Raw genomic sequence first — 68708 nt, forward strand, 5'->3', positions numbered from 1 at the left:
GGATGATTACAAAAATATATTAACAAGTAAATCCAGATACACAAAATATAATAGCAATCTTAAACTGTAGAACAATGTTTAAGAGGAGAAATTAAATAAATAAAATAAACAAATAACCACATAGGAAAAACTAAATAATAAATAAACATTAAAATAACAACAACACAGAAACAACTAAACAAGAGTACAAATTTTCTTCCTTTATCCTTAAGACATATTCAAAGACTGCAGCGGGGGAGCTATACCAGAAGAAGAAAAAAAATCTCCATGAAATCTAACAATATAAAGGGGATGGAAAAGTTGTAAACATGCATAAAGTCTTCATAAGACAGAATGTTTCCACTCTCATAGAACATATCTATAACAAAACAGTATATATTCCTTTCAAACCACCTATGCAAAAATAATGATTTATTCCTAGAAACAGAGCCTAAAATTAACACTCGACAAGCGCCAAATGCGAGTACAAATGGCGAGTATATGTAACAGTGTCAGTCGCTAGTTGGCGGGTAAAACATTTTCTGAAATATAACAATGCAATGTAGTGGGAACAACGGCCAGTTTTAAAAAGGATTCGCTGTTTCTGACGTAAGTGAATAAAATAATCTTTTCCGAAGACAAGATCCTCGTGAAGATAAGCGACAACAGCGAATCAAATCATAGGATACAAACAGGCTGATGAGGTCAGAGCCGTGTGATGGCCCGCTTGTCCCTAGACACGGATCTAATAACTTTTACCTGAGAAGATATTGCTCATTTCGGAAGATTAACTTTTCCCTTCTTTATCCTTCATAACCCGAGAATGTGGCGACACATACCTGGGCTTACGGTGCAGTGAAGTTTGAAAGGTTGCTCGTTCGGCTGTACACAACATGATTGTAAAACATACTTGACTGCTTATTTAAGCAACATTTTAATAGGTAATTTCTGAATTGTTTTGTTTCTGTGTTTGCTGACTAAAACATTTATCACAGCAGGCGACGAGCATGTGAGGGAAAATGTTAAGATCTGAGCAATTTTGTTTTGTATGTTCGTTCATGTGATTATCTTGATGTTTTAGTGATTATGTTGCTGGTAATGGTCTTTATTTTTAAAGGTTTTATAATTTGTCAGTTTCTGGACATACCAAAAAGATGTGTTTGTGATCCAGTTACTAGTTCATGCTATGAATCAAACTAAAACAATATGCAACAAATTTCAGTGATATCATTATCATTAGTGTCAGTCTTTATATTACTGATATATGTTCTGTATCATTTTATGAGATGGTCATATTACGCTTTAATAGAGCAGTTTTATAGTCTTTCAACAAATATTTGTATGGAAATAATCACTATCCACATACTTGTATAAAAAGTGAGCTGATCTGCTGCTGATCCTGAATGGCTTGTTTAATGAGTGTTAACAGTCTGAGGCTCATCAATAATAATAGAGCTGCTGAAAATCCTCTTTATTTCATGTCAATAGATCCTGTTTTCACCTCATGTTATGCAGATTTCCTGTAAACTGTCAGTTAACGTTCATTTCATTCTTATCGCAGACTTAAACTATGCAGTTACTATTATGATATCTACAAGACACAAATGTCCTAACAGCATTTATTTCATCATTAGTCTGTGTTAGACTTTGTTAAAGTCTGTTGGCAAAAACGTGTGCAACAATTTTATAATCAGTATTTAACAAGGTTATCAGACGTAGATTATCTATATATCTAGAGTTTTTTTTTTTTTCTCGAGTTTAATTCTTTTAAATCATCCAAAAAAAATCTATAAAAGTTAGAAGTTAGCCCATCAGGACCGGGTGATTTATTTAATTTGAGGTTTTTCACAGCTATATTTGGCACTTTTTTTTTAATAAAGAAGAATGATGGAACATTACAAAAATATATTAACAAGTAAATCCAGATACACAAAATATAATAGCAATCTTAAACTGTAGAGCAGGGTTTAAGAGGAGAAATTAAATAAATCAAATAAACAAATAACCACATAGGAAAAACTAAATAATAAATAAACATTAAAAAACACAGAAACAACTAAACAAGAGTACAAATTTTCTTCCTTTATCCTTGGGACATATTCAAAGACTGCAGCGGGGGAGCTATACCAGAAGAAGAAAAAAAATCTCCATGAAATCTAACAATATAAAGGGGATGGAAAAGTTGTAAACATGCATAAAGTCTTCATAAGACAGAATGTTTCCACTCTCATAGAACATATCTATAACAAAACACAGTATATATTCCTTTCAAACCACCTATGCAAAAATAACGATTTATTCCTAGAAACAGACCCTAAAATTAACACTCGCCAAGCGCCAAATGCGAGTAAAAATCGTCGTTGGCGAGTATATGTAACAGTGTCAGTCGCTAGTTGGCGGGTAAAACATTTTCTGAAATATAACAATGCAATGTAGTGAGAAAAACGGCCAGTTTTAAAAAGGATTCGCTGTTTCTGACGTAAGTGAATAAAATAATCTTTTCTGAAGACAAGATCCTCGTGAAGATAAGCGACAACAACAAATCAAATAATAGGATACAATTCTGATTGTGTGAATTCACACAATTCACACAATCAGGGTTGCTGATTGTGTGAAACTGTAATAGGTGTCCATTACAGCTTGTTTCGCCAGTCTGTCTGCTGCTGCATTACCTTTCACTCCCACACGGGCTGGAACCCACATGAATATTACTCACCCTTTTTGCTTTAACATTTACAATTGCAAAATTTCAACTATTAAATCTTGTCTGGTGACTGCATATTTTGCTTCAATACTCAAGAGAGCATAACTAGAATCTGAGCATACTAAAACCTCCTTTAAAGCTGCTTCACTTATCCACCTTTAAGCCATGATTATTGAAATTAACTCTCCTGAAAAAACTGATAACTTATTTGAAATCCTTACTTTTCTGGAAATTAGTAATTTAGGAATGACATGCTATACCTACTTGATCATTATCTGGATTTTTCAATGCATCTGAGTACACTTGTATTAAATGTCCATACTCTATCCACAAATATTCCCTTACCCGGATTTCCTCAAATTCACTCATTCCTTCTTTCTGCCTGTTTCTAGCATTTTTAGATCAACTGTAGGTTGAGGCAGAATCTAAAACTGTTGATAAAGTCATTCTAGGGACAATACTTAATCCCTTAATACCTAATTATTCTACTAAACCTTCAGTTATCCATCCAAATCTGTTACATTCCCGTTATCCATACTCCCAACATTTCTCTGGAACACGTATTGTGGGATGTGAGTTATCCTGAGCCATTAAGTTTGCCCAGTGTACCGCAGTTAATTGTTGTCTTCTTAAATTGAGAGGCATCTCACCCAATTCTACTTGTAACGCTGAAACGGGAGATGACCTATACATATCCTTAATGCCTGTGCTTGAATTGTTTCTAATTTTCCAAGATGTGTCTTTGCTGCAGAGCCATATACTGCACAGCCATAGTCCAGTATAGATCTGATTAACATTATGTAAATTGTTTTTGATGCCACACATCTAATTATATTCAACACTTTCTTGCATTTATTGTCCATCCCTTTAATGTGTTCTTTCCATGTAAGTCTACTGTCTAACCACATACCTAGAAATCTTATTTTAGACACCTGTTCTAGATTATGATTTTTGTGTCAACTCCTTTCCTTTTGTTAGTGAAGAGGACTACCTTTGTTCTTGTTTTCCACAGAGAATTTGAACCCACACTGAAATGATCATTCTTCAACCACTTTTAATGCACTTTGCATTTTCCGCACCACATACAGGTGCATCTCAATAAATTAGAATGTTATGGAAAAGTTCATTTATTTCAGTAATTCAACTCAAATTGTAAAACTAGTGTATTAAATAAATTCAATGCACACAGACTGAAGTAGTTTAAGTCTTTGGTTATTTTAATTGTGATGATTTTGGCTGACATTTAACAAAAACCCACCAATTCACTATCTCAACAAATTAGAATACTTCCTAAAAAAATAAAATAAAAAAATAATAATTTTTAGTGAATTGTTGGCCTTCTGGAAAGTATGTTCATTTATTGTATATGTACTCAATACTTGGTAGGGGCTCCTTTTGCTTTAATTACTGCCTCAATTCGGCGTGGCATGGAGGTGATCAGTTTGTGGCACTGCTGAGGTGATATGGAAGCTAGGTTTCTTTGACAGTGGCCTTCAGCTCATCTGCACTTTTTGGTCTCTTGTTTCTCATTTTCCTCTTGACAATACCTCATAGATTCTCTCTGGGGTTCAGGTCTGGTGAGTTTGCTGGCCAGTCAAGCACACCAACACCATGGTCATTTAACCAACTTTTGGTGCTTTTGGCAGTGTGGGCAGGTGCCAAATCCTGCTGGAAAATGAAATCAGCATCTTCAAAAAGCATGAAGTGCTCCAAAATTTCTTGGTAAACGGGTGCAGTGACTTTGGTTTTCAAAAAACACAATGGACCAACACCAGCAGATGACATTGCACCCCAAATCATCACAGACTGTGGAAACTTAACACTGGACTTCAAGCAACTTGGGCTTTGAGCTTCTCCACCCTTCCTCCAGACTCTAGGACCTTGGTTTCCAAATTAAATACAAAACTTGCTCTCATCTGAAAAGAGGACTTTGGACCACTGGGCAGCAGTCCAGTTCTTCTTCTCCTTAGGCCAGGTAAGACGCCTCTGACGTTTTCTGTGGTTCAGGAGTGGCTTAACAAGAGGAATACGACAACTGTAGCCAAATTCCTGGACACGTCTATGTGTGGTGGCTCTTGATGCCTTGACCCCAGCCTCAGTACATTCCTTGTGAAGTTCACCCAAATTCTTGAATCGATTTTGCTTGACAATCCACATAAGGCTGCGGTTCTCTCGGTTGGTTGTGCATCTTTTTCTTACACACTTTTCCCTTCCACTCAACTTTCTGTTAACATGCTTGGATACAGCACAGTACATTAGCATTAACATTAGCTGGTGAAAATCAATAGATCCTGTTTTCACCTCATTAATTATGCTGATGACTTTAAATCTGTAAATTGCCACATTAAGTTCATTTTATTGCTGTCAACTGACTTAAGCAAACGACACAATCAGTTATTGTGGCATTGTGGCATTACAAGATATAGATAAGTATCATAATGGCATTTATTTAATGAATATGTGATAAACTATGTTAAAACTAAAACATACAAAAACAAATTGATAGGTTAAACTCAATTGGTGGTCTATTTGTACCTTGCAAATGTGTAATCAATCAAAACTTTATTAAGGACACACTCGGTCCAAACAAAAAACACAACAATAACAACATACAAATACACACACAAGGACAGAATCCACAATATCACATATTTACATGTGTACTAAAACGCCAGTGATACCACATATTTGAAAAAAGCCTGATTGAACTTAGTGCCAAGTTCGTCAGTGTTAAATTTTACTTACATGTTTATTCTTTCTTTTTTTTTTCTTACATTGTTTATATTTGGTAATTGTGTTTTAATTAATTAAATTAATAAGAGGTAATATAAATGTAAGAATTAAAGGTAACACTTTACAATAAGGTGTCATTTGTTAACATTAGTTAATGTATTAACTAACATGAGCAAACAATGAACAATGCATTTATTACACTATTTATTAATCTTTGTTAATGAAAATACAGTTGTTCATCGTTTATTCATGTTAGTACACAGTGCATTAACTAATGTTAACAAACACAACTTCTGATTTTAATAATGCATTAGTAAATGCTGAAATTAAAATTAACTAAGATTAATAAATGCTGTAGAAGTATTGTTCATTCTTAGTTCATGTTTACTAATTTTGTTAACTAATGTTAACTAATGAACCTTATTGTAAAGTGTTACCGAATTAAAATATATAGATGAAATTTTTTTAAAGTAAAAAGAGATACAAGTTGTGAATTAGTATAAAAAACAGTGTTTAATTAACTTAATAGTTACTTCATTAGGTGGATAGATTGGTGAAAATTACTATAAAATGGGTAAATTATTACACAAATAATGTGTAATAACTTATTTATCTTTAATAACTTATTTATCTTATTTTTCTTTGCACTACACAACATCAGAAAGATTAGGCCCTTTCTGACGGAGCATGCTGCACAACTTCTTGTCCAGGCCCTTGTCATTTATAGGCTGGACTACTGCAATGCTCTTCTGGCTGGACTTCCATCAAACACAGTCAAACCTCTACAAATGATTCAGAATGCGGCGGCATGACTGGTCTTCAACGAACCCAAAAGAGCCCATGTTACACCTCTCTTTATCTCCAGGGGTGCAAATTCGTCAGGAGTGAAAAAGGTGACAAACCAAACTTCGGTTTGAAATAAGATTATTTTGCTTACCCCATTGGCAGATTATTTTGCTTGTTTTAAAGTAAAAAAATAAATTTTGACTTTTTTCTGAAAACAAGAAAATAATTTTTACATGTCTAGAAAATGCTTCTTGATTTAAGATTTTTTAGATATTTGGACTAGAAACAAGACAAAAACTCTAAGTAGGAAATCATTTTTTGCAGTGCACCATTCAAGGATAAACACCTTTATATGATTAAAAGACATTTGAGCGACAACTACAGTCTACAATCAACAAGGATTGTTGTTAAGATGTTACATAACTTAGACAGCACAAATAAATTAATGTTCACCTTTTATTTGTATTTAGCCTTCATACAAACAAGAAATGTGAAATCACTGTCAAATAAACATCTCAGACTCACCTTATTAATATTAATATCTTTAACTTCAAACTATAGGCTAACATACACTACCAGTCAAAGGTTTTTGAACAATAAGATTTTAGTTTTTTAAAGAATTCTCTTCTGCTCACCAAGCCTGCATTTATGTGATCCAAATTACAGCAAAAACAGTAACATTTTGAAATATTTACCATTTAAAATAAAATATTTTAAAATGCAAGTTATTCCTATGATTTCTAAGATTAATTTTTAGCATCATTACTCCAGTCACATGATCCTTCAGAAATCATTCTAATATTCTGATTTGCTGCTCAAAAAAACATTTATTATTATGTTGAAAACAGCGGAGTAGAATCTGATTGTCTGCCCGTAGGAGGCGCTCTGAGAGCGGTAAAACCAGGGTAGAACTAGCGGTTTCCCCGGTGTTGGCTGTAATCTAAGCAGCTCCGCTCATGAACGCTAATTTAACAGATAAAATGAAAGTGCCATCAAAACTATTCTGAAGACAGTATGTTCCCTTCAGAGATACATTCATATAAATCACCTGCTTTTTGAAACGTGCAGTGCTCATGTTTATTCAACGAAGTCAAACACCACAAATAAATCAATGTATGGGAAACACTGGTAATGTATATCGAGATATCGGAAATGTGTTTAAAAATCATATTACCGTTACTGAAAAAAATTATATATATAAATTATATATTAGCACTGCCTCCACTTGAGCTGAGTGATACTAATATTACTGTACATTAAACAGTATGCTTTACTCGCAGGTCGAACAGTTCTCAAATCGACTTCATGTCAGAGTAATAGTTTACTGATATGAGACAAATGTTAAGGTCGAGACTGAGGCGCATTTTGCAAAGGGTAGCGAACTAATGTAGCGATAACGTAACTTACAATCTTCATAGCTATTGCAACAGCAGCCTCACGCGGTAATCACCATTTATACTGGAACACCATAATTTACAGCAGATACAAATGCATTCCGCCCTGCTCTACAGTGAACTTAATTTAGCTAGCTACAAACAGGCTAATCTAACCACCAACATAGCCCAATTACTTAAAAAATAAGTTGCTTGCCGTTATCTTGCTCCTTCACATTTTTCGTAGCCTCTGGAAATATCGACAGTTGCCTGCAGTGTCTAAAAGTTAGGCTTCAGGAGTGAGATTGGTTGGATGAGGGAAAGAGCATTAAGGTAAGCCAATCAGAGGCAGAGTAGGGCGGGTCCATTCCATTCCATTGCCAACAGGGGGAAACAAACGCTACAGGTGACATGACACAGATGACTAGCAGATATGACCCCCCCACCATTTGTTTTCTTACAGATCTACATGATTCACGTGAATGACCTGTTTCAAGGTGAAAACGGCGAATTTTGCCGAAAGGTGACAAGTTTGCACCCCTGATCTCATTGCGTTGCTACCAGTCGCAGCTCACATCAAGTTCAAGACACTGATGCTTGCTTATAGAACAACCACAGGCTCAGCACCCGCCTACTTGCACTCACTATTAAGAATCTACATCCCCTCCAGAAGTCTGAGATCTGCTAGTGAGCGACGCCTCGTGGTACCATCACACCGGAGTGCTGGATCCCTGTCAATCTTCAAGCAACAGCTGAAAACTCATCTCTTTCGACACTACTTGACTTCATCCTAAACTTAAAAAAAAAAAAAAATCTCTCTCTCTTTATTTATTCCTTCCCTTGCTAGCTTGTACTTATTTAAACAATTGCCTCTTCAAGATGAAACGCTTTATGTATTCCCCAATTGTAAGTCGCTTTGGATAAAAGCGTCTGCAAAATGACTAAATGTAAATGTAATCTTTAATTTGGGCAGATCTGCTCCTCCTCCAGTGAAGCTCCTCCCACAACAAGCACACCTTCAGCGAAGCTCCTCCCACAACAAATCACACCTCCAGTGAAGCTCCTCCCACAACAAGCACACCTTCAGCGAAGCTCCTCCCACAACAAATCACACCTTCAGTGAAGTTCCTCCCACAACAGTCACACCTTCAGTGAAGCTCCTCCCACAACAAGCACACCTTCAGCGAAGCTCCTCCCACAACAAATCACACCTCCAGTGAAGCTCCTCCCACAACAATCACACCTTCAGTGAAGCTCCTCCCACTGCAGTTCAGCAATAAATACTGGAATATTCCCATCAGTCTACAAGTGAAGACGAGCATCAGAGCATCAGGAAGAAGTGAAATCTGCAGAGACAGAGTTTATTGAAGGACAGAGAGAACATGAGAGATCCAGAACCCTGCAGAATGAAACACACTGAAGAACAAACAGGTTGGTGTTTATTCTTGATGCTTCATTAATGAGACTGAAGAACATTTAAAGTTATCAGCAGTTCATCAGATTTAGTGTTTATAGCAGAAAAGTACACTAGGAGTTGTAAAAAATGAAATAAAAAAAAGTCCAATAAATAATATAGGGGATACTTTCTATCTCAGGGTACAAAATATGGACTAAAACTCAAATGTTCAAATGATGTCACTTCCTGGGTGTTGCCATAAAAAATACTTTATCTTTAAAAAGGAAGAAATGGAATGGAATTGTCTTGAGTGAAGAATACTTGCCAGTTAATTAGTTTATAATAGAAAAATTGTTAAATACATAATAATATTTTAGTATATTATATTAATGTTAATAGTATGTTCATAATATTATAATTGTGGATTTGATTAAGCATCAAATAGTTCTTGCTACAGAAACATTGGATTAGTGTCTATTTTTTTATATAGATAATTGTACCTTATTTTGTAAAAATGTGTCAATGATCACAATTGTGTGTAGCCATTGTCTGATTTTAGTTCACATTTCTCAGATTAATTTAATTTAATTTATTAATTGGTTTTTTTAAACTTAATTTTCAGGTCTAATGGAGAAACCACATCATGTCAAAACTGGAGAAAAAACTCGCTCACAGACTGAAAGAGTTTCTTTACTGAAAAGAAAAGTCAAGAAAAGTTTCACCTGCACTCAGTGTGGAAAGAGTTTCACAACTAAACAGAGTCTCAAGAGACACATGAGGATCCACACTGGAGAGAAACCATTCACATGTGATCAGTGCGTGAAGAGTTTCACACAATCATCAAACCTTAAGGACCACATGAACATCCACACTGGAGAGAAACTGCATGAATGTGATCAATGTCGAAAAACATTTTCGAGGGCTTCACACCTGAAGGATCACCTGAAAGTTCATTCAAAGGAGAAACCACATTCATGTTTTTTCTGTGGAAAGACTTTTTCACAACTGCAGAGTTTAAAAGTTCATCAGAAGATACACACTGGTGTGAGAGATCATATGTGCTTTGAGTGTGAGAAGACTTTTATTACAGCTTCACATTTGAAACGGCACCAGAGGATCCACACTGAAACCTTACAAGTGTTCACACTGTGACAAGAGATTCAGTCGGTCAGGAAACCTGAAATCACATGAGAGGATTCACACTGGAGAGAAACCTTACAAGTGTTCACACTGCGACAAGACATTTAATCATTCAGGACACTTGAAATCACATGAGAGGATTCACACTTCCAAGATGGCGGCGCCAGTGTTTACGCGTTTGTCTGTGTAATTTTCTTGTGTTTATGTTTTTTGCTAAACGGGTTACCTGATTTGGAAAATTTTCATCCTGTGTCTCAGAACTGTGTTTACAAACTTTATCGTAAACAATAATATAGCGCACTTTATCAACGAAAAAAAAAAAAAAAACTGGTCTGGCTACAACAACAATATGAGGCTACCAGTTTACCTGCTGCTCGCAGTGCTCGCTTATGTGCTGAGCTCACGGACTGTAAATACTCTGGGATCATCTGGCGATGGATTGTTTACTTCTTCCCGGATTGTTCTCCCAAATTCTGTGACCATGCTGTTTGATGCCGATGGCTTTACATCAGTCCTCATGGCTTCATCGGTCTGCACCCTACATGGGTATGGACCTTACAATTGGGCAGAAGTACGGCGGTTCCAGTTTAACAACTGCAGGCGTCATCATCGAGTCGGCAACAGTCGCCCGGCAAGATCAGTTTGGATTATTCTACTCCTGTTCCTTTCAGGTAATGTCCATCCAAATCCAGGCCCAAAACTGCTTGAACTTCTGAGCCCTGACGATTTAAAAGATAGCAGTGGTTTGCGTTTTATTCATGTCAACGTACGCAGCCTGATTAATAAAATCGATGCTATTCGTCTGTGGGCTAAACTGACAGAAAGTGACGTAATCGTCTTGTCAGAAACATGGCTCAAACCATCAATCACGAGCAATATGATTCATATCGAAGGGTATAATCTCTTCAGGACGGATCGTATGGGTAAAGGAGGGGGAGTAGCTGTGTATGTTAAGGCATCGTTGGAATGTTGTTCCATTGAATCAATAACAAAGCCAAAATTCTTTGAATTATGTGCCATTAAATTAAATCTCCCCAATGGCGCTTTTCTGACTGTGGTAGGATGTTACCGCCCACCTTCGGCTGCAGCTGGAGCAACTGCTTTACTGTCTGAGTTTTTGCATAAACTGACCAATGAGTATATTCTTCTAGGAGATCTGAATTGGGACTGGCTATCACCTTCATCAGCATTAAGAGACATATGTGATGCTTTACATTTGACAACTAGTACAGTCACCTACACGCCTAAATCACACAAAATGGACAAATCGACATTAATTGACGTAATTCTGTCTAATGCTCCACATAAGTATTCAGCTACTGGAGTTTTCTGTAATGATATCAGTGATCATTGTATGGTTGTGTGTGTTAGAAATTGCAAATTGACTAAAACTAAGCCACGGTATATTTTTAAACGAAATTATAAATGTTTTAATGAGCAAGCTTTTCTTCACGAAATCTATCAGAGTGATTTAAACTTAGTCTGTGATATGGATGATGTTGAGCTAGCTTGGAATTATTTTAAAAGAACTTTTAGCTATAGTTCAAAGACATGCTCCTATTAGAAGATACAGAGTGAGGGGTAGAGACAATCCTTGGTTTAATGACTCTATAGCAACAGCTATTAGAGAACGGAATAAAGCATGGATTAAAGCAAAAGTAAATAATAATGATAAGTGCTGGGTAAATTATAAGGTATTAAGAAACAAATGCACAAGACTAATTAAAAGTACAAAAGTGAATATTATCTGAATTTATTAAATGAAAACCTAAATGATCCCAAACGTTTTTGGAAAGTAATTAAATCTTCTTCGAGACGTGCCTCCTCCAACTATCCCAGAAGTTATGATAGCAAGTCAGGGTGAAGTAAGGGTAAACAAAATATAGTAGATACATTCAATAAGCATTTTATTAATGCAGGAATAGATGCTCAGTCAACACTCCCAACCATCCCCACAGATAGTGTAACTTCTATCACAAACTTGTCTAATGTAAATTTAAATAATTTTAATTTTACTTTAATATCTGTCTCTGAAGTGCAAAATGCTCTGTTGGGCCTGGACTGTAAAAAGACTGCTGGGCCAGACCAGATTGAGCCATTTTTTCTCAAAACTGCTGCACATTTGATTGCTAAACCCATCACTTCCATTTTTAATCTTAGTTTATACAGTGGTTCTATCCCAAAATCATGGAAATCTGCATTTGTCCTCCCACTTTTTAAAAATGGAGACCCGTCGGCATTAGATAATTATCGGCCAATTTCCAGATTATCTGTCTTGTCTAAACTATTAGAGTCTCTTATAAATGAGCAACTCAAACATTTTTTAGCTGATAACTGTATTTTAAGTTCCACTCAGTCTGGTTTCCGGAAAGGACACAGTACAATTACGGCTGTAACCTCTGTTACAAATGATATTGTTAATGCTTTAGATGGCAAAAAGTCTTGTGCTGCCCTATTCATTGACTTATCTAAAGCATTTGATACCGTTGACCATAATCTCCTTCTGCGAAGATTGCAAAACATAGGTTTTAGTAACACTGTGCTTAACTGGTTTTATGATTATCTGAGTGGTAGAACTCAGTGTGTGACATTAGATAACTGTACCTCATCATTGCTAGAAGTAAAAATGGGTGTTCCCCAAGGATCAGTTTTGGGTCCTATTTTATTTTCTATTTATATAAATAATTTAGGTGAACATCTGAATCAAACAAAGGCTCATTTCTTCGCAGATGAACTATTTTGTACACCTCTGCTACATCATTGAAGGAAGCAATTTATCATTTACAATCTGCCTTTAATCAGGTACAAAAATCTCTGATAGGATTAAAATTGGTATTAAATGCTAAAAAAACTAAATTTATGGTCTTTACACGTTCACACTCTCCTATGGATTTCACTATTTTAACACAAAGTGGTACTCCAATAGAGAGAGTGACTTCTTACAAATACCTAGGTATTTGGATTGATGATAAATTGTCTTTTGGGGTCCATATTGAAAGCCTTTTAAAAAAACTCAGACCTAAGTTAGGTTTTTATTTTAGATTAAAGAGGTGTTTTCCTTATTCAGCAAGGAAAAGGTTGGTGCAGGGTTCATTCTTAACAGTTTTGGATTACGGTGATTTAATTTATATGCATTCTACCTTATTTTTATAAAAAAAATTAGATGTATTATATCACTCTGCTTTACGTTTCATTACAGATGCAACAGCTAGGACTCACCACTGCACTCTGTATGAAACTGTAAAATGGCCCTCCCTTTCTCTCAGAAGAAAACTTCATTTATTGATTTTTATTGCCAAAGCACTAATGGGTAAATTACCCATTTACATTTCAAATTTACTTACTTACCAAAACAGTGTTTATAGAACAAGGTTGTCAAAAAAATTATTATTAATTATTCCATTAACAAAAACAGAATTTGGAAAAAAAGCTTTTTCATCATATGCACCAAATGTTTGGAATGAACTCCAAAACACCTTAAAACTAGAATCACTTCCATCTATTCATATTTTTAAAAACCTTTTAAAGTCAACTCTGATTGAACGTTGTAATTGTTTTTAAACTAGGTACCCATTAAATTATATGCTTGTATTTACTTAAGTTAAACATAATGTTTTGTTTGTATATGTATAGTCTATGTATAGCGATTGTTGTGTAGTATGAACATTTTGTTTTATTTTTGTCCTGTCTTTTAATGTTTTTCTTTTTTTGCAACCTTGTGCCGCCTATCTTGGCCAGGACTCCCTGGGAGAAGAGTTATTGTAACTCAATGGGACTTTTCCTGGTTAAATAAAGGTTAAAATAAAAAAAATAAAAAAAAAACTGGAGAGAAACCGTATCACTGCACTGCATGCGGGAAGAGTTTCACTCATTCTTCTTCTCTACGCATGCATAAAATAAACAATCACAATAAGTAGTTTATCTTCAGGCCCACTGCTTTCAATGCTACACCGCATCTCTTCCATATTAATCTGTCATAAGAAACATCATCTAAATTAGTCACAGTGAATAAAGTTTATCTTCAAGACCAGCAAAGTTTCATCTGTGAGATTCAGATCAACTCAAAGATGGAGTTCCTCCCCTAAGAACAATATCTAAAGTTGTATTATTGTGTACAATTTTGCTTTATGATATAAATTATATTGTTATGCTTCATTACAAGTTTCATTTTATGTTCAAAATGTTCTTAAATTCATATTTGTAGAAGATTTTTACAGGTTCAAAATGTTTTTCACGAAGCATTCGTGTGTATGATTGTTTCAATGTTTAGAGCCAAAAACTAAAGGATGAATCTGTGAGGGAAATTAATTAGACATGCTGATGCAATTTTAATGTTATTTATCATTATTTCCTTTTAGACATTTATGTTTGTCAAATAAAAAATAGTTTTAGTTACTTTACGTTTTTAAATAGCCTATAATTGAAAAGGATTGCTAACAAACTGTAAAGATGAGTGTGTCAGTCATGTCAGTGTGAGAAGTGTGTGTTTTCTTCAATAGAGCTCTGTATTGCTGGAAAGCACTCAGACTCAGAATAAAGTGAGATGATCTGCTGCTGATCCTGAATGGCTTGTTTAATGAGTGTTAACAGTCTGAGGCTCATCAATAATAATAGAGCTGCTGAAAATCCTCTAGGCTATATTTGTTAATAGCTCCTGTTTTCACCTCATGTTATGCAGATTTCCTGTAAACTGTCAGTTAAAGTTCATTTCATTCTTATCATCAGACTTAAACTATGCAGTCACTATTATGATATCTACAAGATACAGATGTCCTAACAGCATTTATTTCATCATTAGTCTGTGTTAGACTTTGTTTAAGTCTGTTGGCAAAAATGTGTGCAACAATTTTATAATCAGTATTTAACAAGGTTATTGGACGTAGATTATCTATATATCTAGACTTTTTATCTGGTTCAGGTAGTAACGTAATCAGCCCTTGTCTCTGTGTAGAGCTTAATGTGCCTTCTTCAATAGATTGTAGGAAAGCTTTAAATAATAATTCTTTTAAATCATCCAAAAAACATCTATAAAAGTTAGAAGTTAGCCCTTCAGGACCGGGTGATTTATTTAATTTGAGGTTTTTCACAGGTATATTTGGCTTTTTTTGTTGTTTTTTTCAATTAAGAAGAATGATGGAACATTACAAAAATATATTAACAAGTAAATCCAGATACACAAAATATAATAGCAACCTTAAACTGTAGAACAATGTTTAAGAGGAGAAATTAAATAAATAAAATAAACAAATAACCACATAGGAAAAACTAAATAATAAATAAACATTTAAAAAAAATAAAAACACAGAAACAACTAAACAAGAGTACAAATTTTCTTCCTTTTTCCTTAAGACATATTCAAAGACTGCAGTGGGGGAGCTATACAGAAAAAAAATTATCCATGAAATCTAACAATATGTAATTTTTTTATTATTAATTTGTATTAGAGACTTTTTCAAAACTTCCATTTCTGATAAAAATAGATTACAGTTTGGTATGCATTTTACAAATTTATGTGTATGAATATAATATTTACCTTGCAAAATTAAAAATTTAATGGCATAATCATTTTAATTTTGTGTGAAAAAGTACAAATAACATATTTTAAAGATAGCATATAATTAACATTTCTTTGCAGAAATAGAAAGGCACTAACATCAGACCAAAATCTAAGAGACAAATCACAATTATAAAACAAATGACACAAGTCTTCCTCGTGCGTGTTACAGAAACTGCAAGTATTGTCAATGTCCATGAATTTAGAAAGAGCTACTTTACATTGGTAAATATTGTGATGTATTTTGAAATGCACCTCTTTAACTTTATTCAAAATACAAAATTCGTAAGGATTTGACCACATCGTTTTCCAATTAATCTCAGAAATTTTTGCATTCCAAAAGAATTTTCCTCAAGGGGAGATTTTATGTTTTGATTGCAAAATGTGTCTAATATTTTTATTATTACAAGATGAAGAAAATATTTCAATACCATCAACATTTAATTCTGGAAATTTCCTTTAATTGCTTCCAAAAGAGAGGTGATTATTTATTAGTTGTATCAACCCATTTAGAATAGCTTTAGCCACTTGCTGAAATTCTTTAAAGTGCACCTATTATGCCTTTTCGAATATTTCCTTTCATGCAGTGTGTCATGTAGCAGTATGTGAACATAAACTTTCTGCAAAGTTGTGAAGCCGAAAGTGCACGATATATAAAGTTATTGTCTATCAAAAAAAAAGAGTGGACTCTCAATCGCCTAAACGAGTCGTCAGGAATTCAAATCTTATTCTGTTAAGGCTGTAGGTCACAAAGTAACACATTTGCATAATGTCCGCCCATGGCTGTCATTCGCGCTGTACGCAGTAGACCAATCACAAAAGACTGTGCCATTTGACCAATCACAGCAGCGAGTGCTCACGGAAAGGCGGGGTTTAGAGAGACTGATTCTTTGAACTGCTTCGCACGAGTCGTTTAGGAATCATTTAGAAATAAGGTAAAATTAAAGCTATTTTTTGAGAAAACTAAACTGTTTTTTGACCTTGGATGCACGTAAACCTGTTTTAGCAGACTCATAAAACAATATTAGCAACCTTAAAAATGGCATAATAGGGGCACTTTAAAGGGGATGGAAAAGTTGTAAACATGCATAAAGTCTTCATAAGACAGAATGTTTCCACTCTCATAGAACATATCTATAACAAAACACAGTATATATTCCTTTCAAACCACCTATGCAAAAATAATGATTTATTCATAGAAACAGGGCCTAAAATTAACACTCGCCAAGCGCCAAATGCGAGTAAAAATCGTCGTTGGCGAGTAAATGTAACAGTGTCAGTCGCTAGTTGGCGGGTAAAACATTTTCTGAAATATAACAATGCAATGTAGTGGGAACAACGGCCAGTTTTAAAAAGGATTTGCTGTTTCTGACGTAAGTGAATAAAATAATATTTTCCGAAGACAAGATCCTCGTGAAGATAAGCGACAACAGCGAATCAAATAATAGGATACAAACAGGCTGATAAGGTCAGAGCCGAGTGATGGCCCGCTTGTCCCTAGACACGGTTCTGATAACTTTTACCTGAGAAGATATTGCTCATTTCGGAAGATTAACTTTTCCCTTCTTTATCCTTCATAACCCGAGAATGTGGCGACACATACCTGGGCTTACGGTGCAGTGAAGTTTGAAAGGTTGCTCGTTCGGCTGTACACAACATGATTGTAAAACATACTTGACTGTTTATTTAAGCAACATTTTAATAGGTAATTTCTGAATTGTTTTGTTTCTGTGTTTGCTGACTAAAACATTTATCACAGCAGGCGACGAGCATGTGAGGGAAAATGTTAAGATCTGAGCAATTTTGTTTTGTATGTTCGTTCGTATGATTATCTTGATGTTTGAGTGATCATGTTGCTGGTAATAGTCTTTATTTTTAAAGGTTTTATAATTTGTCAGTTTCTGGACATACCAAAGAGATGTGTTTGTGATCCAGTTACTAGTTCATGCTATGAATCAAACTAAAACAATATGCAACAAATTTCAGTGATATCATTATCATTAGTGTCAGTCTTTATATTACTGATATGTTCTGTATCATTTTATGAGACGATCATATTATGCTTTAATAGAGCAGTTTTATAGTCGTTCAACAAATATTCGTATGGAAATAATCACTATCCACATACTTGTATAAAAAGTGAGATGATCTGCTGCTGATCCTGAATGGCTTGTTTAATGAGTGTTTATAGTCTGAGGCTCATCAATATTATCAGCTGCTGAAAATCCTCTTTATTTCATGTCAATAGATCCTGTTTTCACCTCATTTATTATGCTGATGACTTCAGATCCGTAAATTGCCACATTAAGCTCATTTTATTGGTGTGAACAGATTTAAGAAAACGACAGACATCAGCTATTGTGCCTCCCCTTAATAAGTATTTCATAATAATAATATCATACTCTCCTTTCTTCCTAAACTCTTCTAATAACTGTTATCTATCCTCCATAAACCTCCCTCAATGCATCATGACATGTTCAAGCGTTTCACTTCCTCCACACCAATCACAGAGACCTGTTGGATGCTTAGACATTAACTTCTTTGATTTATTAAGTCCAGTGTGGTCTATTCTAAGTCTGGATAGTATGTTTTCCTCTCTTCTATTCCCACTTGCGGCTGTATTGAATACATATGTCTTCCTTTGTTTTCCATTTCCCACTGATGTTGCCAACTTTGCATTATTTTTTATTTATTTTTTTATTATTGTTTTAATTTGATATCTGCTATATGATACTGTCATTTCTATACTGGTGTCCATCACAGCTTGTTTCGCCAGTCTGTCTGCTGCTGCATTACCCTTTCATGAATATCATTCACCCTTTTTCGCTCTAACATCTATAATTGCAAAATTTCAACTATTAAATCCTGTCTGGTGACTGAATATTTTTCTTCAATACTCAAGAGAGCATAACTAGAATCTGAGCATACTAAAACCTCCTTTAAACCTGCTTCACTTATCCACCTTTAAGCCATGATTATTGAAATGAACTCTCCTGAAAAAAACTGATAACTTATTTGAAATCCTTACTTTTCTGGAAATGAGTAATTTAGGAATGTCATGCTATACCTACTTGATCATTATCTGGATTTTTCAATGCATCTGAGTACACTTGTATTAAATGTCCATACTCTATCCACAAATATTCCCTTACCCGGATTTCCTCAAATTCACTCATTCCTTCTTTCTGCCTGTTTTTAGCATTTTTAGATCAACTGTAGGTTGAGGCAGAATCCACAACTGCTGATAAGGTCACTCTAGGGACAATACTTAATCCCTTAATACCTAATTATTCTACTAAATCATCAGTTGTCCATCCAAAACTTATATACTGTATTTTTACGTGTCGCGTTGCATCGCGCCGCGTAAACATTACCATGTCTGCATTTGTGATCGGAGAAATGACAAACAACAAGCACTACTCTACACAGCTCAAAACTCGTGTTTGAATTGTCAGTAGCAGAAACGTAATTACAGGCTGTGAGTCAGAAGCGCCAGACTGTCCTTGCAAAGTTGGAATTGCCCCACTTAATAGAAACAGCCTTTGTGCAAGCCAGCAAGCAAGGCTACTCTCTCCCAGCATCAGGAAAGGTTAGCGCTGCACACACTTGAATATTTGGGTTGAACTCTTCTGGAACAGTGTTGCAAATACAACTTAACCACTGATTTCTAGTTGTGTCCTCTTTTGGAAGCCCAAACAAAGTACTTCACTTTCACAGCGAAACACAGCGCCTCCACGACATGGAGCGAGAATAAAAATCACGCCCCCTTTCTTTGCGTAAACATTTGGGCGGTGTTATGAAAATCTCCCCACACCGTGACGTAGACGTGGGGGCATGTTTAAATGAGCCGTTTTAGGGGGTATGGACAAGTCTTAACTTTTATAATCTCTTTGGTTTTGAGACTTTAGTCTTTGCAACTTCAGGGATCTTATCTATGCATGAACAGCTTGTAACACTCCAAAGAGAAAGGAAAACTTGAAATCGCATCATATGACCCCTTTAAAATGTCAGTATCGACTTGGTACCAAAGTACTGGTACTTTTGACAACACTAAGCTAAGACAAAGATTTCATTAAAATGATGACTAATTGCTTTTCTGCCCATTACAACTAAATTTTTGGATCCAAGCACAAAGTGAACTGGTGATGCAATAGGTGAACAAATCGTTATTGTTAGCATTCATTGTTTGAGTTATGAGGGATTCCATGTCAGTGATTCAGTGACTTGCTCACAACATGAAAGAGTCGTTTGTCCCACCAGAAATGGTCTACAGAGATATTCACTTTACAGAGATATTCACTTCAGGAACCTAGGTGTGCTGTTCGATAGCAATCTGTCATTTGAAAGCCATGTTTCTAGCATCTGTAAAACTGCATTTTTTCATCTCAAAAGCATATCTAAATTGCGACCAATGCTCTCAACGTCAAATGCAGAAATGTTAATTCATGCGTTTATGACCTCAAGGTTAGACTATTGTAATGCTTTATTAGGTGGTTGTTCTGCACGCTTGATCAACAAACTACAGTTAGTCCAAAATGCAGCAGCTAGAGTCCTTACTAGAACCAGGAAATATGACCATATTAGCCCGGTTCTGTCAACACTGCACTGGCTCCCTATCAAGCATCGGATAGATTTTAAAATCTTGTTAATTACTTATAAAGCCCTGAATGGTTTAGCTCCTCAGTACTTGAGCGAGCTCTTATCGCATTATAGTCCTCCACGTCCGCTGCGTTCTCAAAACTCCGGCCGCTTGATAATACCTAGAATATCAAAATCGACTGCGGGCGGCAGATCCTATTCCTATTTAGCACCCAAACTCTGGAACAATCTACCTAACACTGTTCGGGAGGCAGACACACTCTGTCAGTTTAAATCTAGATTAAAGACCCATCTCTTTAGCCTGGCTTACACATAACACATTAATACGCTTCTATTATTCAAATCCGTTAAAGGATTGTTAGGCTGCATTAATTAGATCAACCGAACCGAACACTCCCCATAACACACGATGTACTCATTACATCGTCAGTTGAATGGCATCTACGCTAATATTTGTCTGTTTCTTTCCTAGTCTGTTTCTCAGTCCGTATCCGATCAGATGGTGGATCAGCACCAAGAGATGATGTCTACAGCCCTGATCGTCAGCGGAGACCAGGACACCCAGATGACCCCAGAGATATATCCCTAGATATATCAACCAAAAATAACAAAATAACTAAAATATAATAAAATACCTAACTACATAATACTACTATTGTTAGAAATTGCAACAAAATTAAAATAGAAATATAAACTTTTGAACTGCGGGTTTCGTCTGGTCAGAGGAGAACTGGCCCCGACTGAGCCTGGTTTCTCCCAAGGTTTTTTCTCCATTCTGTCTCGGAGGGAGTTTTGGTTCCTTGCCGCTGTCGCCTCTGGCTTGCTCAGTTGGGGACACTTAATTTCTAGCGATTATCGCCGATTTGATTGCACAGATACTATTTAAACTAAACTGAGCTAGACAATGACATCTCTGAATTCAATAATGAAATGCCTTTAACTGAAAATTGAGTGTTTAATCTTATCATTATACATTACTGACGCTCTATCCTCCAATTTGATACTGTTAAGTGCTTTGACACAATCTGTATTGTAAAAGCGCTATATAAATAAAGGTGACTTGACTTGACTTTACAGATTAACAATTTTGTGAATCAAAATCCCAGGCACTATTTCGTAAGCTATTTTGCAAAGACATGTAGAGCGATGCACTACATATAGTGAAGCATCCCAGTGCTTTTATTCTAAATCTCACAATGCATTAATACAACACTCTTGTCTTCTTTTCTCCCTGCAGTGTCTCCCAAGATTGTCTCGAGATTCTATTCTGTCTGATGGCCCAGTATCTGATCCTGGACAGGCGTCATAAACTCAATCATTTAAAATAATTGTATTTTATACACAAATCTTTTTATTTTTTAATTTTTTTATACATGTTTCTAGGTCATTCAACAACACAAATTCTTAAATGTAATCCTCTCTTTAACATCTGAAAATTTGCTTTGAAGTTCTAAAACACTTAATTGGTTCTTGAGTTTTGTTGCTACAACTTGAATCTTGAAGATGCTTTCATTTTTTTTATTGTTCAAAGGCAGGGTCCATATCATGTAACAGTAAACATCTGTAACAGTAAATAAATGTTACATAATCTTATATGTCATAATGTTAAACATTAAGAGAACATTAAAATAATGAAAGAATGGAATATTCTAATGTTTTGCATAACCTTCTTAGAACATTAATGTAATGAAAATTGAACGTTCTAATAATGTTTTCAATAACGTTCTTAGAACATTAATATAACGAGAGACTGAAACGTTCTAAAAACGTTTTGAATAACGTTCTTATAACCAAACAAGAACGTTAATACAACGTCTAAAAAACTGGACGTTTTGATTTTGAATGTTCTAAGAACATTCAAATATAACGTTTTTATAACGTAAAATTGTTAGCTGGGACAGTGTAAAATGATGGACATATGGACATACAGAATCATACCTGAAACAGAAAACGATTAAATACAGTAATATTCCCTCCTCACTTCGAAAACTGTAGGCTTCTACACAGACGCACAAACACATCAACATATCTCTGCATGAGAAGCGTTTATTAGACGGGGAAGAAGGGCGGGGTCTCAAATTTAAAGATGATACTTCATTAAATAAATAACAAACAGTTAATTCGGCCGAAATACATAATACTCTAAACAGTTTTGATGCTATATAATTGTTTATGTTGCTAAGGTTGTTGCTCAGTGATGCACAGAATCGTTGGGTGAAGCAGTCATAGCCAATCAGACTCGAGGGATGGAACTAACCGTCTTAAATAATATGCTTTATTACAAGTTTCATTTTATGATCAAAATGTTCTTCTAATGAATATTTGTAGAATGTTTTTACGGGTTCAAAATGTTCTTCTTCATTATAAGCTGATTTATTTTTCATTTCATATTCACTGTTGTTGTTGTTGTTTTTAAACTAGTTATTCTTCCACTTTAGCTGTATTTTACAAAATGCAGGTGTAAGATATTCTGCCATGTAGGTTTGCATTTGATCCATCTTCACTTCTATTCATGCTATTTCACGTAATTGTAAAATACACACTACATAGTTTGTTTAATCAATTTACGGGGTCTGGATAGTTTTTATCGGTCTCAGTGCTATTTGTGTGCCTGCTAACACTTATAAAGAAGGTTTTGTCTTGTTCCCCTTCACCTACAAAATGGTAAGAGGAAACTATTTTGTTGTTGTGAATGTAATTATTAGAAAATTAAAGTGTATTTAGATTAATATGGACAAATCATAATGTCTGAGAAAGATCGTCGTCAGTGTCTTTATATTAGTGGTATTTTTTTCTGTATCATTTGAGAGATAACTGTAATATTTTTCAGTAGAGCACTTTAGGCTTTCAGCATAAATTGTGACTCAAACAATCAGTTTCTATCAGCAAACACTCAGAATAAAGTGAGATGGTCTGCTGCTGATCCTGAATGGCTTGTTTAATGAGTGTTTATAGTCTGAGACTCATCAATATTATCAGCTGCTGAAAATCCTCTTTATTTCATGTCAATAGATCCTGTTTTCACCTCATTCATTATGCTGATGACCTCAGATCTGTTAATTGCCACATTAAGCTCATTTTAATGCTGATAAGCAAACAACAGACATCAGCTATTGTGACATTAAAATATTTAGATAAGTATAATAATTCCATTTATTTAATGAATCTGTGATAAACTATGTTAAAACTAAAACATACAAAAACAAATTGTTAAGTTAAATTCAACTGGCAGTTTATTTGCACCTTGGAAATTTGTAAAATTATATTTCTATGTTTACCCCCAACCCCCAAAGATGAAATTTTTTTAGAAAATAAAAAGAGATATTAGTTGTGAATCAGTATAAAACACTTTGTGGTTAATTAATTTAATAGTTACTTCACTAGATGGATAGATGGGTGAACATTAATATTTAAAATGTGTAAATTATTACACAAATACTGTGTAATAACTGATTTATCTTTATTTTTGGCAGATCCGCTACTCCTTCAGTGAAGCTCCTCCCACTGCAGTTCAGCAATAAATGCTGGAATATTCCCATCAGTCTACAAGTGAAGACGAGCATCAGAGCATCAGGAAGAAGTGAAATCTGCAGAGACAGAGTTTATTGAAGGACAGAGAGAACATGAGAGATCCAGAACCCTGCAGAATGAAACACACTGAAGAACAAACAGGTTGGTGTTTATTCTTGATCCTTCATCAATGAGGCTGAAGAACATTTAAAGTTATCAGCAGTTCATCAGATTTAGTGTTTATAGCATAAAAATACTCTAGGAGTTGTAAAAAATGAACAAACAAAAAAAGTAATAAATAATAAATAAATAATATAGGGGAGACTTTCTATCTCCAGGGTACAAAATAGGGACTGAAACTCAAATGTTGAAATGATGTCACTTCCTGGCTGTTGCCATTAAAAAAAAAAGCTTTTGTTTTAAAAAGGAAGAAACTGAATGAAAATTGTGCTGTAGCAGTGTTGAGTGAATAATATTGGTCCGTTAATTAGTGTAAAATAGTTATTACTTACATAATACGTTTTTATTACAGTATATTAGTGCTAATATTAAGTTTATAATATAGTATTATGACTGTGGAGTTGATTAAGCATTAAATAGTTCTCACTACAGAAATATTGGATTAGTGTATGTATTTTTAAATATAGATTATTGTATCTTATTTTGTAAAATTGTAACAAAATGATTATAATTTGGTGTAGCTGTTGTCTGCTTTCACTTCACATTTCTCAGTTTCTTTAATGATTTAATTATATTGCAACTGTTTTACATTTAATTTCAGATCTAATGGAGGAGAAAAAATTCACTCACAGACTGAAAGTATTTCTTTATTGAAAAGAGCAGACAAGAAAAGTTTCACCTGCACTCAGTGTGGAAAGAATTTCACATACAAACACAATCTCAATGTTCACATGAGAATCCACACTGGAGAGAAACCGTTCACATGTGATCAGTGCGGGAAGAGATTCATACAATCATCAAACCTTAAGGAGCACATGATCATCCACACTGGAGAGAAACTGCATGAATGTGATCAGTGTGGAAAAACATTTTCATGGGCTTCAAACCTGAAGGATCACCTGAGAGTTCATACGAAGGAGAAACCACATTCATGTTCTTTCTGTGGAAAGAGTTTTTCACAACAACAGAGTTTAAAAGTTCATCAGAAGATACACACTGGTGTGAGAGATTATATGTGCTTTGAGTGTGAAAAGACGTTTATTACAGCGCACCATTTAAAACTGCACCAGAGGATCCACACTGGAGAGAAACCTTACAAGTGTTCACACTGCGACAAGAGATTCAGTCGGTCAGAACATCTGAAATCACATGAGAGGATCCACACTGGAGAGAAACCTTACAAGTGTTCACACTGCGACAAGAGATTCAGTCGGTCAGAACATCTGAAAAGTCATGAGAGGATTCACACTGGAGAGAAACCATATCATTGCACTGCATGCGGGAAGAATTTCACTCATTCAGCTTCTCTACGGAGTCATAAACTAAACAATCACATTAAGTAGTTTATCTTCAGGTCCAGCGCTTTCAAGTGCTACACCGCATCTCTTCCATATTAATCTGTCATAAGAAACATCATCTAAATTTATCACAGTGAATAAAGTTCATCTTCAAGACCAACAGTTTCATCTGTGAGATTCAGATCAACTCAATAATAGAGTTCCTCCCATAAGAACAATATCTAAAGTTTTATTCTTGTATAGACTTTTGCTTTATGATATAAATTATATGATAATGCTTCATTACAAGTTTAATTTTATGTTCAAAATGTTCTTCTGAAGCATATTTGTAGAAGCTTTTTACAGGTTAAAATGTTCTTGTTCACTAAGCTGAAAAAGAGGCGGATTTACTTTTGATTTCAACTAGTTATTCTCCCGCTTATGGTGTGTTTTACAAAATGCAGCTGTAAGATAGTCTGTCATGTAGGTTTGCATCTGATCCATCTTCACTTTTACTCACTTTAGATGCTTTGCTATCTTGTAAGTCAATAAAGAGAGATCTGTCTCATTCGCTTCCACTTTTACTTTATATTTGCTTCAAGTATTAAACTCTTATTGTTCATTTTGTGGCCTGTTGATTTTTCTTGCATCACAAATGAATACTTTCATAAATGTAATTACATCTAAAAGCATCTAAAAATGAAATAGCAATTGCTTTTTGGGGGCTTATATTTGCTTCAGGTATTACATTTGTATTGTCCATTATTGTTTTCAATTGATTTTTCTTGTATCACTAATTAATAATGAATAAGCCATGAAATATTAATTGCTTTTGGGGCTTTCAATAATTAAATTTCTCCTAAAGCTTTTAAATGCTTAATAAACTGTATTTCACCCATAGACTGTATAAAAACATGGACATAGTGTCCGTGACGCCATCTGTAGGTTTCCAAAGAGTGTTTTTGAACCTCAAATTGGGCGGAGACATCAACGCGTGTCACTTCCGAATAACTGAAAATGGGCAAAGAGGCGGGAGTTGGGTGCTGAAACCACGCCCGCCTAGCTCGACGGTGGTGACAGCAGCCGCAATCCACCTGTCACTCAAGTGGCCACAACCCTTAATTATGCAGAACATTAAGGCTTAATATAATTTAAACGGATTAAATTCACCCCCCTCGCAGTTGTCAGGAAGGGCAAAATTAGCTATATAGACCAAAATCATTTTTTGAACCAGGCTGTAAACTTTTTTTTTCTGCTTTAAAGTTGGGCATTTTAATATGGGGAGTCTATGGCATTGAAGCCCAATTTATACTTCTGCGTCGGACCTACGCCATAAGTGCATTGGTTTCCATATACTTCTGCATCGTCGTCCGCGTCGACGTGCAGTACACATGCGGACTGCTAGTCTGCAGTGTCCACGGGCATGTTGCTTGTGAATCCACAGTACCACGGCAAAAGCCGAAGAAGAAGCGGCTCGTCGGAGAAGCGTAGCCATGACAGCGCCAAATAAATATAAAATCATTAAATCATTATTTAAAACTACAAAAACTACAACAGAACACGAGAAGATGGCATCCTTTCAATCTCCACAGCAGATCAACATTGTTTGTCGCGGACAACTACTGATGTATAATGCTATGCAGTATAAATGATAAGACACTTGTTCTTTGCTTTGTTTTATTTTAAATAAGAAGGTGTAACATTAAACTATATTACCGTGCTCATAAACGCACACAAAACTCAAGTGCATACAGAGGGAGGGTGTGGCGAGGGGTGCGTGGTTAGCAGGATCTGCAGCGGGAGAGAGAGACTGGAGAACGAGCGGTGAGTAAGTGGGTCAAGTGCAAGATGACATTCACCTGTTTCTCGTTCCAGTGATTGGCGTGGAGAGATTAAAAGCCACCATGGGGCAGACAGTGGCAGAGAGGAACCAGACTGAGGACTCGGGAGGGCAAAGAACCGTGGCTGAGCAGAGACTCACCAAAGTGCTGTGAACTTATTTGATTTGAAAGTGCCGGAGTGCACAACATTTATTTTGTGAAGTAATAAATTTTCCCGAGCCTCAGTTACGCCGACTCCGACTTCTTCCTTCCTTCATCCGAACTTTGTTACACTGGTGCCGAAACCCGGGAAGGAAGAAGCCCGGCCGCCGCCGTCATGCAGTCCCCGCCGAGCTCGCCGTTTGCGGAAGTCATCCAATCGCTCGCGGGCCTCCACCAAGAACACCATCAGGCGCTGCTGGAGATACGAGACGATCAGGAGCGCCGTTTCCGCTCCCTGATGCAGGCCCAGCAGGAGGACCGCGAGCTGTTCCGGAGCTGGATGGACCAGGAGGGACGGGCAGGGCCTCCACCGGCCGAAACTCCACCGGCCCCTCCCACCTGCCCCTAAATAAAATGGGGCCACAGGACGACCCAGAAGCTTTCCTCGATTTGTTCGAGAAGTCGGCCGAGGCATGTGGGTGGCCACAAGACCAATGGCCGGTGCGACTCATACCTCTGCTGTCGGGGGAGGCCCAGGTGGCGGCCCAACAATTGCCCGTCCAAAACCTCCTGGTCTTCACCGACCTCAAGCGAGCCATCCTCCAGCGGGTCGGCCGGAGCCCAGAACAACATCGCCAGCGGTTTCGGTCACTGGAGCTGGGCGATAGTGGCCGGCCCTTCGTGCTCGCTCAACAGCTCCGGGACGCTTGCCGCAGATGGCTGTTGGCCGGGGGAGGCGACGTCGAGCAGATCCTCGACCGAGTGGTGCTGGAGCAGTTCATCGGCCGTCTGCCGAGAAAGACGGCAGAGTGGGTCCAGTGCCACCGCCCGACGTCGCTAGACCTGGCCATCCAATTGGCGGAGGACCAGATGGTGGCGTGCCCAGGAGTCGGCGAATCCCTGCCAGCTGTTTCTCTCTCTCTCTCTTCCCCTATTGTTTCCCCTCGTCCACGACTACTTCCCAGGTCCCGTCCGGGCGTTTCTCTTCGGGTCCCACCCCGGGGAAGGGGTGGGCTGCCTCCAGAGGCCGTCGCTGGCACAAGGGTGCTGCCCAGGGGGGCAGGGCTAGCCAGCACGGGGACCACAGCAGTACCTTTTCCTCCACTCTCTCCACGCCAATCTCTTGACCCACTTCCTGCCACTAGGGCGGCGGGGAGGCCTGGGCCGGCCTGTTGGCGGTGCGGGGACCCAGGGCACTTCATGGACCGGTGCCCAGTGATGGAGGTGGGGGCACTGATCCGGGTCCCGGACAGCCCACAGGCTGCCCCCGATCAAGCTGGCCTGTACCAAATACCTGTGAGTATTAAGGGGGGTACTTACCTCGCTTTGGTGGATTCCGGTTGTAACCAGACCTCGATCCACCAAAGCCTGGTTCGGCTCGAGGCATTGGATAAAAGCCGCGTGGTTTCGGTTCGTGCGTGCACGGGATGTGGTGAAATACCCTCTAATGTCCGCACTCATTCAATTTCGGGACAAAAGCATAGTGTGGAGGTGGCAGTTAACCCGCACCTCCGACATCCGCTGATTTTGGGGACAAATTGGCCAGCTTTTAGTCAAGTATTGGGGTGTTTAGGTGCGGATGTCTCTTGTGGAGAGAGGAAGCTGGAGAATGGAGTGGACGCGCAGGTGGGAGTGGCTGAGCCGGGCTGCGGATACTGAGCCAGGGAACGGAGCGAATGAGAGGCTAATCCTCTCTGAACGCGATGATTTTCCCTGGAACAGTCCCAGGATGAGTCCCTAAAATGGGCATTTGAACAAGTCCAGACCATCGACGGTCAGCATCTCCAACCTGCCCGACCACTCTCCTATCCCTATTTTGCTGTGTTAAAGGATCGGTTGTACCGAGTGACACAAGACACTCAGTCAAAGGAGGTTACAACCCAGTTGTTAGTTCCTAAAAGCCGCCGGGAAATGCTATTCCAGACGGCTCATTGTAATCCGATGGCGGGACATTTAGGCAGGCAGCGACACTGAATCGCCTCATGGCCCGGTTTTTGGCCGGGCATTCACGAGAATGTGCGCAGGTGGTGCGCGGCTTGTCGTGAATGTCAGTTGGTGAATCCACCGGCCTCCCCAAAAGCACCGCTGCGCCTCTTCCTCTAATGCAGGCCCCTTCGAGAATTGGTATGGACCTCATCGGGCCATTAGAACGATCAGCACGCGGGCATCGCTTTGCATTAGTTTTGGTGGACTATGCAACCCGATACCCTGAAGCAGTGGCGCCGCAACATTTCAGCGAAAAGTGTGGCGAACGCACTGTTTTCATTAATCTCCGAGTGGGAATCCCGAAGGAGATTCTCACTGATCAAGGCACGCGGCGTTTATGTCACGTCGTTACGCGAACTGTACGAATTATTGGGCATTAAATCGATTCGCACCAGCGTCTATCACCCACAAACGGACGGACTGGTGGAACGATTTAACCGCACATTAAAAACCATGATTCGGAAGTTCGTCCATGAAGACGCCAAAAATTGGGACAGGTGGCTGGAACCCCTCTTGTTCGCTGTGCGGGAGGTCCCGCAAGCCTCCACGGGGTTTTCCCCCTTCGAGCTTCTTTTTGGGCGTCAGCCCCGCGGGGTGCTGGACGTCCTGAGAGAAACTTGGGAGGACGGGCCTTCTGATAGCCGAAGCGAAATTCAATATGTGCTGGACCTGCGAACAAAACTCCACACTTTGGGGCGGCTGTCCATGGAGAATTTGTTACAGGCCCAGGACCGGCAGAGCCGGCTGTACAACCAGGGGACCAGGCTACGTAAATTTGCACTGGGAGAGAAAGTACTTGTATTGCTTCCTACGTCTAGCTCTAAATTACTCGCCAAGTGGCAAGGACCCTTTGAGGTCACACGGCTAATTGGGGATCTTAATTATGAGGTAATTGCATCGACAGGAACGGAGCACACCAGATTTACCACCTCAACCTCCTCAAAAGTGGAATGAGGCGGAGTCAGTGATGCTAGCGACGGCAGTGAGCGGAGAGGAGGATCTGGGGCCAGAGGTAAGCACCAAGCCACAATCTCTAGCTCTGGCCCTGGCGGTGACCACCTCTCGGCCTCGCAGCTCACTGATGTAGCTAAGCTACAGGCGCGTTATGGATGTGTTCTCGGCCCTGCCGGGCGAACCAATCTCATACAGCACCACATAGAGACCGAGCCGGGGTGGTGGTTCGCAGCCGGCCATATCGTTTACCGGAACACAAAAAAAAGGTAGTTCAGGCAGAATTAGAGGCAATGCTAGAGATGGGAGTAATAGAGGAGTCCCACAGTGATTGGGCGAGCCCGATAGTTTTGGTACCTAAAACGGACGGCTCTGTACGATTCTGTGTGGATTATCGCAAGGTGAATGCTGTGTCGAAGTTCGACGCATATCCAATGCCGCGAATCGACGAACTGCTTGATCGGCTAGGTACAGCTCGATTTTATTCGACACTGGATTTAACTAAGGGATATTGGCAGATCCCCTTATCACCTTTATCCAAAGAAAAAACAGCCTTCACAACGCCGTTCGGATTACACCAATTTGTTACGCTTCCGTTCGGGTTATTCGGGGCGCCGGCCACGTTTCAGCGCCTCATGGATAAAATTCTGCGGCCGCATGCTGCATATGCCGCTGCATATCTAGATGACATTATTATCTATAGTAACGACTGGCAGCGGCATATGGAGCATTTGCGGGCTGTACTGAGTGCGCTGAGGGGGGCCGGACTGACGGCTAACCCGAAGAAGTGTGCGGTTGGGCGGGTGGAGGTCAGGTATCTGGGTTTCCACTTGGGCCACGGGCAGGTGCGTCCCCAAATTAATAAGACCGCAGCGGTTGCGACCTGCCCGAGACCCAAGACCAAAAAGGAGGTGAGGCAGTTCCTGGGGCTGGCGGGATATTACAGAAGGTTTGTACCTAATTATTCGGACCTCACCAGCCCGCTGACTGACCTCACTAAAAAGGGAGCGCCAGACCCGGTCCAGTGGATGGAGCTGTGTCAGCAGGCTTTCACCCAGGTAAAGGCTGCTCTGTGTGGCGGACTGCTTCTGCACTCTCCTGACTTTTCTCTCCCCTTCTTGCTGCAGACAGATGCGTCGGACAGGGGGCTTGGGGCCGTCCTGGCTCAGGAGGTAGAGGGTGAAGAACGGCCGGTGCTGTACATCAGTCGCAAGCTCTCTAAGAGAGAGACGATGTACAGCACCATTGAGAAGGAGTGTTTGGCGATCCGGTGGGCTGTTCTCACCCTCCGCTATTATCCTGCAGTGGCTCCACCGCATGAAAGATACCAATGCGCGGATCACCCGTTGGTATCTGGCCCTCCAGCCCTTTAAGTTCAAGGTGATCCACAGGCCGGGGGCTCAGATGGCGGTGGCAGACTTCCTCTCCAGGAATGGGGGGCTGCAGGCCAGAGGGCTTCCCGGCCTGAGTCGGGTGGTGGGGGTATGTGGCGAGGGGGGCGTGGTTAGCAGGATCTGCAGCGGGAGAGAGAGACTGGAGAACGAGCGGTGAGTAAGTGGGTCAAGTGCAAGATGACATTCACCTGTTTCTCGTTCCAGTGATTGGCGTGGAGAGATTAAAAGCCACCGTGGGGCAGACAGTGGCAGAGAGGAACCAGACTGAGGACTCGGGAGGGCAAAGAACCGTGGCTGAGCAGAGACTCACCAAAGTGCTGTGAACTTATTTGATTTGAAAGTGCCGGAGTGCACAACATTTATTTTGTGAAGTAATAAATTTTCCCGAGCCTCAGTTACGCCGACTCCGACTTCTTCCTTCCTTCATCCGAACTTTGTTACAGAGGGGTTCTAGCAGACCAATCACAGCACTTGCGGTCCGCGTAGAACTGACGCGCTGTTCGATTTTTGGAGAGGTGCACGTCAGGTACGGCGTAGGTCCGACATAGAAGTATAAATTGGGCTTGACTCCCTTTTGCAGCCAGCCTCTAGCGGTCAGTTGATGAATTGCAGTTTTAGTCACTTCCGTGTTGGTTTCACGAGAGAGAGGGAGGTTGCCGTTTGATTTCACCGCACACCTGACTGTCTGTCTACATCAGTACGTCGTTTTACGGATATTTTGCAGTTTTAAACAGAAGTTGGCACGGTTTTGATCATCTACCGTTGGTTTCGCCTCGCTTCATCATTCGGGGACTCTTCAGTGGAGTTTCTGAGGTGAGCAGTTCATGCTATTTTCATATAATTGTAAAATACACATTACATAGTTTGTTTAATCAATTTACGGGGTCTGGATAGTTTTTATCAGGCTCAGTGCTATTTGTGTGCCTGATAACACTTATAGGTGTCTAAAGAAGCTTTGTCGTTTCACTTCACATACAAAACGGTAAGAGGGAACTATTTTGTTGTTGTGAATGTAGTTATTGGAAAATCAAATTATATTTAGATTCATATGGGCAAATAAATAAATAAAGATGTCAGTGTCTTTATATTAGACTGCTGAGTCAGGCAGTCGTCCCCACATGTCTCAAATCCACCTCCATAATTCCAGCACCAAAGAAGTCACCTGTGTCCTGTCTGAATGACTATTGTCCCCAATCATGATGAAGTGCTTTGAGAGGTTAGTCATGCAGCACATCAAGTTAAGTCGTGACGTATTGTCAAGTATGGTGACCCATACTCAAAATTGGTGCTCTGCATTTAACCCATCCAAGTGCACACACATAGCAGTGAGTAGTGAACAAATGCACACACACACCCGGAGCAGTGGGCAGCTATTGCTCCAGCGCCCGGGGAGCAATTAGGGGTTCGGTGCCTTGCTCAAGACCACCTTAGTCATGGTATCAAAGGTGGAGAGAGTGCTGTTCATTCACAATCCCCACCTTCAGGTTACAAGCCCGACTCCCAAACTATTAGGCCACGACTATCAAGTCCAGTCTCGCAAACACGCTGGACCCACTCCAGTTTGCATACCGTCCAAACCGTTCCACGGACGATGCAATATCCACCACTCTCCACCTAGCTCTTACCCACCTGGAACAGAAAGACTCTTATGTTAGAATGCTGTTCATTGACTTCAGCTCAGCATTCAACACAATAATCCCACAACAGCTCATCCACAAACTAAACCTGCTGGGCCTTAACACCTCCCTCTGTAATTGGATCCTGGACGTTTTAACTGCAAGACCTCAGTCAGTCCGTGTCGGCCGCAACACCTCGAGCACTACCACACTGAGCACAGGTGCCCCACAAGGCTCTGTGCTCAGCCCGCTGCTCTTCACACTGCTGACCCACGATTGCACTGCCAAGTCCAGCTCCAACCACATCATCAAGTTTGCTGATGACACAACTGTGGTAGGCCTCTTCAGCAACAACGATGAAACGCACTACAGAGAGGAAGTGGCACAGCTGGCTGAATGGTGTGGTGCTAACAACCTGTCCCTAAATGTGAGTAAGATGAAAGAGTTTGTGATGGACTTCAGGAGAAACTCTGTCGACCACCCCCCACTGACCATCGATGGCTCAACCGTGGAGAGAGTCAGCAGCACTAAATTCCTGGGGATGCACATCACAAAGTATCTCATCTGGACCACCAACGTCGCGTCGCTCAACAAGAAGGGACAACAGCGCCTCCACTTTCTCCACTGGCTGAAAAGAGCAAGTTTCCCTCCACCCATCCTCACCACTTTTTACAGGGGCACCATTGAGAGTGTGCTGACCACCTGCATCACTGTCTGGTATGGGAACTGCAGTGATGCGGACCGCTTTCGTTGTTTTTAACAACGAATTTTCGTTTTTAACAAAACATTTACAACACAATAGGAAAAAGTGTCGCAGAGAGAGAAAAAAGGTAAGTTGTACAAAAAAGCCTGTTAGCTATTTTTATTCGTCTTGTCAAAATACTATAAATTCGTTTGACATTTCTGTTAATACAGTAGGAAAAGTGTCGCAGAGAAAAATAAATAAATAGGACATCTGTCATTTAAAATTATAGGTTAAGCAAAATATAAACAAAACCGAGTCCGTCCTTCAAGGACAGCGCATCATCCACGCTTTGCTCCATCCTTATTCTGCTGTCACTGATCGACAACCTTCCTGTTCTGTCTGAGGGCCGTACATCACCATCGGTAGCCTGCTCTGAGCATCACTGCGCACAGACCCCGCAAACAAAATACATACCGACCTATAGGATCAAAGTTAAAGAAAGACAGACTTAAAAAACAATTAGAAGTAGAAACTGAAATCAAGAGATTAGAAAATGAACACAAACGAAATGGAAAACAAGAAGTATTTAATAAACTTAAAGAGAATAGAGCCAAGTTAGATGAGATACTGACCTATAAGGCAGAGGGTGCCCTTAGGTTTATTGATAGAAAATACTATGAATTGGGAAATAAGGCTAGTAGGTTACTATCATTTCAACTACAGAAAGCACAAGCTAGCCGAACAATTCCTAAAATTAAACATCCTCATTCCAATGATGTTGAAACTAGTCCAAAAGCAATAGCGAATACCTTTGCCAAATATTATGAACAATTATATAAAGGTCAACATCAAGAATTGAAAGAAGAAAAAATACATGATTTCTTTAAAAATCTTAAATTAGACAAGCTGACGGCGGATGAAGCTTCGGCATTAGTAGGGCCAATTAGTGAAAAGGAGGTGAAAGAAACAATTATTAAATTAAAAAATAACAAAACGCCAGGAATAGACGGGTTTGCAGGGGAATATTATAAAGTGTTTGTTGATGATCTCACTCCGATATTATGCAAGTTATATAATTATGTGTTAAATTCAGGGAATCCTCCAGAGTCATGGTCTGAGGCTATCATCACAGTCCTGCATAAGGAAGGAAAAGATCCATTACAGTGTTCTAGTTATCATCCTATTAGCCTCTTGTGTGTGGATTATAAAATATTGACATCTATTTTAGCAACTAGAGTACAACAATACATTAGGAAATTAATAAAACCAGATCAGACGGGGTTCATTTCAGGTCGCCAGGGGACACACAATATAAGGAGAGCATTAAACCTGCAGTCACTTATGGCAAAGGGTACTCAAACGTCAATGCTTCTCAGCTTAGATGCTGAGAAAGCATTTGATCGGGTAGATTGGCAATTTTTAGAACGAATATTAAAGGAGATGGGCTTCAGTGAAAAATTTACCTTTTGGTTCCGGCTGTTGTACAAGAACCCCAAATCAAAAATTAGAGTTAATGGACATTGCTCTGACTTTTTCGATATAGAGAGAGGCGTAAGACAGGGTGATTCTCTCTCACCCATTCTCTTTGCTCTCAGTATCGAGCCTCTGGCGGAGGCAATAAGACAGGATATCCAGATTGAGGGGGTGGAGGATGGTGGGGGGAGAGTTCATAAAATTTCTCTCTTCGCTGACGATATCCTGCTTTTTATAAAACATCCCCTTACTTCAATACCTCGATTAATGCAATGCCTAAAAGACTATGGAGATATTTCTGGATATAAAATTAATCAAAATAAATCAGAGGCAATGATGATATCAGGAATATGGCCTAAACAACTAAATGGGATGGTGTCATTTCACTGGGCTAAACAAGGATTTAGGTACTTGGGGATTAGTATCACACCTGAAACTACAAGACTTTTTGAGGAAAACTATAATAAGCTAATTAATCAAATAAAGAGTGATTTAGTTCGTTGGGAAGTTACTGTTTGGCAGAGTTGAGACCATAAGGATGAACCTGCTTCCACGTTTCCTATTCTTATTCCAGTCATTGCCCATAAGAGTTCCAATTTCCACTTTTAATATGTTAAACAAACTAATTTCTCAATTTATATGGCAACACAAAAGACCCAGAATTAAACTTAAAACACTTTATCTGGCTAAAAATAAGGGAGGCTTGGCTTTGCCAAATCTAAAATTTTATTATTGGGCAGCTCAACTATCAGCAATTGTGACTTGGATCAGGGGGGATGAGGAAGCAAAGTGGACTCAAATAGAGCAAGGGGAAGTTAAGGGTGCACAACTGTCTGCTCTACCCTTTATGGATCTAAAACAGGTCAATAGAATGAAGATTGAAAACGAATGGATAAAACATACAATAAAGGTATGGGCAGAAGTAAAGAAAATGCTTAAGGATATTGGAACAATTTCTCGAGCTATGCCCATAGTGGGTAATGTAGATTTTCCACCTTCAATGAGTGACTATGGTTTTAGGAGATGGGCAGTCAAAGGCCTCTTTATTTTTAACCAGCTCTTCGAAGAAACACATTTAAAGTCCTTCACACAACTTCAGGAACAATTTGATCTTCCCTCAAGTGATTTTTATAGATATTTGCAAATTAGGCACTATATTACAAACCATAAGGAAAAGGAAAGAATTGGCAAAATCCCAAATGGCATAGAACAATATTTTATTACAATTTCAGAAAAACGCCTCCCTATCGGTAAACATGTTTCTCATCTTTATAAAAGATTGTTAACAGACATGGTTGGAAACACTTACAATATTAAGGAAAAGTGGGAAATAGAAGCTAATACAGTAATAGAGGATGAGTCATGGGATAAACTTTGTTATAGGAGCCATAGGGGAATTAATAGTCAACAATGGAAGGAATTTGACTGGAAAATTAAAATACGTTATTTTCATAGTCCTCTGGTTATTTCAAATTTTGTAAAAGACCCTTCTGCAGCTTTATGCTGGAGACAATGTGGTAAAACAGGTGACCATACACATATACTTTGGGACTGTCCAGTAATCCTTGAGTATTGGAAAAATATTAAAGAAGAGATGGAGAAAATTGTAAAAGAGAAGTTCCTCAAATGTCCTTTTTCTTATTGGGTGTTATACCAGTGGATGTTTTCAAGGCTGACCAAAGATACATTTTACGTGTATTACTACTAGCTGCCAAAAAAAACATTACTGCTAAGTGGAAGTCTGTGAAGTCACCAACTGTAACTGAATGGAAACAGAGACTAAAACAAATTTATATGATGGAAAAAATGACGGCATCATTACAATTGAAATCTGACTGTTTTAATCAGAGATGGCACATGGTTAAAGAATATTTAAATCTATAATTCTTCATTTATTTATTTTTATTTATTTGTATTTATTCATTTTTATTATACAATATATATCTTATTTCATTATATGACTGTATATTATTGTATCATGTTTGTTGAGATGTGAACATTCATATCAGGTGCAACAATATATATATAGATATACAGAATATTTTTATTTATTATTATTTTCTCTTTGTATTATTTTTATTTTATCACTTGTCTCAGATAATGTTCCTTTTGTTTTGTTCTGTGAAAAATATAAATAAAAAGTTCAAAAAATAAATAAAAAAAATACATACCGACCGCTACCGCGTTATTACCGCGGCGCAAGAAATCTGGTCGGTCCCGCAGTTACTGCGTTAATGCAGATAAGATCTACTTTGCAGCCCCTACTTCGGAGCTCAACTCTCCCAAACCCCAACCTTCAACTGGAATTACACAAATGAAAATTCAGTCACACTGCTGGAGGCTATTTTTTATTGCTTAACATAATATAGACATGTTCTATCTATGAGTTCTAATAATTATAATGTGTAACATTAAGCAGTGTGTTTTCAGCTGCAGAATACACACACATTTCTGATAAAGATCTTATTTCAAGTTTTTCCGTGCCAGATCCTGCTGACCACAACTGGACGAATTAACTTTGGTTTTGTGTTCGCAAAGCAAGAGAATGGTTATTCATTTGAATGGTTGTTCAAGTGAAAATTCATTTCACTTCATAATAATAAAGGCGTAATCCACCTCCAAAAATTAAGTTTATGTATATGTAACCATAACAATTACTGTGTATAACATTAAATCAATGTTTAATTTGTTAACCCGCACCTGGACGCCAGCGCACTGAACTCTCTCTGTTTGCACACGTCATTGTTTACGAACAGATTAAATGAAACGTGACAGTGAGCAGTAATGGCGTCGGCGCGACTCAGTGGACATTGAGGTCTCTGCAGAGCAAAAGTGTGTGTTTCTGAACTGCTGGGCGTTTTCAAGCTGCTGGGTGTTTCTAAATCATGCAATCAAAATGATCCCCCTGACCTAACCCCACCCCTAAACCTACCGTCACTATGACGTCAGCCAATCAAGTAACATGGTCAAAAAACGCCCCGATCTGGTAACTCCCATTACTTTGCTGCAGAGACCTATACTTGGGGGGATGGGAAATGCTGAATGAATTCTTGCGGGATCCACCCTGCTTGCAGCTCGAGGCAGGGCTGCATCTCGTGGTAGTTTGATGTCGTGGGGGATGGGATCTCGTGAGAAAGTTGTTCATGGGTTCACCCATGTGGGCCCCAGATAAAATGCCTATTTTGAGCCCATGCCCACTCTGTACCCCTGTAGCCCATGTGAAACCAAGGTGAATCCAAGGTGTTCAGTGCTTGATAATTACAGACCGGTGTGTATAAAATGCCGCTTTCTACCCGACTCCCGAGACAAACTTTCTCTCTTCTCCTTTACACAGCTGCTGTTGCAGCCATTAAAAAAAGTTCAGTTTTGGTTTTTAATGGCAAAGTGATTATATTTCGTTTCGTTTCTTTATTAAGTTAATTTAGAAACATAATTGGAACATTTTATGTTTGTTAATATCAAGTTGTATTTATTATCTTTTTAAATACCATGCGGCCAGCGCCAGACAGTGAGTTGAGCATATGTTTGATCAGTTTAGCCTTCTCAAACAAACAAGATATGGGACATAAAAAAACGTTATGCATTTCACAATATACATTTAAAAATGTCAGATAAATGTGTGATAAATATAAAATCGTTTGTGCTAAAGGTGGAAGCTGAAGCGTGCTTTGAAGGACATGGAGGCGCTAGCGAGATCACTTGCGTTTTGTTTTTCTTAAGAATGGAAAATTAAAATGCGCTGTAATTTTTCCTCATAAAGGTAAGAGTATACATCATTAGAAGCCGCAAATAGTTTTATTTGTGTGCACTCACAATATTAAAAAAAAACAAACAAGCTCTTGATCTTGAGCAGGAACACTTCACAAAAATTGAACCGAAACTCAGCAAATACTTGCCTCACTGACATAATAAATATATTTATACAATGCTATAAAATACTACTTTACAACAAAATAATTCAAATCGAAAATTATAAAGTCTTTCATTAGCCTATGTAATCCATGAAGATGCATTTCTCTAAAGGCGCGTCCAGTGAGGAGATATGGGGAGTAAGTGTGCACTGTTAAAAATTGTCCTGTTAAAAAACAGTAAAGAACTGGCAGCTTGGTTGCCAGCAAGGAACTGTAAAATTAACTGTGTCTTACTGTTGGGTAAAATTACAGTTGGTTACTGTTTATTAAAAAACAGTAAAGAACTGGCAGCTTGGTTGCCAGCAAGGAACTGTAAAATTAACTGTGTCTTACTGTTGGTGAAATTTACAGTTGACTACTGTTTTCGCAAATACTTTTTTTGCTCTTCTTCACAACTAAACAAACAATGTGTAAACTACAATACAAATATACTATGCCATTGTGTACGCTATTGAGTAATGGCCTGCTAGTAAAAAGGACAACATTTTCTTCTTGGTTTTTAATATATATTTGTACCCTTTGAAATAGTGACTTGAAATGTAACAAGTAAAGCAGCTTTAAAGTGTTGATTCAAAACTTGTTTTGCTTTATTAAAAAAAAATAATAAAATAAAATAAACTTTCTTAGAAAAAACATTAAAGACAATAATTGAAATTTAAGGCGAAGAAGTGGTCATAACAGAAATAAACTCAACATATTCCCCAAATCAGATTCTGACTTACAGAACATTGGTACAAAATGAAAACAAATTGTAAAATAAAGCCCAAAGCTTATTGTCATAAATGTACATTTCAGCTGTATAAATGATAAATAAATTGCTCTAACCCTTTAACAATTAATTCTAATAGGTCATGCAGGCTGTCCAAAAAAATAACTCTGGACACAAAGATTAAGTGAAAAACTTAGAGAACACCTGAGTAAATGTTTTTGAGTGAATAGAAATGAATGAATACCTGAAAAATAGAGATCAAGAGACTGTGTGTGTGGGTGTGTGCGCACGCACATTTTTGTGACAAATGAGGACATAAATTTGTGTAATGACAGGTATTACAAGGAGCAGGTGACTTTTCAGGACATTACCCCATGTCCCCACTTTTCAAAAGGCTTATAAATCACACAAAATGGAGTGTATTGAAAATCTGAAATAGCACAAAGTTCGCTGTGAAGGGTAGGTTTAGGTGTAGGGCAATAGCACATACAGTTTTTACAGTATAAAAATCATTACGCTTATGGGATGTCCCCACTTTTCACAAAAACAAACGTGTGTGTGTGATGTGAGTGTGTGTGTGGTCTGTGGTGTGTAATACTTGTATAAAGTCCAACTCAAAATCCATCAATTTTTTTTTAAGTAGACTGCAGACACGAGGGTTCACGGTTTTCTTTTTCTGGGTGACCTTCCCCATTAGCTTTGATATGACTCCTCCAGCCCTGGTCCCTTTTCCGGATTTATCTCGATGAACCACCTGAAAAACAAATGTGTGTGTTTAGAATTAGTGTGGAGGGGAAAAAAAGATGGTAACACTTTATCTTAGGGTCTCGTAACTAGTTGCTTATTAGCTAGCATATTACTAGACTATTAGCCATTTATTAGCACTAATTAAGCACATAGTAATGCCTTATTCTGCATGACCTTATTCTACATCCCTAATCCTACCCAATACCTAAACTTAACAACTACCTTACTAACTATTAATAAGCAGCAAATTAGGAATTTATTGAGGGAAAAGTCGTAGTTAATGGTGAATAAGTGTTCCCTATTCTAAAGTGTTGCCAAAAAGGGTACTCACGGATAATATATAAATATTAAAAGTATATAAAATTATATTCTTGTATCAAGAACACTTCACTTTACTTTGTCAGGAAAGGAAAGCTTTCTTAAGAAGCTCCAACACTCAGATCTTTTGGACTGAATGATGTGTTTCAGTCTAGATTAAAGATATCTCTTTGTTCAAGCATTGACATAACACAACACATCTTATACCCTACTATTTTAGCCATGTCTGATAGAACTGTAACATATGCACATGATCATCATTTTAATGATGAAGGATGGGTCCTAGATGAATCTGCTTCCTTTCAAGGTTTCCACCAACACCTCACCACCGATAGACATTTTATTTCCTTGACATTCACCTACTGCTCACTGGGGCTCAAATATTTGATAGGAAATTTCTCTATTTGATGCTATTCCCTGTTTATTAGGGCCAAATGTTTCAATGAAACATACATTTTCTGTATAGCTGCTTTAAAAATATATGTATTGTAAAAAGTGATATAGAAATAAAATGTGAAGTGAATTGAATGTATGCATCCAAGTATCTAACCTTTGAATAATTTCCAACATGCATGCGTCTTCAGCTTAGTACTGAAGACTGAAATTGTTGTAAGTAGAAAAATCAGCTGCAAGCCCAGACAGAAAAGCCGGCTGGATGTCCTCACAAATGATGTGCTCCTCAAGGCTGATCATCCAGTGCTGGATTCTTCTTCCTGGTGTTTCACCTGAACCTTTAAAAAGAAAAACACATTTAATGGTTTAATTTAATTCACATTTAATTTCAGCATTGACATAACATTAATTTGACATTGCCAGATTACAATTGAATGCAAAGAAAACTAAAATCATTGTAAACAGTCACAGAGTTCAGCACTTCTAACATAAGAAAAGCATTTCAACATGGACTGGTCTGGACAGACCTTTAAGTCAAAATGTGTATACTGTAAATTGTGTATTGTAAAATTTATTTTCATTTATATTCAGACAACAAAGAAAGCACATCCACTGAAAGTCCACACAAGTGCATGGTAAATAAAAACTCAATTTCAAACATGCTAGCTTTACACATGAAAACATTGGTTCTCATACTTAGCTTTCGTGTTTACATTTTTAAGTGCTCCAAGCATATGATTTCCGATTCAGAAATCCAGCTAATAAGTATTCTATCACTTTAAATACAAAACCAACATGGATTGATGCAAAAACATAACCAACATAAAAACAATATTAAAGCTGCAAGCAGCGATGAATGGGCCCTCGCACCCGGGCTCACCGCCGACCGGTTGCTTCAGGGAGAGAGGGAACGGTGAGCAATTTGCATTTAAAAAGGCAAACATAGAGGAATATGTCAAAATTATTTAAATGTGCCAAACCTGCTGCCAGCTGGTGGTGCTATGTCTATAACTGAATATTGGCATGTAGATGTCTTCAGGGCAGCACTTTTATCAAACATATGAAGTTTGATGCAGATTGAAAGTAGTATGTTTGAGTTACTATAAAGCATGACATTTCCTATTGCCAAAAGGTGGCGCTATGATTATAACTGAATATTGGCCTTTAGGTGTCTTCAGGCCATGACTCTTACCAAACATGTGAAGTTTGGTGCAGATTGGACATTGCATGTTTAAGTTAGTGTAAAACAAGTCATTTCCTGTTGCCAGCAGGTGGCGTTATGATTATAATGGGATTTTGGCCTTTAGATGTGTTAAGACCATTACTCTTATAAAACGTGTGAAGTTTGGGACAGATCGGACATTGCATGTTTAAGTTAGTGTGAAACAAGTAATTTCATGCTGCCAGCTGGTGGCGCTATGTATATAACTGGAAATTGGCATGTAGATGTCTTCAGGCCAGCACATTTATCAAACATATGAAGTTTTGTGCAGATTGAACATTGCATGTTTAAGTTAGTGTAAAACAAGTCATTTCCTGTTGCCAACAGGTGGCACCATCACTATAAATGAATATTGGCCTTAAGATGTGTTCAGGCCAGCACATTTATCAAACATGTGAAGTTTGGGGCAGACCGGACATTGCATGTTTAAGTTAGTGTAAAACAAGTAATTTACTCCAGAAGGTGGCAGTATGATTATAACTGAATATTGGCCTTCAGATGTGTTAAGGCCAGGACTCTTATTAAATATGTCAAGTTTGGGGCAGATCAGACATTGCGTTTTTAAGTTAGTGTGAAACAAGTCATTTCCTGTCACCAGCAGGTGGCGCTATAATTTTAACTGAATATTGGCCTTTTGATGTGTTTAGGCCAGGACTATTATAAAAGGTGTGAAGTTTGGGGCACATAAGACATTGTATGCATGAGTTACAACAACTTCCTGTGTCATGGTATTAATAACATGCTTTAGTACTTAGTAAGTGTTGCTAGCATGTTTGACCATTATTCTAGCATGTTTAGCACACAATGGCATAATTTACAGTGTTGTTAAAAGTGCATCACTGTGTAAAACATGTCACTTCCTGTTGTCAGTAGGTGGCGCTATCACTATAACCGAATGTGAGCATGTAGATGACTTCAGGCCAGGACTGTAATCAAACATGTGAAGTTGGAGGCAGATTGGACATTGTATGCCTGAGTTACAACAACTTCCTTTTTGATGGAGTTAGTAGCATACTTTAGCACTTAGCTAAGTGTAGCTAACATGTTTGAGCATGTTGCTAACATGTTTAGCACACAATTGCATATTTTAATGTGTTGCTAATAGTGCATCACAGTCTAAAACGTCACTTCCTGTTGCCAGCAGGTGGCGCTATGACTATAACCAAATACGGGAATGTATATGTGTTCAGGACAGGCCTCTTATCAAACTTGTAAAATTTGGGGCAGATTGGACACTGCATGCCTGAGTTACTGCAACTTCCCGTTTCACTGCATTACTAGCATGCTTTAGCACTTACCTAAGTGTTGCTAGCATGTTTTAGTATGCTTGTAGCATGTTGCCAGCCTATTTATCACTTGTTGACACTTTTTAATATGCACCTAGGAGTCCATTACAGTGTTAAACATGTCACTTCCTGTTGCCAGCAGGTGGCGCTATGACTATAACCAAATACGGGAATGTAGATGTGTTCAGGACAGGCCTCTTATCAAACTTGTTAAATTTGGGGCAGATTGAACACAGCATGCCTGAGTTACAGCAACTTCCTGTTTCACTGCATTACTAGCATGCTTTAGCACTTAGCTAAGTGTTGCTAGCATGTTTTAGTATGCTTGAAGCTTGCTGCCAGCCTATTTATCACTTGTTGACACTTTTAATATGCACCTAGGAGTCCATTACAGTGTTAAACATGTCACTTCCTGTTGCCAGCAGGTGGCGCTATGACTATATCTGAATATGAGCATGCAGATGTGTTCAGGACTGAACTCCTATGAAACGTGTGAAGTTTGGGGCAGATCGGACATTGCTTGCCTGAGTTACAGCAACTTCCTGTTTCATGGCGAAACATCAAACTTTGTCAGGCCCCCAGGGACACGCCCCTTGACGAAAACTCTAGATCTTCACAATTTAACATCGCAAAGGCCTTATGATTACACTCAGCAAATTTGAAGACGATCCGATTAAAACTGTAGGAGGAGTTCGTCAAAGTACGATGCCTGGAAATTGCAAAAACTGCACAAAAATTGTACAGGAAATTCAAAATAACATACTTTCTGTTGGGTTTTGGATTTTGTACCAAGAGGCTTTTTTGTAGGTAATGGTGAGTTACACGTGTGTACCGATTTTCGTGCATGTACATAAAACGTAGCTCGAGGCGCACTCTTTTGAAATTTTATAGGTGGCGCTATCGAGCCATTTTGCCACACCCACTTCTGAAACCCATATCAGATGTAAATTTTCGCCAGTTCTGACCCGTGTGCAAAGTTTCATGAGTTTTGGAGCATGTTTAGGCCCTCAAAAATGCGATTCACTTTGGAGAAGAAGAAGAAGAAGAAGAAGAAGAAGAAGAAGAAGAAGAATAAACGGAGCAATTCCAAGAGGGTCCTCACACCATCGGTGCTCGGGCCCTAATAAGCACAACAGTAAAAATCCCCCTTAGAATAAACATGTCATACTAGAACATGTTTACCCAAATTTGCAATCACAATGACACCGAAATTTTGAGTTTGTTCGTTTTTTTTTTTTTTCAAACAGTGGAGGTTTAACGAGTTAGCAAAACTGATAGCCTATTAGCCTATTAGCAAACAACACCGGCCATTTCAGCATGTTACAGAGACATCGATGTGATTTCAATGCAACAGTGTTCAATGCAACTTTGCATAAGAATTATCTCATAACGAATTAAACTCACCCTGTAATTGGGAATAATATAATCCGAGTCACAGAGTCAGAAATCCAGTTGCACTCGATGATGTCGTATTTGGCGCGTTTATCACTGAAAAGAGCAAACAAAAGATAGTGTCACTTCCGATATCCACTATACAGATTAGTTGCAGTAGCAAATGTAATGTATTTTGTCTATGAAATCGCGCAAAGCAAAGGGGAACTTACCTGTTAACAAGACGGATGAAAGTCCCGGCGTGCTCACTGCAGTTTACAAAAATACTGGATAGTAATGTTTTATTTCCTTCGAGTTATAAATACAGTAGAATGCTGTTATATTGTGTCTAAGTCATTTCACAAAAACGAAAAAAAAAAAAACAGTAATGTACTGCTTTTGAACATAACAGGATTATACTGTTGAAATTCTGCCGTAAATTAACAGCAATTTTTAACAGTGGATCTGTCCTCGATCAACTCGGTTTTGTTTATATTTTGCTTAACCTATCATTTTAAATGACAGATGTCCTATTTATTTATTTTTCTCTGCGACACTTTTCCTACCGTGTTAACGGAAAAATGTCAAACGAATTTAGTATTTTGACAAGATTAATAAAAGGCTATTTTTGTTCAACTTACTACAAAAAGTAAGTTGTACAACTTTTTGTACAACTTTTTTCTCTCTCTGCGACACTTTTTCCTATTGTGTTGTAAATATTAAACGAATGACAAGACGAATAAAATAACAAATACAATTTTGTGCAGGCTACACTTTTATTCGTTAGCCTATATCTCTCTTTCAGTAGCGGAAATTTAAATGTGAGATTCTGGAAACGAGATCTAAATTTAGTGAGAACGGTCTGGTCAGGAAGAAATTATTCTAATTAAGCGGACAGCGGGTGAACAAAGAGTGAATAGCGGGAGCGGGTGGGTGAAGGACAAAAAAACCCCAGCGTGTCAACCGTCCCTTTGCGCCACCTGGTGGTGATTTCGCGAACGACTTTCACATCTGAGTAATTTGTATTTGCCGTTGCGGCATTACCGCGGCGGCTAGCGCGGCGGTAATAGGCATTCTGGTTGACTACCTACTGTATGTCACCTTTATTGTAAGCCGCTTCCTCCTCTGTCATTTGAACGACCGGTTGACTTCCTGATTCTCTGAAACCACTCCCTCAGAAACAGGCAATGGGCTCAGATTGGTTAGTTGGGCCGGTGTGTTGTGATTGGCTAAACTGCGTACTGCACATTGTCCGGAAACATCACACCCATTACCTTCACGGGCGACAGCTGCATGTGCTGCGGTCAAATGTAAATAATGGTGTCAATATTGCCGTATCAGTTTGAGCCAGAATCAGACCCAGAAAGCGGTAATGAAGAGAGTCAAGCAGAACTTCCACAAGCACGGCTCTAACAAACGTTTCTGAATGAAAGTTTGCTGTTGTGGTTACATATCATTTTTTGAAGTTTGTACACGTTTGTCTTATACACACAAAATAGCATCGAACTAACTGGCCACTATAACCAAACAGCGTTGGCTTGGGTTTACGGTCTTGATCAAATCGAAAAATTACGTCATAAAGTATACATGGAAAATACATTTACAAAATTAGTACATAATTACAAATTCGGGTCCAAAATGTTTGTACGCGTTTGTCAAAGACAAACGAAATAGCATTTAACTAACTGGCTACTAAAGCCAGCGTTGGCATTTGTTTACGACCTTGATAAGACTAAAACATTACGTCTGAAATTATACATGCAAACACATTTAAAATGATGAAATCTTAATGCTGCCTCTGGTTTTAAAGTTGTAACTGCTCCATGTTTTAGTAATAGTTTCTGTGTGAATCCAGCATTGACCTCGTGTAGATTCTGGAAGCTGTCTTCCGTAAAATGCGCAGCACAGAGAGCTAAATTAGGATTGTAATTATCAGGAACATAATCAAACATAAATTTGAACCATTGTTGAGGAACTACAGCGTCCGTAGGAAGCCTGAACACAGAAGACCTGACAGCTGGGTGAAAATAACACCGTTTCGACGGCATGGCTACAACTCCGCAGAACATGGCCTGCCCCCTTTTTATCATGTTCCGGAGGGAGGGGTTGATGGGTTTATTTCGTATGCAACCCGGGAAGTATCTCGTTGTAGTCCCATATGAGTCGTTTTTGTAGGCATTAAACTTCCTGATTATTAAAAGGCGATATCTCCGCTTACGTTGAACTTTCAGCGCAGCAACTTTGCAGATACTGTTCATGCACCAACAGCAACATTACACACTATTTAAAATGAAAAAAGTGAAATCGCAGTAAACCACCCCTTTAATCATTCAATATCATGTTTCTAAAACGCATGCTGCATTATTTCACTGTAAAGTCTGCGTCTCTTCACCTGTATGGATCACATTTTACACATTTATCACACATTTATTTCTCCTCATAGACACAGTAGTGAAGCTCTTCTGTGGATCTTCACCTGATGTTTACTGCTCCTCTCAAGACGACTTCAAATTATGATATACAGCATTTATCATCTTTTGGTGATTGAACTCTATCAGGGACTTCTGGTGATGAATCTCTATCTACACTATGAGGTGGAACAGAAGAGAACATAATCAGAGTTCAGTGGAAAAAAGTACAAATTAGTTACTATATTTCAATCACAGTTTTTTTTTTTTTTTTGAGTAAAAAGTTACATTAAAATCCTGTAATCAGATTAATTACTGACTATACCTGATTTTGAATACGCATTTATGAAACAGCATTTGTGTTTTAAATATAACACATTTAGAGCATGAATTCCATTCTGTTTGTGTCTCTATTGAGTCAATATAAAGAGAAACACATACTAATGAGTGTACGCCAAATATAATAAATGACAAGGAACAAATACAAATGTGATTTTGCCTTAAAACAAAAACCTTCCAGTTAAATGTTCCACTAGTTAAAGCGGTTTGTTCTCTAGTTTAAACATGTTTGTATTGGTCTCAGTAAATAACTGAAATTATTGCACATCTACCTGGAATACTGGATTCTGATTGGTCAGTCGTGACAGTCTGAGGTGTGTTATTCATTAGATGTGTTATCATTAGCGATGCAGAATAACACACAGTCATACGGTATTTGAGTCCGGCGTTTCTTTCACTTCTCTCTTATCACACGCTCTCACTCATTTCATTCAAACACAACTGCTATTAGCTTGTGCCTCAGTTACTGACCGTCAAACCAAACCGGAGGAGATTCCTGTTAATAGTAGTCTTGCGGAGACATTGTTAAAAGTGTGTTTTGTTGTTAAAGTTGTTGCTAACTGATGAGAAGTGTTTAGCTGAATCTAAATTCGCCCCCCTATACCCTCATTCACTATTCCCTACATTAGTCCACTAATACAGTTCAGCTGAAGGAGTGAATGAAAACCAGTGAATTTGGACACTGAGTGCACTGGAAGAACTGCTGCTTTTGTGTAGTTTGTGTTGCTGTTTAATAATCATTTGAAACTGACAAACTAGCAGCTCCAGTATGAAATGCTTTACCTTGAACTCTGTCATGGAAATTATGTATAAACCCTAATTACAATTAATTTATATATGTTTTGTATTACGCTGTATTACACTGTGGACGAGCGCTTTGTAAAATTAATGGATGGATTCAGCTGCGGGCACCATCTTCTGGCGACTCTCACAGTGCATTATGGGTATTCTCTAGCCGTTGGGCATACATCAGTTGTACACTCGTTACTGCTGTGCATTGTGGGATTGAATGAGTGCACTCGATAATGTTCACTAAGGTTTCGGACACCACCGAAAATAGCTGTCCACTCAAAAAGTGCCATATTTAAGAGTATAGCGTGATTTCTGACACAAGGTTTATCTTTTTAAAAGACTTTCCTCTCAAATAACATTGTATGTCCTTATCTTTATTAATGTGCAGAAAAGATGTGTAATTAATGATACAACCCCAGATAGCACACGTACATTATTCATTAATTGATGAACCGTGTTTCATATAAAACACAAAACCAGAAAATATGAAAACATAAGTTAAACTCAATTCATTGGTTCTTTCACTTTTTAAATTTTTACGTTTATATTTGGTGTCTTTTAATTGTATGTGTGTGTGTGTATATATATATATATATTATGGCATGCCATTCAGGAAAATTTGAGTATATGGAATGGAATGAAACTTGAATATACTGAATGAAAGTTTAAATATGTTGAATGAAAGTTTGAATATATGGAATGAAAGTCTGAATATATAGAATAAAAGTTTGAATATATGGGACGAAACTTGAATTGGGTGGATGATTTACATGAAAGAGTATGTATTTTGAAACAAGTGAAAGATATCTTACAGGTAAAAAAAAAAAAAAACTTGTGTAGTTCTGTAGTAATCTACATCAATGCTATTTTTGTCGACAAATAAAAATGATATGAAAATTCCCAGTCAGAACTGACATCCTGTGTGATAGATGTGCACATATGAATTGTAACGTTCTGATCTAACCGCGGGAAAACTCTGCTCTGTTGCATGTTCTACAGGCTCAGCAACAGTGCTTCAAACTGATTCAGAGCGGTTTGCAATAAATGAATAGCACACATTTATGACAGGCAACTGCTTATGAACTAATGCTGATTAATTATAGCAATGTTTACTTTACAATGTTTATATGGTAATGTGTTTTAGACGGTTGTAAGAATGCATATTTTATCTCCCTCATGAACTTGAATGAATTCAAATAAGAATTCCGGTGTATTTCGGGGATTCCAATCACAGGAAGGAAAGACTAAGGACATTATTTGACATATTATTCAATAAATAGATTTGCGCAAGCGCATGAACACAGCCCGCAAGCGAATTACAGTACTGCGCGCACAAAATAATAAAACCGCGAGTATGGCCTCAAATCTGTGCCATTAATAACCGAGCACACCACTTATGCTGGCGCGCGTGGTAAATCACTTCCGAGAGAAGAAAACAGATCTACACGCGAGGAAACGGGAGCCCGCAAGCTAATTTCAAACACTCGGACGCATCACATGTCCTCTGCGCGCAATACAAGCCCTGGCGCGCGTGATTATCCCCCACATCCTCGCGCTCGATCTTCTCTCACCTGCTCGCACGAACACTTCTATTTTTGTCAGTCGTGGGGCGGGGCTTGCTGTTTTAATTGTTATCTCTAACGCCATTGGTTACGTCCCCTTTTCCGGAAGTCAGCTGTGATTGGACGCCTGTGAAAAGGCGATCCATAATCTATTTGAAAAAGTTTATTAACATAAATTAACATAAATTCTTCCGTTTACTAGTGATTACTAGTGATTACAATCTTATGATGTTACAAAGATAAAACAGGACCATAAACCCTTTTTTTTTTATCTGTATTTTTATTAGTTTTATATTGCACAATAAACAACAACAATAAAAGAACAAAATATATAAAATAATAATGATTAAAAAATAAATCAATAAGTAAAAAACAAAACAAAAAAAAAACAGACTTTTGAGAACAACAATCAGAGCATACAAGCAGTTTCAATGGAAACATGACTAGGCACTCAATAGGGGGCAGACAAGATACTAAGCATTACATTGCTGGTCAGAGTCAGCATTACATTGGTCCAAATGATCTAGAAACGGTTCCCATATACTGTAAAACTTATTAAGATTACCAATAACTCCATATTGGACTCTTTCCATATGCAATATTCCAGTAAGATAGTTCAACCAGGTCTTAAACTGAGGAACAGTGTCCGAATTCAACAGCCTCAGAATGACACTCTTAGCAATAATCATTCCGTAAATTATTGTACTTTGTACAGACACATTATGATCTAACAGAGAAATAGAATAACCAAATAATGCAATTTCTGGATCAGGTGTAAAAACACAACCATACCCGAGAACCATTTAAATATGTCATGCCAGAAATCGTATAGTTTTGGACATGTCCAAAAGAGATGGGTCAGAGAGCCTTCTGCAGATTTACACCTGTCACAAATAGGAGAGATAGTAGGAAAAATTCTGTGCAATTTAGATTTTGAATAGTGCAGTCTATGCATCACCTTAAATTGAATTAACTGATGCCTAGAACTAATAGCATTAACCCTGCATAAACCCTTTTTATAGATTTTAATGACACGTTTCCACGGTTTTTAGCATGGTAAATCTACCAAAAAGGTTATATTTGAAATTTTCATACAACATAAAGCTTGGGCTATATTAACTTTGCAAAATGAAAATAAAATAAAATAAAACTAATAGTCAACTTGTTGCTATATGCTGAATTAGTTGTAGTTCACCACTATAGGCTTACCTAACCATATTTATATACAACCTCAAAAATGTGAGAAGTGTCCATTAAATAATTGTAAATAATAATAAGTGTTCCTATGACTCATTGGTAGAGCATTGTGTTAGTAGCGCAAAAGGCCATGTGTTCAATTCCCAGGGAACACACATACTGATAAAAAAATAACAATAATGAATGAGCTGTAAGTTGCTTTTAAAGCGTCTGCTAAATGCATAAATGTAAATGTACATGACTGTAAATCCCAAATTGGTTCAAAGGACATTTGGATGAATAAATTATTTGTTCATATAAATAAGCAAGAGTTGTAAGAGGGTTCTGCACTTTACCCTACTTATATTTATAAAAATAAATAAATGACAACTTGCATCTGGTCTGTTGATGAAGCCATGTCTCAGGTCACATGTGAATTATGGATCGCCTTTTCACAGGCGTCCAATCACAGCTGACTTCCGGAAAAGGGGAAGTAACCAATGGCGTTAGAGATAACAATTAAAACAGCAAGCCACGCCCCACGACTGACAAAAATAGAAGTGTTCGCGCGAGCAGGTGAGAGAAGATCGAGCGCGAGGATGTGGGGGATGATCACGCGCGCGAGGGCTTGTATTGCGCGCAGAGGACAAGTGACGCGCGCGAGTGTTTGAAATTAGCTTGCGGGCTCCCGTTTCCTCGCGTGTAGATCTGTTTTCTTCTCTCGGAAGTGATTTACCACGCGCGCCAGCATAAGTGGTGCGCTCGGTTATTAATGGCACAGATTTGAGGCCATACTCGCGGTTTTGTTATTTTGTGCGCGCAGTACTGTAATTCGCTTGCGGGCTGTGTTCATGCGCTTGCGCAGTTTTGTCCCACTTTTAACGCCATATCTATTCTTCTCCCATTTCACCCGCCACTTACTTACATGTATTTCGCGAGAAATTGATTTGAATTTACGTGATGTAAATCGACTGACAGGACTCTCTGAACTGCAGCGCAAACAAACATGGCGGCGCCCATCTCACATTACAGATCACGATCAAGATCATTTAGAATTGTTTTTTAAAGGATAAAACACACTCATTTGCACATATTTGTGAATCGGAATATCAGATAGTTGATTATATGGTAAGCAAGTTTATGAATATTTTGAATAAAAAAGGAAAAACTAAATAAAAGCGATCCATCTGTCATACAGTGTTATTGTGGACGCGGTGTGTCATGTGACAAGCATGACGCGTCGCCATGGAAACATTAAGGGGAAACGTTCTAAAATAATGGTCGCCTAAAAAAAACTCACTCTGGGGGACCGCTGGAATATTTTAAACTCACCACTGAAAAGGTTAAAATGATAATGGACCGATGCCGCTACAAATTTGTCATTAGTTGTTGTTGATCAAGATTATGTCGTTATAAAATTATTTTAATTCATGGATTAAATAATTAAGATACAAAACAGCTTAAGAAAATATGCTGATTATATCTTACAAATATTTATACAAATGCTATAAATAGCCTAGAGCTGCGAATAAGACTGCAGTTTCACGTTTTGCGTCTGCATAACAAAGTAAATTATTTTTAACGTGCAATTATATGAAATAAAACCAAACAAGAGGTGTAATGAAGAAAAATATTTAGACAAAAATAAGGAAAAAGAAATTCATTTTTATAACTTATAGAGTAGGCTAGGCTATAGCCTATATATGCCAGCGGTGTAAAAAATGTCTGTAGAAAAAAATAACAAAACATTCGACAAAGCTCGAGTTAAAATGTTTTGTCATTCATTGTTTTTAAAATTTTCATCTTCCGCTAATATTTAGAGACAGACGGATAAATATAAAATACCCGGGTACAGTTACAGGCCTGTTCCACTCTGTGAGAGAGCAGGCGCAGATCTCCTCCGATTCCTCTGACCAAGTTTCAACCTGTATCAGACGTTATGATTTCGATCAGATGCGTCGGCTGTGTCGGTTGATAAGCCAACGTGGTTTCGACGTTGAATCCATGTTTTATTTTCGACGTAATAACGTTCTGATGTACCGAACAAATAATGAACGTTGATTCAACATCTAAATTTGATTGACGATCGATACTGACCGTTACAACCAAAAATCGACGTTGATTCTATGTCAGTTTGCTATCTGGGTTGGAAGTATGCTGTTTCGAATGCATCCAATGTAAGAATTTTAAAAGGGAAAGAACCAATTAATTTAGTTTAACTTAATTTGTTTTATATGTTCTAGTTCTGTGTTTTATATGAAACATGGTTCATCACAGATTAATGAATAAATGCTGTTGTGATGGTTGCAAATGTCACAATAGCTGATCGTGTCGTTTGCTGAAGTCTGCTGATGTAACCGAATCAAAAAGATAATAAAGATTATAATAATTCATAGTGTTGAATTCCTTGAAATTGGACTGTAAATTAAAGTAAATGGTGTTTGAGTGCCTCCTGGTGGTTAAAATATTGCAGAGGTTTGGTATTTTGTCCCTGAGCATCCACCGTAGTTGGGTGAAACGAGGGAATCTACAATGGATAAGCGCGTCCTTTTGCTCCTTTCTTGGTTATTAAAATGTAATGAAAGTAATTAATATAATTTCTATGATTGTAACTGTTTGGTAATGAGTATATTAAGAGAAAAAAGTATATACTGTGTGTTGTGTTGCATGTGTGACGACAATTATAGCAATTATTGCTGTAGTGTTTTGTTAATGAAATCCTGTTAAGGTTCTTCCGCGAGCTGCATGGATTGTTTTTTCATCAACGGCTAAAACACCAAGATAACCTTTTTTTTTCTTTCTTTAATTTAAATTCATGGGCGATTTTTTTTTCATTTTCTTTGAGGGAATCTGTGAGGGAAAATAATAGAAATCAATCTCAAGACTTGCTGATGCGATTTTAATGTTATTTAGCTGTCTTTCTTTTTTGACATTTATGTTTGTAAAATAAAAAGAATAAATAAATAAAAACAATAGTTTTAGTTACTTTACGTTTTTATATTTGAATAGGACTGCAAACAGAAACTGTAAAGATGAGTGTGTCAGTCATGTCAGTGTGAGAAGTATGTTTTTTTTCAATAGAGCTGTATTTCTAATGGAAAGCACTCAGAATAATATGCTTAGAATAAAGTGAGATGATCTGCTGCTGATCCTGAATGGCTTGTTTAATGAGTGTTTATAGTCTGAGTCTCATCAATAATAATAGAGCTGCTGAAAATCCTCTATTTCATGTTAATAGTCCCTGTTTTCACCTCATTCATTATGCAGATCTCCAGTGAACTGCCAGTTAAAGTTCATTTAATTCTTATCATCAGACTTAATATCTACAAGATACAGTTGTCCTATCAGCATTTATTTCATTAGTCTGTGTTGAACTGTTTAATGTAAAACAAAACAAAGGTAAAAACTGATGAACGAAACTTTAAACTCAAATGGAAGGAATTATGGAAACACTATCAGGTTACATACCTGTACAGGTCATTGCACACAGAGTCCGAAAATTTTGTCAGAAATGTTCACATGTTAAAAAATAAATACAACCTCATGTTGTGTCAATCACGTTTACACACTGCCTCCGAAACTTTTCGTCCGTCATAAAAAAAAATATATATATAAAAAAATGGATCAGGTTTGATTTTTCTGTGTTTTCGCATCCGTAGCATGCATTTTGATAGGAAAACCCCAGAAAAACCCATGCAAAAATATTCTGTTTATTCTTTTGATTTTATTCTTAAAATTTTAATATTTGTAAATATTACAAATCTAACACAAACAGAAACACAACAATCACACCTTCAGTGAAGCTCCTCCCACAACAATCACACCTTCAGTGAAGCTCCTCCCACTGCAGTTCAGCAATAAATGCTGGAATATTTCCATCAGTCTACAAGTGAAGACGAGCATCAGAGCATCAGGAAGAAGTGAAATCTGCAGAGACAGAGTTTATTGAAGGACAGAGAGAACATGAGAGATCCAGAACCCTGCAGAATGAAACACACTGAAGAACAAACAGGTTGGTGTTTATTCTTGATCCTTCATCAATGAGGCTGAGAAACATTAGGTTATAGAGCAGTTAATCAGGTTTAGTGTTTAAAGTAGAAAAATACCTTAAGAGTTGTAAAAAATTAAAGCAATAAATAATATAGGGGAGACTTTCTATCTCAGGGGAACAAAATATGGACTGAAACTCAAATGTTCAAATGATGTCACTTCCTGGATGCTGCCATTAAAAAGAAAATGCTTTAAAAAGGAAGAAATAAAAGGAAATTGTGTTGAGTGAAAAATATTGGCCAGTTTTAATTTAAAATAATTATTCATTATGTAATATATATGTTTTTTTTTAGAAAAGTATATTAATGTTAATATTATGTTTATAATATAATATTATAATTGTGTATTTGATTAAGCATCGAATAGTTCTCACTACAGAAACATTGGATGTAACTGTATTTTTTAATATAGATAATTGTACCTTATTTTGTAAAAATGTGTAAAAAAGAATTTGGTGTAGCTGCTGTCTGCTTTCACTTCACATGATTTATTAATATTGTTACCATTTTTAACTTTAATTTCAGACCTAATGAAAGAGAAACAACAGCATGTCAAAACTGGAGAAAAAACTCTCTCACAGAGTGAAAGTATTTCTTTACTGAAAAGAAGAGACAGGAAAAGTTTCACCTGCACTCAGTGTGGAAAGAGTTTGACAGACAAACACAATCTCAGTGTTCACATGAGGATCCACACTGGAGAGAAACCATTCACATGTGATCAGTGCGGGAAGAGTTTCACACAAAAAGGAAACCTTAAGGACCACATGATCATCCACACTGGAGAGAAACTGCATGAATGTGATCAATGTGGAAAAACATTTTTGAGGGCTTCAAACCTGAAGGAGCACCTGAGAGTTCATACGAAGGAGAAACCACATTCATGTTCTTTATGTGGAAAGAGTTTTTCACAGCCGCAATATTTAAAAAGACATCAGAAGAGACACACTGGTGTGAGAGATTATATGTGCTTTGAATGTGAGAAGACTTTTATTACAGCTTCAGATATGAAACGGCACCAGAGGATCCACACTGGAGAGAAACCTTACAAGTGTTCACACTGTGACAAGAGATTCAGTCGGTCAGAACATCTGAAATCACATGAGAGGATTCACACTGGAGAGAAACCGTATCACTGAACTGCATGCTGGAAGAGTTTCGCTCAGTCACCTTCTCTATGGAGTCATAAACTAAACAATCACATTAAGTAGTTTATTTTCAGGTCCACTGCTTTCAAGTGCTACACCGCATCTCTTCCATATTAATCTGTGATAAGAAACATAATCTAAATTAGTCACAGTGAATAAAGTTCATCTTCAAGACCAGCAGTTTCTGAGAGATTCAGATCAACTCAAACAGAGAGTTCCTCCCCAAAGAACAATATCTAAAATGTTATTGTTGTATACAACTTTGCTTTATGATATAAAATATATTATTATGCTTTATTACGAGTTTCATTTTATGTTCAAAATGTTCTTCTAATGTATATTCGTAAAAGGTTGTTACAGGTTCAAAATGTTCTTGTTCACTAAGCTGAAAAAGAGGCTGATTTACTTTTAATTTCATCTTCACTGCTGTTTTTTAAACAATTAGTTGTTCTTCCTCTTATGGTGTGTTTTACAAAATGCAGGTGTAAGATATTCTGTCATGTAGGTTTGCATCTGATCCATCTTCACTTTTATTCACTTGAGATGCTTTATATCTTGTTAGTCAATAAAGAGAGATCTGTCTTTTACTTTATATTTGCTTCAATTATTAAACTTTTGTTGTCTGCTGATTTTTCTTGCGTCATGAATGAATAATTTAATAATTTTAGTTACAGGCTGTCTGTCTACGTCAGTAACTGTTCTAACATTATTTTTGTTTTATACGTTGTTTTATAATATTTTGTAGTTTGCAGAATTTGGCGGGTTTTTGATCATCATTCGCTTCAGTGTGAAATTCTGAGGTGAGTAGTTCACACTGTTTCACGGAGGCCTAATTGTAAAATACACCTTTCTTATTTTGTTTAATAAACATTTTTACAGCGTTATTTCTGAATAGTTTTTATCGGTCTCAGTGCTATTTGTGTGCCTGCTAACAGTTATAGCTATCTAAAGAAGGTTTTTTTCTTGTTTCTCTTCACATACAAAACGACAAGCGGAAACTATTTTGTTGTTATGAATGTTGTTTTTAGAAAAATGAAGTACATTTAGATTCATGTGGACAAATCACAACATCCGATAAAGATAGCTGAAGATAGTTGTCCATGTCTTTATATTAGTGTTGTTTTTTCTGTATCACTTGAGAAATAATTTTTCAATAGAGCACTTTAATAGGCTTTCAGTAAATATTGTGACTCAAATAATCAGTTTCTATTAGCAAACACTCAGAATAAAGTGAGATGATCTGATCCTGAATGGCTTGTTTAATGAGTGTTTATAGTCTGAGGCTCATCAATATTATCAGCTGCTGAAAATTGTAGGACCTCAACAAACGGACACATCAAATTAGTGTGAAAACAGCACAGTCCTTAAAGGAAGTCCTCTACCAGCCATCTGCAGTCATGAGACTAGTTAACGATTAATCTCAGACCACGGTTTGAGTCGTTTCCTGTCAGCGTTTTCTCATCCACTCAGAGGGATGATAATGACTTACTTAATCAGGAAAAACAAAGCCCCTGTGTTTTGAAGAACTGCAAGAGTCTTTCTTGCAACCCGTGGAGCAACCACATGATTTAGTCAAGATATAGGGATCCATTTCAAACAGGAAAAGGGCCGTTAAAGGAACTTAAAGCCCTCAGGCCGTCAAAACCACGAGATCTGTAACATGACTCCTGCGTGCTCGGTCTCCAACTTTGCTCATGCAACAAAAGAAACACTAACTTACACAAATGATCTCTAAAGACAATCATTTATTTCCATTGCCATTGATGCAAGTGTATGAACAAATAACATGTTTGATGTCTTACATATATGCTTGATGTTTTATGTTATGCGTGGTGTGCTATATTTCGATGTTTACCTTATAACTTTCTTAGTATGTATAGTATCATATTAGAGCGTATTTCAAATGCAGGAAGTTGGAACTAATGTTATGTCAATGTTCAGTTTCATATGAAGGGTGAATACTTTTATAACCATTTATTAGAAACATCCCTCACATGATGGACGAAGCATTATTTTAATACATGCACGGAAAGAAGCCGTGTGGGGCGTGGCCTCGCCCTGTACAGACAATCTGGTTGGAAGATACCTTTAGTGGGTGGACAGAATCCAGCCCGTTAAAACTCCATGACACAAAGCTCATCAGAGCTGCTAAAAAAAGAACTGGGCTGCTGCTGCTGCTGCTGACCACTGGGCCGCTGGAAGAACTTTGCGGCTGGAAAACTTTGCTGCTGGAAAGCCTACAGCCTTAACATCAGGTTGACCATCCAAGACTTCAGCACTATCAACTTCTGACAAAGAAACTTGCAAAGCCTGCAGCGTAAGGACTTCAAAGCCTTGCCAGTTGCGCGCGGCCAGGAAGCCACCAATTCCAAAAGGATTCCCCGAGTGACGTCACGCAACAACGACACCGCAGCAACAAAATCAGCTCCGGGATTCCCTCAAGCAACCATACAGAGAGCCAGCTCAGCCTTCAAGTCAACTTAACGCAAGTAACCAAACAAAAACATCTCTATTTGCTGAAGCTGATGTGCATTAATCTTTAAGAGTAAAGTCAAAGCCTCTGTTTGTGACTCCATCAGGTCTTAGAACCTTAAACTTTCTTCAAATCACAACCCTCTTGCCGAACGTGTGTGTGTGTGTGTGTGTGTTTTGTGTTAGTATTGTATCATAGAATAGTAAATAAACTCTCGTTTCATTTATGATGAATGGTTTGGTGTTGTGTTTTTCAAGTTTGAAACTATTTGCCGAAGATCTTGTTACCTGTTGCTCAAAATTACCCAACGAATTCTGTATTATTATCGGGCCACGAAATAAACAGAATTGCTAAAATATACTGGTTTAATGCTCACTGGCTCGAGTCGTTAAGAAAGTATAAATTATATGTTTTGATTAATACAAATTAATCAGATCCAGCGAATCTCTATGATTCGATTCCCTAAAGCTAAAATTCGAATTAAAGCTTCAATAAAGAGCTAAATTATTACAAAATCCTCTTTGTTTCATGTCAATAGATCCTGTTTTCACCTCATTCATTATGCTGATGACTTCTGATGATCTGTTAATTGCCACATTAAGCTCATTGTATTGGTGTTAACAGACTTAATCACGATCACAATCAGCTATTGTGACGTTACAAGATGTAACTTTTATGCAATGGAATTCTTTAATACTGTATATTCTTTAATACATTTTAGGTAAACAAATTATGAGAATAAAAGGGTGTTTGTGTGACAGGAGAACCTTCATCCAAGGATAGAATATGACGAGCAAGTCTGAGAATGTGGTAACATGACCACCACCAGTATTTAAAATTTTATTTAAAATGTCACTATTGGTGTAAAATATATATATATATTTTTTTACACCAATATTAATTGATACATAATTAATAACTAATTTTAAATTAATTAGCTGCTAAACATTTTTCACTCAACATTGTTATGATAAAATTTCCTTTCATTCCATCTCTTCCTTTTTAAAACTAAAGCATTTTTTTTAAATGTCAACAACCAGGAAGTGACATCATTTGAATGCTTTCTAGAGTACAACAATAGATAATATAAAATAAATGTAAAAAAAATAATGTATTTAGTTTGAATTTCAGATTGTTTATCAAACCTTCTTTCACTGACCGTTTGATCAAAACAAGAAAATGAAAGACATGAGTTTCAGGATTTGTTGTGTACCCTGAACATAGAAAGTCTCATCTATATTATTTATTGGTTTAAGTTTTTTTCCTACTAAAACACTAAACCTGATTAACTGCTCTATAATCTAATGTTTCTCAGTCTCACTGATGAAGAATCAAGAATGAACACCAACCTGTTTGTTCTTCAGTGTGTTTCATTCTGCAGGGTTCTGGATCTCTCATGTTCTCTCTGTCCTTCAATAAACTCTGTCTCTGCAGATTTCACTTCTTCCTGATCCTTGTACTTGTAGGCTGAAATAAAAAAAATAATCTATTATTATTTATCTTTTCTCTCATTAATATACAGGCATATATATATATGATAATTTTATATATGCACATAATAAAATACAATATACAATAAAAAAAAAAAAATGGTTTTAGTGTCTTTCCAGAGTTCAAGAACTTTATTTTATACATTTATAAACCTATTTTGTCAGAAAAACGAATTCTTCAGTTGAAGTAGCTAAAATGTGCCTCAGACCTCAGACAAATGCGCTGTCCTGATTCAGTATCTCCACCAAATGAGATGGTGTAGCCTGGTCAGTGTCATTATTTCAACCTTATCTTCATAACTCGTTAAGAAATGAAAAGTTTCACGACGCAGAAAAATTAATTTTCCTTTCTTGTAAACATCCTGTGCGCGCGAAGAGTCACGTGTGTCAGTTGTGGAGCGACCCTCGCTGTATGTCACGTCACTATATATTAAGCTTTTTTTTTTTTCTTTTTTTTTTATCACTTTATTAAACCTTCAAATAACAAACAGGCATCGTCATTCCATTGTTAAACACATTAACAATAAATCCAAGCAGCATATATAATAAACAAAATAAATAAAAATAAAATAAACATTAAAATAATACTAAAAGCAAATAACACCAATTAAATTAGAGTTTTAAGGCACTCTTCGTTTTTAAAATGTTTTATGGATTGAAATAAAATTCTAAAATCATTTTCAAGGAGAAACTTTAACAGATCTACATATTATTGCACAGAAATGCAATTTCTTTATTTTGCATATTTCGTCCATATTCTGACTTGGTGAAAAGAACATTTTATCTTCACCTGTTAGCTAGCACCCCCCATATTGGAACTCACAGCTGATAATGACCTACCTAACTTAAAATTAGAAACAGTTGCTGACTTCAGTGTGCTAAACACACAATTTTGGTATCTTTTGGAAAGAAGTCCCTTTGGGCTTTACTATCCATCATCCAGAGTTGATAATGCTCAAAAAGATAAGGTTATAGAGTTATGAAGTGCCTTGAAAAAAAATTGTACCACACTGAATTTGTTTTGAATTTTTTTTTTTTTTCATATAAAAAAAAAAGGAATAAACAAAGGAATATCCATCCATATTACAACATTATTGTTTCGTTGGACTAAACTTCTCTATGGGATGTTGTTCTATGGACCCTTACCTCTCTAACTAAACCGGGATTTACAGCAGTGCATGCGTTTGTGACTCCGTATCAAGATGAATATGGTATGTACTGCATTTTTAATGTTTTGTTTTGATGTGTACTACTTACACAAATTTAGCAAATACATTCCTTATAAGCTTTCCATCGAAAAACAGCGATCTATCGTCAATTATATTGTTATGCTTTACCATGAGTTTCATTTCATGTTTTTAAGTGTTCTTCGAATGTATATTTGTAGAAGGTTTTTACAGGTTCAAAATGTTCTTGTTCATTAAGCTGAAAAAGTGGCTAATTTGTTTTTAATTTAATCTTCACTGTTGTGTTTTAAAAAAAAACAATTAGCTATTCTTCTTCTTAGGGTGTATTTTACAAAATGCAGGTGTAAGATATTCTGTCATGTAGGTTTGCATCTGATCCATCTTCACTTTTATTCACTTGAGATGCTTTATATCTTGTTAGTCAATAAACAGAGAGATCTGTCTTTTACTTTATATTTGCTTCAAGTTGGCTATTAAATTTTATTGTCCACTTTTGTTGTCTGCTGATTTTTCTTGCGTCATGAATGAATAATTTCATAATTTTAGTTACATCTAAAATCCATGAAATATTATGATTGCTTTTGGGGCTTTCCATAATTAGGCCTATTTCTCGATAAAGCTTTTAAAAGCCTAATAAACTAAATTTCACCTCACACCTGACTGTCTGCCTGTCTGTCTACGTCAGTAACTGTTTTAACATTATTTTTGTTGGATATGTTGTTTTATAGTATTTTGTAGTTTTAAACGAAATTTGGCGCGTTTTTGATCATCTGGTTTCGCCTCGCGGTGATGACGTCATCAGACAGCGCTTCAGTGGAGTTTTCTGAGGTGAGGCCAAGATGGCGCCGTGGAAAGTGTGGTTCTCTAAACTGATAAACAAATCAGGTGAACACATAACTTTCAAAATTGAATTGAGTACAAAGCAGCTCAGGCAGAGGTAAGGAGAGTGGTAAGAGAGGAAGAGAATAAGGGAAGAGATGTTAAAAAGGAATCCGACAGTAAAACATAAGGGAAGCTATTGGATGTTCCCTTTGAAATGTCTGAATTGAAAAGAGTGAAATAATCTACTCCTGGACAAGATGGAGTAAGTTATAGTATGATTAAACATCTAAGTGAAGAGGCATTGGGAGTAGAGTTAGATTTTTAAATTACAATATGGGTGGATGGAGATCTACCTAGAAATTGGAAAGAAGCAATAGTAATTCCTATAAAGAAACCAGGAAAGGATCATAGAAATTCAACTAGCTATAGACCAATAGTTCTTACTTCCCATGTAGGTAATGGAAAAAATGATTACAGACAGATTAATGTATTATTTGGAAAAAGGAAAGACATTATCTTCAAATCAGAGTGGATTCAGGGGAGAGAGAGGGAATATGGAGCCAGTAGTATGTCTGGAGTCAGGCATAAAGAAAACATTGATGAATAAAGAGACTGTGGGGGCAGTATTTTTCGACATTGAAAAGGCGTATGATATGGTATGGAGAGAGGGTCTGCTAATGAAACGGGAAAAGATGGGAATAGGAGGGAGATTGTATAACTGGATTAAAGAATTCTTGGAAGCAAGATCAATTAAGGTGAGAGTGGGAGACTTCATATCATCTAAAGCGGTGGTTCCCAACCTGGGGGGCGCCAGAGTTCACAGCGTGGGCACGGGAGCAGATATACTTTGAGGTAGGGCTGGGTGATAAAATGATAACTACAATTATAGTGATATAATTTTCCTCGATAAAACAAGTTCGATAAACATTCAATGTAATGTTTATGCAGGAAAAGCGGAACAAAACAGCGCTACTCATTTGAACCGCGCTACACGGACCATATCCGCTCGGTTCAAACAGCAGCGCAACGCAGAGCACGCGAGCACTAAACAGCGCTGTGAGATCCAGTGAGAAGCGCTTGAATTCAGCGAAAAACACAAATGACTGGTATAAACTAGTATCAGTCGATATCAGTCAACTGATATAAACTAGTTTAAATCCAGATAAAACAGCGCTGACAAACAGCAGAAAAACACTGTGCAACGATATAGTCACAAATCGCCATCATTTACCAGGGATTTACTGTAGTAACATTAACTGCACCATAGTATTGTGGCAGAAATGTGTGGTATTTATGTCAAATTCATTATATTAATGTAGACGTGTATTAAAGGAGTAATGGAATGTAATTACACTATATTTGTGATTAAGCTATAAGTTATCGTTTGTGCATTTATAATAAATGTATTTAGACTACTGTTTTACATATAAAAAGGTTGGGAACCACTGATCTAAAGTAATGACAGAGAATGGTACGCCTCAAGGAAGTGTCATTAGCCCATTACTTTTTATAATAATGATAAATGATGTGTCTGAGAGAGTAGATGAGAGTGTTCGCAGATCTCTATTTGCTGATGATGGAGCTCAGTGGTTCAGGGGTGGAAATATAGAGTATGTGGTGCAGAAAATGCAAAGTGCATTAAAAGTGGTTGAAGAATGTCATTTCAGTGTGGGTTCAGATTCTCTGTGGAAAAAAAACAAAGGTAGTCCTCTTCACTAACAAAAGGAAAGGAGTTGACACCAAAATCATAATCTAGAACAGGTGTCTAAAATAAGATTTCTAGGTATGTGGTTAGACAGTAGACTTACATGGAAAGAGCACATTAAAGGAATGGACGATAAATGCAAGAAAGTGTTGAATATAATTAGATGTGTGGCATCAAAAACAATTTACATAATGTTAATCAGATCTATACTGGACTATGGCTGTGCAGTATATGGCTCTGCAGCAAAGACACATCTTGGAATATTAGAAACAATTCAAGCACAGGTATTAAGGATATGTATAGGTCATCTCCCGTTTCAGCGTTACAAGTAGAATTTGGTGAGATGCCTCTCAATTTAAGAAGACAACAGATAACTGCGGTATGCTGGGCTAACTCAGGATAACTCACATCCCACAATACGTTTTCCAGAGAAATGTTGGGAGTATGGATAACGGGAATGTAACAGTTTTGGATGGATAACTGAAGATTTAGTAGAATAATTAGGAAGGTATGAGTGAATTTGAGGAAATCCGGGTAAGGGAATATTTGTGGATAGAGTATGGACATTTAATGGACATTTAAGTGTACTCAGATGCATTGAAAAATCCAGATAATGATCAAGTAGGTATAGCATGTCATTCCTAAATTACTCATTTCCAGAAAAGTAAGGATTTCAAATAAGTTATCAGTTTTTTCAGGAGTTAATTTCAATAATCATGGCTTTAAGGTGGATAAGTGAAGCAGCTTTAAAGGAGGTTTTAGTATGCTCAGATTCTAGTTATGCTCTCTTGAGTATTGAAGAAAAATATTCAGTCACCAGACAAGATTTAATAGTTGAAATTTTGCAATTATAGATGTTAAGGGTGAGTAATATTCATGTGGGTTCCAGCCCGTGTGAGAGTGAAAGGTAATGCAGCAGACTGGAGAAACAAGCTGTGATGACACCAGTATAGAAATGACAGTATCATATAGCAGATATGAAATTAAAGCAATAATACAAAAATAACAAATAATGCAAAGATGGCAACATCAGTGGGAAATGGAAAACAAAGGAAGACATATGTATTCAATACAGCCACAAGTGGGAATAGAAGAGAGGAAAACATACTATCCAGACTTAGAATAGACCACACTGGACTTAATACATCAAAGAAGTTAACGTCTAAGCATCCAACAGGTCTCTGTGATTGGTGTGGAGGAAGTGAAACGCTTGAACATGTCATGATGCATTGTGGGAGGTTTATGGAGGATAGAGAACAGTTATTAGAAGAGTTTAGGAAGAAAGGATAGTATATTATTATTATTAAATACTTATTAAAGGGAGGCCATATCAGAGCTGCTTTATATAAGGTCTTGGAAAACACTGGTTTAATTAATAGGATTTGAGTGTTTTTGTTTCTCTTTCTTTTTGGCTTTTTTATTTATTTATCTTTTCTCCCATTAATACACAGAAATAGAAGAAGAAGAAAAACAACACATACAAATAAAAGACACCAAATATAAACCATTTAAGAATTTAAAAAGTGAAAGAACCAATGAATTGACTTTACCTTAATTTGTTTTAGTTATGTGTTTTATATGAAACATGCCTCATCACAGATTAATGAATAAATGCTGTTGTGAAGGTTGCAAATGTCACAAAAGTCTGCTGATGTAACCGAATGAAAAAGATAATAAATATTATAATAATTCATAGTGTTGAATTCCATGAAATTGGACTGTAAATTAAAGTAAACGGTGTTTGAGTGCCTCCTGGTGGTTAAAATATTGCAGAGGTTTGGTATTTTGTCCCTGAGCGCCCGCCGTAGTTCATCACAATAGGAGTGAAACTACAATGGGTAAGCGCGTCTTTTTGCTCCTTTCTGTATATTGGTTATTAAAATGTAATAAAATAAATTAATGTCATTTCTATGATTGTAACTGTTTGGTAATGTGTATATTAAGAGAAAAATATACTGTGTGTTAGATGTGTTGCACGTGTGACAGTAATTATAGCAATGATTGCTGTAGTGCTTTGCTGATGAAAACGTGTTAATGTTCTTCCGCGAGATGCTTGCTTTATTTAAATTCATGGGCGATTTTTTTCATTTTCTTCCATTGTTTGTTTTCTTTACATTCGAAAGCACTCAGAATAAAGTGAGCTGATCTGCTGCTGATCCTGAATGGCTTGTTTAATGAGTGTTAACAGTCTGAGGCTCATCAATATTATCAGCTGCTGAAAATCCTCTAGGCTATATTTGTTAATAGCTCCTGTTTTCTCCTCATGTTATGCAGATTTCCTGTAAACTGTCAGTTAAAGTTCATTTCATTCTTCTCATCAAACTTAAACTATGCAGTTACTACTATGATATCTTCAAGACACAAATGTAACATTTATTTCATCATTAGTCTGTGTTAGACTTTGTTTAATATAAACCAACACAAAACTAAAAGCCAATGAACAACAAATCTAACTCAAATGGAAGGAATTATGGAAACTGATTTTTTTTTTTTTTGGTTACATAACTTCTATTTATTCTTTTGACTTTTTTTTTCTTAACATTCTAATATTTGTAAATATTAAATGTGAAAATCTTAAAGACAAAACAGAAATGCATGTGTAAATTTGTATAAAATTCAGATACTTTACTATAAATAACAGATAAACATAAATGCTTAATATGTGAATTAGTAGAAAAAACAAATTCACAAACTTTGGCAGATCTGCTCCTCCTCCAGTGAAGCTCCTCCCACAACAATCACTCCTTCAGTGAAGCTCCTCCCACAACAATCACACCTTCAGTGAAGCTCCTCCCACAACAATCACTCCTTCAGTGAAGCTCCTCCCACAACAATCACACCTTCAGTGAAGCTCCTCCCACTGCAGTTCAGCAATAAATGCTGGAATATTCCCATCAGTCTACAAGTGAAGACGAGCATCAGAGCATCAGGAAGAAGTGAAATCTGCAGAGACAGAGTTTATTGAAGGACAGAGAGAACATGAGAGATCCAGAACCCTGCAGAATGAAACACACTGAAGAACAAACAGGTTGGTGTTTATTCTTGATCCTTCATCAATGAGACTGGAAATCATTTAAAGTTATCAGCAGTTCATCAGATTTAGTGTTTATAGTAGAAACATACTTTGAGTTTTAAAAAATGAAGAAAAAAGTCCAATAAATAATACAGGAGAGACTTTCTTTCTCAAAATAGGGACTGAAACTTAAATGTTCAAATGATGTCACTTCCTGGGTGTTGCCATCAAAAATGCTTTTGTTTTAAAAAGGAAGACATTCAATGAAAAATTGTGCTGTAACAGTGATGAGTTAAAAAAAAAATATTGGTCAGTTAATTAGTTTAAAATTATATTAAAATAATAGTTTATTGTAATACATTTTTTATTACAGTATGTTAATGCTAATAATATGCTTATGATAAATGATTATAATTTGGTGTTGTCGTTGTGTAATTTCACTTCACATTTCTCTGAGTTTTTAATGATTTATTCATATTGTAACCTTTTTTAACTTTAATTTCAGGTCTAATAGAGGAGAAAACACATGTCAAAACTGAAGATAAAAATCACTCAGAGACTGAAAGTATTTCTTTACTGAAAAGAAGAGACAATAAAAGTTTCACCTGCACTCAGTGTGGAAAGAGTTTCACATGCAAGACAAATCTCAACGTTCACATGAGGATCCACACTGGAGAGAAACCATTCACATGTGATCAGTGCGGGAAGAGTTTCAGACAATCATCAACCCTTAAGGTGCACATGATCATCCACACTGAAGAGAAACCGCATGAATGTGATCAATGTGGAAAAACATTTTCATGGGTTTCAAGCTTGAGTAATCACCTGAAAGTTCATTCAAAGGAGAAACCACATTCATGTACTTTATGTGGAAAGAGTTTTACACTACTGGAGAATTTAAAAAGACATCAGAAGATACACACCGGTGTGAGAGATTATATGTGCTTTGAGTGTGAGAAGACTTTTATTTCAGCTCAACATTTGAAACGGCACCAGAGGATCCACACTGGAGAGAAACCTTACAAGTGTTCACACTGTGACAAGAGATTCAGTCATTCAGAAAACCTGAAAGCACATGAGAGGATTCACACTGGAGAGAAACCGTATCACTGCACTGCATGCGGGAAGAGTTTCGCTCATTTGTCTAATCTACGGAGTCATAAAATAAACAATCACAATAAGTAGTTTATCTTCAAGTCCACTGTTTTCAGGTGCTACACTGCATCTATTCCATATTAATTCCATATTTGTAAGTCGCTTTGGATAAAAGTG

At 37.3% G+C, this 68708-nt stretch overlaps 2 protein-coding genes and 1 pseudogene across 2 annotated transcripts in view; all 3 read left to right on the plus strand.

Moving 5' to 3' along the window:
- Positions 1-8864: 8864 nt before the first annotated feature.
- On the plus strand, positions 8865-25297 carry LOC131530096 (zinc finger protein 135-like; annotated as a pseudogene).
- Positions 25298-55316: 30019 nt separating this feature from the next.
- On the plus strand, positions 55317-57369 carry LOC131531286 (gastrula zinc finger protein XlCGF49.1-like). The gene is made up of 2 exons (XM_058761970.1): positions 55317-55564; positions 56127-57369. Exons 1-2 carry the CDS (start codon positions 55516-55518, stop codon positions 56735-56737), a joined length of 660 nt encoding a protein of 219 aa, XP_058617953.1. The 5' UTR covers positions 55317-55515; the 3' UTR covers positions 56738-57369.
- An 8921-nt stretch (positions 57370-66290) lies between these two features.
- LOC131531309 (zinc finger protein 239-like) overlaps positions 66291-68708 on the plus strand; it is an 11064-nt gene continuing 8646 nt past the window's right edge. Inside the window, exons 1-2 of the mRNA XM_058761999.1 lie at positions 66291-67451; positions 67942-68578. Of these exons, the coding sequence (XP_058617982.1) occupies positions 67403-67451; positions 67942-68578 (686 nt within the window). The 5' untranslated portion in view covers positions 66291-67402. The remainder of the gene's footprint in view (positions 67452-67941; positions 68579-68708) is intronic.

Source organism: Onychostoma macrolepis, chromosome 22 (assembly GCF_012432095.1).
Source record: "Onychostoma macrolepis isolate SWU-2019 chromosome 22, ASM1243209v1, whole genome shotgun sequence".
In the NCBI taxonomy this organism is placed as follows: Eukaryota; Metazoa; Chordata; class Actinopteri; order Cypriniformes; family Cyprinidae; genus Onychostoma; species Onychostoma macrolepis.

What these genes read in the sequence shown, in the direction of transcription:
- LOC131531286 (XM_058761970.1), top strand. Translation starts at nt 55,516, where the DNA reads ATGAGAGATCCAGAACCCTGCAGAATGAAACACACTGAAGAACAAACA. An exon ending in ACACACTGAAGAACAAACAG is followed by an intron (nt 55,565 to 56,126) that starts GTTGGTGTTTAT and finishes CTTTAATTTCAG; the next exon opens with ACCTAATGAAAGAGAAACAA.